Source organism: Marmota marmota, unplaced genomic scaffold (assembly GCF_001458135.2).
Source record: "Marmota marmota marmota unplaced genomic scaffold, marMar, whole genome shotgun sequence".
NCBI classification, from domain to species: Eukaryota; Metazoa; Chordata; class Mammalia; order Rodentia; family Sciuridae; genus Marmota; species Marmota marmota.
Window position 1 is genome coordinate 1,917,407 of NW_025999913.1, and position 72,089 is coordinate 1,989,495.

General features: G+C 41.1%; 1 protein-coding gene and 1 pseudogene across 2 annotated transcripts; both read right to left on the bottom strand.

Annotated features, from left to right (window-relative positions):
- Positions 1 to 7,480: 7,480 nt before the first annotated feature.
- On the bottom strand, positions 7,481 to 16,595 carry Rpp40 (ribonuclease P/MRP subunit p40). 2 transcript variants are annotated; one of them, XM_015493977.2, is made up of 8 exons: positions 16,411 to 16,594; positions 15,026 to 15,170; positions 13,675 to 13,743; positions 12,699 to 12,794; positions 11,721 to 11,846; positions 9,307 to 9,505; positions 9,045 to 9,179; positions 7,481 to 7,709 (listed from the first exon to the last, which is right to left on the bottom strand). In XM_015493977.2, exons 1-8 carry the CDS (start codon positions 16,531 to 16,533, stop codon positions 7,511 to 7,513), a joined length of 1,092 nt encoding a protein of 363 aa, XP_015349463.1. In that variant the 5' UTR covers positions 16,534 to 16,594; the 3' UTR covers positions 7,481 to 7,510. The 2 variants fall into 2 exon arrangements, with proteins under 2 accessions (XP_015349463.1, XP_048655686.1); XM_048799729.1 differs by lacking the exon at positions 11,721 to 11,846 and having other exon boundaries at positions 16,411 to 16,595.
- Positions 16,596 to 32,272: 15,677 nt separating this feature from the next.
- On the bottom strand, positions 32,273 to 33,144 carry LOC107149371 (annotated as a pseudogene).
- Between the last annotated feature and the right edge of the window lie 38,945 nt (positions 33,145 to 72,089).

Genomic DNA, 72,089 nt, shown 5'->3' on the forward strand with positions numbered 1-72,089 from the left:
GGGATTTTGATTGGAATTGCATTAAATCTGTATAGTGCTTTTGGTATTATGATCATTTTGATAATATTAATTCTGCCTATCCAAGAGCAAGGTTAATCTTTCTGTCTTCTAAGGTCTTCTTTGTTTCTTTCTTTAGGGTTCTGTAGTTTTCATTATATGAATCTTTCACCTCTTTTGTTAAGTTGATAAGTATTTTAGTTTTTTGAGGCTATTGTAAATGGGGTAGTCTTCCTCATTTCCATTTCTGAGGATTTGTCACTGATATACAGAAATGCATTTGATTTATGGGTGTTGATTTTATATCCTGCTACATTGCTGAATTCATTTATTAGTTCTAGAAGTTTTCTGGTAGAACTTTTTAGGTCTTCTAGGTATAGAATCATATCATTAGCAAATAGAGCTAATTTGAGTTCTTCTTTTCCTATGCATATCCCTTTTATTTCTATTGTCTAATAGCTCTGTTCAGTATTTCAAGAACTATGTTAAATAGAAGTGGTGACAGAGGGCATCCCTGTCTTGTTCCAGTTTTTAGAGGGAATACTTTAAATTTTTCTCCATTTAGAATGATGTTGGCTTGGGGCTTAGCATAGATAGCCTTTATGATGTTGAGATATGTTTCTGTTATCCCTGATTTTTCTAGTGTTTTGAACATGAAGTGCTGTATTTTGTCAAATGCTTTTTCTGCATCTATTGAGATGATCATATGGTTCTTATCTTTAAGTCTATTGATGTGATGAGTTACATTTATTGATTTCTGTATATTGAACCAAACTTGCATCCCTGGGATGAATCCCACTTGATCATGGTGCACAATCTTTTTGATATGTTTTTGTATTCAATTTGCCAGAATTTTATTGAGAATTTTTTCATCAATGTTCATTAGAGATATTGGTCTGAAGTTTTCTTTTTTTGATGTGTCTTTGCCTGGTTTTGGAAGCAGGGTGATATTGGCCTCATAGAATGAGTTTGGAAGTACTGCCTCATTTTCTATTTCCTGAAATAAATTGAAGAGTATTGATATTAGTTCTTCTTTAAAGGTCTAGTAGAATTTGGCTGTGTATACATTCACTCCTGGGCTTTTCTTGGTTGGTAGACTTCTGATGGTGTCTTCTATTTTGTCGCTTGAAATTGATCTGTTTAAATTGTGTATATCCTCCAAATTGATTGGGCAAATCATATGATTCTAGAAATTTGTTGATGCCTACAGTGTTTTCTTTTTTATTGGAGTACAAGCTTTCAAAATACTATCTAATTATCTTCCGTATTTCTGTAGTGTCTGTTGTGATATTTTCTTTTTCATCATGTATGTTAGTAATTTGAGTTTTCTCTCTCCTTCTGTTCGTTAGCATGGCTAAGGGTTTGTCAATTTTATTTATTTTTTCAAAGAACCAACTTTTTGTTCTGTCAATTTTTTCAATTCTTTCGTTTCAATTTCATTGATTTCAGCTCTGATTTTAATTATTTCCCGTCTTCTGCTAATTTTGGTGTAGATTTGTTCTTCTTTTTCTAGGTTTTGAGTTGTAATGTTAAGTTATTTATTTGTTGTTGTTTTTTTTCTTTTAAGGAATGAACTCCATGCAATGAACTCCTAGCAGAACTGCTTTCATAGTGTCCCAGAGATTTTGATGTGTTGTATCTGTGTTCTCATTCACCTCTAAATTTTTTAATCTCCTCCTTGATGTCTTCTGCAACCCATTGTTCATTCAGTAGCATTTTATTTATTCTCCAGGTGTTGGAGTAGCTTTTCTTATTTTATCATTGATTTCTAATTTTATTCCATTATGATCTGATAGCATGCAGGGTAGTATCTCTACTTTTTAATATTTGCTAAGAGTTGCTTTGTGGCATAGCACATGGTCTATTTTAGAGAAGGATCCATGTGCTGCTGAGAAGAAAGTGTATTCACTTGTTGAAGGATGAAATATTCTATATATATGTCAGTTAAGTCTAAGTTATTTTTTTTAATATTTTATTTTTTTTTAGTTTTTGGCGGACACAACATCTTTGTTTGTATGTGGTGCTGAGGATCCAACCCGGGCCGCACGCATGCCAGGGGAGCGCGCTACCGCTTGAGCCACATCCCCAGCCCCAAGTCTAAGTTTTTGATTGTATTATTGAGTTCTATAGTTTCTTTGTTCAGCTTTTGTTTGGAAGGTCTACCCAGTGGTGAAAGAGGTGTCACCCAGAATTTTGTGTTGTGGTCTATTTGACTCTTGAACTTGAGAAGAGTTTGTTTGATGAACGTTCCCTTGAGCAGGCTGTATGTCCTTCTTTATCCCTTTTGATTGACTTTAGCTTGAAGTCTACTTTATTTGATATGAGGATGGAAACCCCTGCTTGTTTCCACAGTCCATGTAAGTGGTATGATTTTTCCCAACCCTTCACCTTCAGTCTGTGGATGTCTTTTCCTATGAGATGAATCTCTTGGAGTCAGCATATTGTTGGGTCTTTTTTTTTTTTTTTTTTTTTAATCCAATCTGCTAGTCTATGTCTTTTGATTGGTGAGTTTTGGCCATTAACATTCAGGGTTATTATTGAGACATGATTTGTATTCCCAGCCATTTTTGTTTATTTTTGGTATTTAATGTGACTTGTTTTCTCTTCTGATTAAATTTTCCTTTAGTGTAATCTTTCCCTCTGCTGATTTTCATCAGTTTTTCATTTCCTCTTCGTGGAATATTTTGCTGAGGATATTCTGTAGTGCAGGCTTTTTACTTGTAAATTCTTTTAACTTTTGTTTACCATGGAAGGTTTTTATTTCATCAAATCTAAAGCTTAGTTTTGCTGGATATACATTCTTGGTTGGAGTCCATTTTCTTTCAGAGCTTGGTATATGTTGTTCCAGGATCTCCTGGCTTTGAGGGTCTGGGTTGAGAAATCTGCTGAGATACAATTTGGTCTCCCTCTTATGTGATCTGATTCCTCTCTCTTGCAGCTTTTAAGATTCTTTCCTTATTTTGTATCTAGGCATTTTCATTATAATGTGCCTTGGTGTAGATCTGTGGTAATTTTGTACATTTGGTGTTTTGTAAAGCCTTTTGCATTTGGTTTTCCTATTCATTCTTCATGCTTGGAAAATTTTCTGATATTATCTCATTGAAGAGATTGTGCATTCCTTTGGTTTGAAACTCTGTGCCTCCCTCTATACCAACAACTCTTAGATTTGGTCTTTTGATGCTGTCCCATAATTCTTGGATGTTCTGTTCATGGTTTCTTACTATCTTCACTGTGTGATCAACTTTATGTTCCAGATTGTATACTTTGTCTTCATTATCTGACGTCCTTTCTTCCAAGTGGCCTAGTCTGTTGGTCATACTTTCTATTGGGTTTTTCATTTGGTTTATTGTATCCTTCATTTCAAGGATTTCTAATGACCTACCCTGGATCTAGGTTCCCGCAATTTGGTGTGGGCGGATTTAGGCAGGGCCTGACCTGCCCCAGTAGTCTGCTGGTTGGAAGGGGCAGTCTTGTGCTGGAGGCTGGGCTCCAGTGGGTGTGTGCTGGTGGCAGGATGGAGCTTGATATTTTTATGGTATTACAAATGTTGATTTTTTAAAATTTTAGTTGGATATCATTTATTGTTTCTTGCCCAATTGCACAGTCTAGAGCCTCCAATATGTTGAACAGAAGTGGTTAAGAGCAGACATCCCCAATTCATTCTTCACATGGGGGAAATGTTCAGGCTTTCATAATTATTACAGCTGTAAGGATTTTGTAGTTGTCTTTCATCAGGTTGAATAAGCTCCTTTTATTCTTAATTTGTTTACTTGAAAGCTGGATTTTATTAACTGTTTTATTTTCCATATTCAGATGATTACATGACTATTCTTGTTTAGTTCATTTATATAAGTAGTTACATTGATTAATTTCTGAATGTTAAATCAAGCCAGTGTTCCTTGGATAAATTTCATTTGATCAGGATATGTTACTTCAGTCTTATACTGCAAGACTCAAATTGTAAGAGTCGTTCAGAATTTTCACTGTATGTTCATGAATAATATTGGCCTGTAGTTTTCTTCTAACATGTTTGACAAGTACCAGGGTGATTTTGGCCTCATAGAATGAGTTGGAAGTCTGTCCTTTTCCATTTTTTCAGAATAGTTTGCAAAGAATGGCATTATTTCTGCTAACTGGAGCCATTAAAGCCACTTGGGACCTAGATTGCTTTTGTACAAAGGTTTCAAACCACAATTTTAATTTCTTAAATAGATGCAGTGTTATAAAGTTATCTGTTTCTTCTTGAGTGAGCTGTGTAACTTGTGCCTTTCAAGTATTTTGTCAAGTTCTACATTGCTGAATTTATTGGGATAAACATATTCCCATTCTAATAGTCTTTTACTCTCCTTTTATATCTGTGGAATCTTTAATGATGTCACCTTTCTCATTCCCAATATTAGTAATGTGTTCCTTGTTTCTCTTCTCCCTGATCAATCTGGTTGGACATTCTATTCTTTCATTTAATCTTCCCAAATAAGCTTTTGGATCCATTGATTTTTCTCTAAGTTTTTTATTTCAATGAATTGTACTTGTTCATTATTCCCTTTCTTTTACTTGCTGGGGATTTAATTTTATCTTTCTAGTTTCTTAAATAAGCAGCTCATTTGAGATCTTTTTCTAATATAGGTATTTGAATGCTAAAAATTGCAGTCTAATACTGCTTTAGTGGCAACCCATAATTTTGATTTTAAGTTTTTATTCACTTTACTTTTTAATTTCCCTTCAGACTTCTTCTTTGACCTACAGGTTACTGAGTTAGTTTTCAAATATTGGGATGGGGAGTTTCAAGGGTCTTTCTGGTAATGATTTCTAATAATTCTATTCTGGTCAGAAAATAGACACCATATAATAAATACTTTTGAATTTCAGATGTTTTTGATGAGCCATGGTACAGTCTATCTCCTTAAATATTCCATGTTTAGTTGATACTGTTGGGCAAAACTTTTATACTCTTACTGATTTCAGGATACTCATTAATTATTGAGAGGTGTATTAAAATCTGATATTTGCCATTTTACTATTTCTCCTTGCAATTCTAAAGTTTTTACTATATGCATTTTGAAGTTTGTTATCAGGTGCCAAAACTGTCTCGTTCTTTAGTTGACTGCTGTCAGTTATGGTAACATTCTTTGTTCTGAAACCTATTTTGAAATAAATATAGCCACTCCAGCTTTCACTTAAAAGTGTTAGTATATCTTTTTCCTAACCTTTTAATCTATTTGTACTTTTATATCAAAATAACTTTTCTCATAGGCAGCATATAGTTGAGTCTTTTTTTTTCAACCCAATCTTTTTTAAAACCCTGCCTTTTAAAAAAAATATTTCTTTAGTTGTAGATGAGCACAATACCTTTATTTTACTTATTTATTTTTATGTGGTGCTGACTTTTTTTGAGACGGGGTCTCACTAAGTTGCTTAGGGCCTCACTAAGTTACTGAGGCTGGCTTTGAACTCACCATCCTCCTGCCTCAGCCTCCTGAGTCGCACCTGGCACAACACTCTACATTTAAATGACAATAAAGCACTTGTACTGTCTAAGAATCCAACAACTGTATGCATCTCCTCTACTAGTCTTTCAAAGCCTTTGTGGTCATCGACTTCATTTTTACATATAAATCTCATGCAACTTTATTATTTTTGTTTAAATAACTATTTTTAAAGAGATTTAAAAAACAGTAAATCATATAATTATCCATGTTGTTCTATTTCCAGTGCTCTTCGTTCTTTTGTGCGGGCATTTTCCCTCTGACTGAAGGACATCCTTTAATTTTTCTTATCTTGTGGGCCCCCAGGTAATAGCCTTTGAGCTTTTACAAGTCTGAGAATGTCTTTATTTCTTGTGTTATTCTCTTTGCACTGGTGTCTGGTCCGCTGTTGAACTAATCATTTGAACTTTCAATTTCAATTATGATATTTTTCATTCCAGGACTTCTACTTGGCACTTTTCCCAGTCTTCTTGGTTATTTTTAAAATCATGCTCTTTAATCCTCATTTAAGTATAAAACACATTTTACATTGTGTTTGGTTAACTCCAAGTCTTTGTGGCTCTGCTCCTGTTCATTTTTTTCTGCTGGCTCTTACCTATTTTATGTGTTGGTGACTTTTGACTATATATGCGTATATTCCTTGAAACTCTAAGGGCAGTCTGGTTTGCTCCTGCGTTGTCTGCAAGGCACTAAACCATTATCACTTTAAATATATTCTCTAAGAGAGAGGCTTTCCCTCAGGAGATATCTTGCATGCTGTCCCGGGGGCTGCAGGGGTGAGAGAAGCAGGCAGGTTTGTTCATCGTTTGCCTTCACAGTGCGTCTGTGCTTTGAGGTCTCAGCTTTAAATTCTCCACATGGTTCTTCTCCCTGGGCAGGCTCCGGGCTTTGTCTGCTGTTCTGTTGCCTCCTCCCCCACCAGGTTGTAAAAAGAAATGTTTATTTTGACATTTGGCAAATATATTAAGGGGGAAAAGTAGCATCAATGCTCTTAATTACTTTGGGTTCCTGCTTCCATTAAAAACAAATCAAAAAACAAAACAACCTAGGGCTTGGGACATGGCTCAGAGATAAGGCAGCTTGCCTAGCAAGGCCCTGGGTTCAAACCCCAGCACTGGGAGAGAAAAATCTGCTTTTGAGAACTCTTACAAACTCATCGACTTTAAAAAAATGGTTCTTCTTATGTATTTTGGGAGTTTTTGCTGTTTTCAGCTGGTCCCTATCAGCGATGTTGCTGGAAATAAAATCCTTTCAATTTGTCCTCTACTACTTTCTACATCCACAGATCTCCTCCTGCTCCAGAGAGCGTGAGAACACACACAAGGAGCCAGGCTGACCCGAGATCAGATCTCAGGTCTACCACCAGCACTACCTTGGTAGCTTACTTACACTCTGCCTCAGTCTTCTCAGAGGGCTGGTGAGAGAATTTCATGAAGTTCATATGTGAATAGCTCTGATGATAAGGAATAACCCTTGTAAGGATGATACAGGATTTCTTTTTGTTATGTGAAAAAGTTGTAATGAGTAACAGATACACCTTGCCCAACTGTCCAACTCCCCTGCTTCCTACCATTCCAGCCTGCTCTTCTAGACAGTAAGCCACAAACCTGTGCTTATTGATGGGAGAAATCAACTTCGACTGACGGGCTGGATGACCAGCCCAGCTGTTGTCACAGATGGATCCCATTCCAGAACAGAGTGCTAGAGAATGTTGATTTGAGAAATGTTGTCATTATACAGACCTGAGTGGTCACACATTCTTTTTCAATTAAGAAATATGAAGCTGTGTTTGTGTATGCACTTCTGTAATCCCAGCTACTCAAGAGGCTGAGGAAGGAGATTTCAAGTTCAAAACCAGTCTTAGTGAGATGCTGATTCAAAATAAAAAATAAAAAGGGCTGGAGATGTAGTTCAATGATAGAGCACCCTGGATCCAATCCCAGTACCACAAAAAACAACACACACACACACAAAATGAAGAAATCTGAAAACAAGCATAAATATAAACAAACATGATTTTGGATTTTTTATGGTGGACAATTATCATTTGCCCCAACAGCCATCTGAAGCCAATAGTCCTGATTATTAAAAATCACGAAGTTGTATAAATGTTCTCCTCCTTTCCAAAAACCATGTTCATTTTCTCTCCATGAAACCGGGCTGTCTGCAAAGCCTTGGACCGATAATGTAACCCATGGAGCTAACTTTGGTTCATCAAAGTAGTGACTGAAAAAGAAAGAGAACTCTTAGCAAACAGGGAGATTCAGGAATGTCCACATTTAAAAACAATTGACTCAGCATAAGTAGTATTTCTAATTTCTAAGGAAGCTTAGACTTTTGCTTTAATTTATAAAAATTAGATGCAATTAAATTCCTGATGCTATATTGTGAATTTCATGAAGTTCAACTAATACACAGTGCATAAAACAAAACTCCATCAGTTCCAATCCCTATTCTGGAAGATCATTTAAGATTAAAAGAACAAAAAACACCACACAGTGTATAGTTTCTCTCCCATCAAGAGTGCTGTTCTCCATCTCTGTTCACTGAAACAATGCAGAATAATTCACCAGATTTTTAAAACCCAACCTTCTTATTAAAGAAAATCAAAGTCCTAAACTAGTAAGTGTGAAAAAGGATGTTTGATTTAAAAAGGAAAACCCTGAAGATTTACATCTTAGACATTTTAAAAGTAGACTGGGGTTTTAGCGCAGTGGTTGAGCACTTTGCCTCACATGCATGGGACACTGGGTTTGATCCTCAGCACCACATAAAAAAGTCTATATATAAATAAAATAGAGATATTGTGTCCATCTACAACTAAAAAATTTTTTTAAAAAAGACTGAGAAGAACAGAATGCTAGAGAATGTTGATTTCAGAAATGTTGTCATTATACAAAGGGTTATAAGCGTGAATATTATTATAATATTAAATATTATATTATTGAATATAATATTATATTATTATAAGCTTTATTATTATAAAGAGGATTATGTTCAAATTTCACTAGGGATGTGAGCGTCCTCATATCAGACACAATGTATACATTTTATTAATACAGTACATCCCAAATGAAAAAAAACCTATACTATTCTATAAAATACTTAGAATCTTATTAATGCCTAGTGATTCACAGAATTTTAGACTGGAACACATCTCAGATATGATTTGGATTCAGAAATGATCAGCTCTTTTCCACTCCATTTTTGAATGAGAGATTTTGCAGAATTGCAATACTTAAAATAGATCATAATTTGTCACACAGAATGTTACTGTGTTTTTAAGTCATATAACTTGGACTGCACCAAAAAATGGCCCAGGGAGGCAGAACCAGGAAAATGAGCAGTTTGTTTTCCAGAAGCATTTAACCACTTGGTAGTAACATTTCCCTAAGAGCATTTTAATTACGCCATTTAAGATGATGAAGTCACTATACTTTCAGCCCAAGCAATGAAAAAAGAGGAAAGGTGTGTGCAGGGCCCTGCCTGGGGAACACCAGCACTGTTCTCACCATGACACCACGGCACCAACACGCACGATAGAGAAGACAGAGTTCTTACCACAGCTGTTCCAGTAGGACAGAGATCTTCTCTGGAAGTATGAAACCAGTGATTGTACACAAATGAGCTTGGGCCACCACTGTGCTTGGTTGGGGACAGCAAAAGTTCGATATGAAATTATCAGGCTCGTTATTTCTGCCACAAAGAAAAAAAAAGATAACATATTTTTAGCCACTACATAATCAAATCCAAAGTATTAAACTGCTATTAAAAACATGCAACAAGCAGACCCCCACCAGACCCACGGAGTTCAGATACGCACAGGTCTGCATTACAGAAGACACCTCCAAGCCAGTCCAAGAGCTCTAGGGCACTGCAGGACGTCTCGGGCTCTCCCCTGAGCTCACCGCTCTGTAGCACTGGGCACTGGAGATCGCTCAATGTGCTCATTGATACTTTGGGCTGATGCTCCTGAATTTGGTATTTAGAAAAGAATGACAACATCGCTGATTCTTCTGCACCTTAAAACACACCACATAAGGCCACATGAATATGTAAAAACATTCACTGAATCCCTGAAACAACCCCACTCTCTTTTGAGTTATGGGAAACAGGCAAATGGAAGTAAAAATGGAGGCTGTGCAAAGCTGCATTCAAATCAAAACCATTTCAAGTTGCTTTCAGCTCCTTGTGCTCCAATTCTGTGAACATTCACCATCGTTCACACTTTTCTGTAAATGTACACTTTCAGATTGGATCCAAATTAGTCTCATCGTTTATTCTAATAAGAAAATTTCAATTTAAGACACAGACCCCAAAGCATTCCTTATGTCTGAGTAACAGTGAACACTACAGACAGAGAGCATGTTTACACAATCTCTGTACAGGAAACAGAAGAGAAAGTAAACGATGACAGAATCTCATTCAAGCTTGCCGTTGAACACCCAGTAACCCAATGTATTTTTTTAGAGATGTTTATGTAGCTTGCAGCCTTCGAATACAGAAATAGGGACCCCCTCCAGAGCAAAGGATAGATAGGCTTGCTTACCATCCAGTATAATGAAAAAAAAGTCTTGCTCCCTTATCTCTGGGCAGAGATCAGCAGGCTTACTGCTCATCATAAAAGGTTTGAGTTCCTTAAGCTCTGGGTTCCTCTCCTGTAACTGGGTTCCTCTCCTGTAATGTAACCCACTGCATGCGCAAGCATTACTGGATCAACTTTATGTCATCCTATGGGTGCTAGGACTCGGTGAAAGGGTGCAAATGCTGATTCTCTGTGTGATAGTTAATTTTAGGTGTCAACTTACTGGTAAAGTATTATTTATAGATGTGTCTGTGAGGGTGCTTCCAGAGGAAAATGGCATGTGAGTCAGTGGACTAAGTAGGGAAGATCCACCCTCAGTGTGGGTGGGCACCATTCAATTGGCTGAGGGGCCCAGACAGAACAAAAAGGCAGAAGACAGGCAAATTCACTCTTTCCTTTAACTGGGACATCCAGCTTCTCTGGCCTGGGAACTCCACACGCCAGAACTGGTAGGCCCCCCAGGTTCACAGGCCTTTGGCTTTGGATTGAGAATGATACTGTCAGCTTGCTTAGTCCTGAGGCCTCTTTTTTTTGGACTGGCATCCTTGTGTCTTCAGCTTACAGACGGTCTATCATGGGACTTCTCAGCCTCTGTGACTGCATGAACCAATTCCCCTAATAAGCCCCCTCCTATCTCCCTCTCCCCTTCCCTCCTAATTAACTTTTGTCTTTCTGAGAATCTAACACTTTCTGGCTACTCTTATTGCTATGAGGAATCAAGTTTTTTTTTTTTGTCTCTGACCCAGGAGTCTCATGTTCTGCCAGTAGGGTAAAATCTCAGACTTTTCACAGTTCCTGAGAAATTCTGAAATAGGAGTCTTAGGAACACATCCAGAACCTATTGTATAGGGAATCCTCATAGAAGACTTCAAGTGACTGAAACTTCAGTAAGTCCCTCTGCCCATTTTTATATGACAAGTGCCAAAGAATTACAGAACCAGAAGTCATGGGAGCAACTTGGGCAACCCAGTGACCAGGAACTTCCCATGAAGAGCAGATACATGGACCTATTTCCAAAAGGGACCGACGTGCTTCCTTAGCCTCTGAATGAGCGTACTATGCTTTTATAATTCTTAATGATTTGAGTCACTGTAATTATGTAATGGGCCAAAGATATACTTCTTAAAGCAGCAGTGTATGTGGCAGGGTGGCAGTTGGGAGCAGATTAACATATTTGATGAACATCAAATTTTGAACTAAATTTAGTATTCCAATCAATTAAAAGTCACAACAAACTGAATCTGACATGTAATGGTATGCCTGAGCTATTATCCTGCAATAATGAAAGAGCAGATCATATATATAATTATAATTAGTGTTAATTTAAAATATTCTAGCCAAGGCTGTTTGAGGGAATGGGAGGGAAGGAAGGGGAGAAATAGATAAAGCTGCTCTGAACCACTCTCAAGATCTCTGAATCTACATATAACCCAAGAAGATTGAGGTAGATGGCTAAGAGGTCTAGATTACCTTAAGCTATTGTCCTCAGAGATGGCAGAGGGCTAAAGCAATTTCCCTAATAATGTTTATACATTTATGTATAAATATTCTTTAATCATAGGAATAAATCAATATTCAATCTTTCACTACTCCTCTTATATTAACAGTTAGATTTCAAAATTGCTGTATATTACCTAACTTATTCTTCATACCTGTATGATGCCAAGCCAAAAGAAAATCGAATTTCATTGGCTTCTTTTCTTTGAAGGACCAACATATTCTTTCATACTTCTTAGAATTCAGGTTAAAGGATAAATCCATCAAATCAATGGAAACAACTTAAAAATGGAAACAGAAATATATTCATTCAAATATACATATCTTGCACTGTGGAGAAAGTGTAATATTAAAAAGTCTAATATTTTGGAAGCTTTATAAATAGTAAAAATCACTTTATTCTTTTGGTACTCCCTTTATTGTACCAAGTCAAAAAAAAATTCCTTCAGTGGGCATTTCTAGCATTGAGAACTATAACAATGCAATATATATTTGTAGATGGACACAATACCTTTATTTTATTTATTTATTTTTATGTAGTGCTGAGGATCAAACCCAGTGCCTTACATGTGCAAGGCAAGTGCTCTACCTCTGAGCCCCGGTCCCAGCCTCCACAACACGTTTTAATTCATATTTTTCCTCTGTCAAAGACCAATGGCAGAAGTCCTCAAAAGGTCAACTCTAATCCACTTATGGATGTGGCAGTTTTAACTACTGATGTCCACACCAGATACTGTCAGAAGAACTATATCTCTTTAGAAATGTAAATTTCTACTAGTAACTGTAAAGATCTGGTGAAATTAAAGGAAACTCTTCATTAAGTCATAAACTCTTATCTTGGATTGACTTCTTTGGATTTTTGACCTATAACATACTTGTCTAATGGACTGCCCAATTCTATGATCTTGATAAAATGTAGCCCTCAGCTGAAGAGAAATGCAACAGACTTAATAGCTTCATCTTATCCTCAGTGAAACTCAACCCATCACTCCTTGAATCAGAGATTTTAAACACAAGAAGGAGCTATGGTTTTCTGAACAAAGAGATCAGAGGCAATTTAAATGTTTAAATCTAATTGCTTCAGGAAGATTCCTGACTTGTTACAAACTGATGGGATATTACATAATACTTACTAAATTTCATAATTTTTCTGCCAGAATACTGAGATGGATGACCCTGAAGTCCAGTTTCTTCATAAGTATCTTTATCCAGTGATAAAATTAACTTCCCTATAAATCAAATAGTTTCCATGAAAGAGATGCTAAAAACATGACTTACGTTCTCTAAGAATGAAAGACGATTAAGCAGCTAGATATCAATGTAATAAACTGCACACAATGACCTTATTTATAATATCTGGATATTATTTATACATGTATACACATAAGGATATTATAATAATGAAACTAGAAACAATCTAAATTTCTATTAAAGAAGGAACAGTTAAATCATGGCATATACATTATTTCTAATATCTTTAAGACATTAAAAATTGTGAGTTAAAATTTAGGAACCTAGAATATATGCAATATATTCTATTGCATATTCAATAAATGTTTGGAAAATTCAATTTTTGGGAGGTGGGTACCAGGGACTCAACTCAGGGGCACTCGACCACTGAGTCACACTCCCAGCCCTATTTTGTATTTTAGTTAGGACACTGAGTTGCTAAGTGCCACACTTTTGCTGAGGCAGACTTTGAACTTACGATCCTCCTACTTCAGCCTGCCGAGCTGCTGGAATTACAGGTGTGAGCCATTGTGCCCAGCTTGGAAAATTCAATTTTAAAAAAATGTGGTCATAAGTATATTGCACTGATATGGAGAGATGTCTATGATCTGTAGCTTGGGAAAAGAGAACACTGAGAAATAATGTATGATACAATTTATGTTTTAAAAGAAAGAACATTTATATGTGTTTATAAATTCATAGAAAATCTCTGGAAGAATAAATACCAAAATGTTAGTAGTTCCTTCAAGAAAAGGAGTGAGTTTAGAGGGAGGGAGAACCTTTACTTTGCTTGTATAGATGTACATGATCTGATTTTTTTGGTTATTGGTTTTATATGTATTTCTTTTATAATTAAAGAAAGAAGAAAATGAGTGTTACCATTTGGAAGCAGGGCAACAGTATTATCTTCATCAATATTTGTATTGTATGTTAGTGCATAGCACGAACCTAGAAGAGGAGAAATTAAGACAAAAGAAGAAATTATATCTGTAAAATGTTGGTAGATGATTCTCACATGACAACAAAGCCTTCAGGTAAGTAACAATCAGTACCTACCACTGCTTTCGTTCACTCCATAAACCCAACATGTGCCACAGGTAATTTGGAACATAAAGAAGGCCAAAGTTCCAGCTATTTCACCCACAGCCCCATCCCCCACTGTTAAGGGCCTATTTTTGCAAGTTCACTATCATTAGGCAGAAAATGGATTCAGAATGAAAGATGTATCTTTGGGGTTACCAGCAGAAAGTCACAAAGTACAAGACTAGAATTTTAGGTCAATATTCAAAGGCTACTAAGCCTTTCCCCCATCTGTTAAAAGGGGACCATAGGCCTGCTTCACAGAGGTATTGCTAGCTGTTGTTAAATTTGGTAAGATATTTAAAAGTGTTAAAAGTGTTAACTATTGTTTAATTTGGTAAGATATATTAAAATACTTATTGCTACAATAAGTGTTCCCACCATTAATAAAATAGTATCAGGCTTCAAAACAAAGGTAAGATGTTCAGTGTCATAAGTAGCTCCAGCAGAGTCAGATGAGAGTGTACAAATAACTAGAATTCTTCACAGGGAGAATTTTTGCCCACTCTAGCGGAGAGGACAATTGTAGGGGCTACAACAAGATAAGTCCATAGCCAGGTGCAGTGACTTACTAGGTGTCAGCAAAATCCCAAAAGACATTCTGAAACACAATTTAAACCAATGGCTCCAGGAAACTACCAGAACAAACCAGCCATTCCAGAAGATACAGCTGGGAATGGGGTAAACAGAGAAGATTCAGGGACACAAAAATCTAAAAGACAACACTGAACCACAAGGAGCATCTGGCCCTGTGAGCAGCAACTGTGGCTTCATCAGGAGACGGACCTTCTGAAACAGCTGCTATGGGGATAGCTGGAAGTGTTAGTACTTTGCAGCCACCCATCCAACAGCAGTGCATCTGAACACAGATCACCAGGCTCTTCTCTCCATGAATCTTTGTTGTAAACTGACAGACACCCTTATGTTATAACATTCTCATCCAGGACCTGGGGACAAATGTAATCAGTAACCACCACCCGAAGAGGACAGAGGAAACAGTAGGATGAGAATGCTGAGGGATGGGGAGTGATGCATGCATGTGACCCCAGGAAATATCCCCATGGATCTGTTTAAAACAAGAGAACCTGGTACTGTTCCCCATAAGTTCCTCATCTTGCCCTGTTCACAGACATTACATGTTTTTTCTTACCTTTCTTTACAAAAGTGTGGATAAATTCATGTGTAATTAATTCATGAAGAGGTAAATTCTTCACAAAGTAATACGGTCCAGTGTCCGTGACCAGGTTTTTCAGTTCTTTTGATAGCATTCCACATTCAGGAATGAGAAATGAAACCTATTGGAATGTGTAATATAAACAAGGTCTTATTTTCATGAAGATTAACATAAGTTTTTTAAGAAAAAAATATGAAAATTGCTCACTACAAGTTTCACTGAAAGTTATTAGATAAACATACTAAACAAGCCTCTTAAGTTAACCTACCAGTCTTAGGCAAAGAAAAATGTAACAATTTAAGTTTTGTATTTCTGCACTCAAACCTAGAGTACAGGAAAGAGACTGAACAAAAACATTTTAATGAAAAGATCTTATTCCCATTTTTTATCTTTTGCAGATGAGCAATGTATTTTATCTTTTTCTTCTCATTATTTTTAAAGAAATATAATTGAACGTCCCTAGATTTGTTTGCCCTAGTATCATCCTGAAATCAAAGGAACTAACTGTTTCTGGGTGACTAAGAAATTTAGGGACATTCAATTATTAAGAGGCTACACAGAAGCAGAAGTGCTCCTGGATGTTTCCATTTTCTAGACAGAGAAATACAACCGTCACCGACGAATTAAGGTATATATCCCTGACTACTGTCTGTGATGCGCGTTTCAACCAAAGCAGAAATATTAAAACCGAGCGGTTTCAAATGTTGCCCAAGCGCTCATATCTTGAAAATCCCTCCCTTAGAGCTCAAACGCCAGCCTCTTCCGAGGGATTAGGTCGTCACTTAATGTCACCGAGAAATCAATCAGGCCGATTAATTTAAAATGTAAGATGCTTATTTAAACCCTTAGTATCTCCAGGGTTTATTTGGAGTTTTTCGAGTATCAAACCAGCTCCTTCAAGCAGTTTAGAAAAACTGAGCACGAAGCTCTCCAAGGACCCCGAGGCACACAGGCGCAAGAGAAAATCAAGCTACGATTTAGGGGAGGGAGACAAGCTCGTGGCAGCCTTCGTTCTCTCCTCCCTCCCTCGTTCCCGCCTGGCTCTTCACAAGCTCTCTTAACACTCCGCGTGGGGCGGAGCAGATTTGGGGAGAGCAGCACCGACGCTTTGGGGAGGCGCATTCCTCCCAGTCCGTCCCTCTAGGGCTGCGCACCGCCCTGCACCCGACGCATGCTGGGAGTTGAAGTCCTGTAGCCCTGCAAGCAACCGGGCCGAGAAGCGAAGAGACTACGACTCCCAGCATGCCCAACGAAGGACACGCCCTCTCCCCGCCCCTGCGAGTGCGTCGGTAGCCCCGCCTTGCAAAGCTGAGAAAGAGCCTCTCTTTCCAAAACTGACTGCCCGCAGGAACCTAACTCACCCTGTAATTATGATAGTGCGTCTCCACGAGGTGCCGGTGGCGCGACTTGTCGTGGCTGAAGTTGGATTTCTCGCAGACCAGTAAGTGCCGGGGCGCCTCTCGCAGTCTGCGCAGCGTGGCCATGCTGTCTGCGATTCCGGGTGCTCGGCGTCTCTGAAGAGCTTGGGACGCCACGCCCCTTCTCTTTGCCACGCCCCTCCTCTTCGCCACGCCCCCCCGGGGCACGCGCAGTGACTGGTCCCTGCCACCGGAGTAGCGCGGGTGTCTGCAGTTTCTGAAGTGGCGAGAAGCGCGCGCTTAAACTCCCGATAGGTACTCGAAACTGTAAATTTGCTCTCAAATGGAAATAGTCGGTTCCTAGGAGCCTGGCACTCACCTTTCCAAAGCCACGTTCCCTTCACCCATTCCATCACTCCGCGCTGCCCTGAATCCTCCCTCAGGAGCCCCAGACTCTGAGGAGTGACTGTTCCCAGCCCGTGGAAGGAGGAGGAGGGAGGCCCGAAGTCGGAGATTCCGCTTACAGTTGGGGGAGCCTCCAAGCCACTTGCCAGGGGAGCACCCACACTACTTTCCCGAGTCCTCACAAAGTCTAGTCCGCAGGATTTTGTTATCCTATTGTGGACCTCTTGGCCATAACTCAGCCAATAGGACGTAACGTTTCCACTGGTCCTTCTCAAAATGTCAAGGAAGTTCGTGTAAGAAAATAATACACACTTTCTGCCCTATAACAGGACTCCTTTGGAGCCACTTCTAAAAGTCCTTCTTAAATATCCCCTTGGAACCATTTTCGAAAATGTGTTGCTTTGTGGCATTACAGGGAAAAATCTTTTTATTTTTATTTTTTACTTTGTTACTGGGGATTGAACTCAAGAGTCACTTAACCACTAAGCCATCTCCACCCTTTTTTGTTTTTTTATTTTGAGACAGGCTCTGGCTAAGTTGCTGAGGCTGGCCTGGAAGTTGCCATCTTCCTGTTTCAGCCTCCCGAGCTGCTGGGATTATGGGTGTGCGCCACCACGCCTGGCCTAACAGGGATAAACCTCTATAGTCATTTTTCCATTTAGTTTTTCTGATTAACTTTTAAGTACTACATTCGGTGTGCTTCTTTTTTACTAGAGCATTATAGTTATACGTGGTAGTTGGGTTCGTTTTGACTATGTGCTTTTTTTAATATTTATTTTTTAGTTTTAGGTGGACACAATATCTTTATTTTATTTTTATGTGGTGCTGAGGATCGAACCCAGTGCTTCACACATACTAGGCGAGCACTCTACCACTGAGCCACAGCCCCAGCCCTTGATTCTGGGCTTTTTAAATTGAAGAATCCATACCTCCAGTTCTGCACCGGGAGAATGCAAAACAGAACACTGGTGATACTTCATCCTGGAACATTAATTTTACCTCAGAATTTAGAAGAATAGGGTTTAGTAATTTACAAAGTAATTAAAATTTTAAAACCAAGACAAGGCTGGAAAGTCTTATGTCATTAATAACTGTTAGTAACATGTGCCTGAAATGCCAGCTTTTCTCCAAGAAAAAACTCCTCTAAGAACCTATTTCCTGCTGGGTGTACACCTGTATCCCATCACTTGGGAGGTGGAGGCAGGAAGATTAAAAGTTCAAGGCCAGCCTGAGCAACTTAGTAAGATTGCATCATAAAATAAAAAATAAAAAGAAGGGCTGTAGCTGAGTAATGAAGCACCCCTGAGTTCATTGTCCAGTACCATATAAGAGAGACAGGGAGGGAGGGAGAGAGAGAAGGAATATATTTCCCATTATTTTAAATAACAAAGTTATAAGGCATAGCAAGTCAACCAAAAAACTACCAATTTCCTGAATCATAGTATGGCACCTAGATGTAAGTAAGGTATCAATATCATGTTAAGATATAAAATGCTTAAACATTGCGTCTTTGGTTCCCTCACATTTCATATATCATTTTTGCTTTATAATGGCCTCTTCTTACTGTCTTCATTTATATATACACACACATACATATATGTATATACATATATATGTATGTGTGTGTGTGTGTGTGTGTTTTAGTTGTTGATGGACCTTTATTTTATGCATATGTTAGGTGTGGTGCTGAGGATCAAACCCAGTGCCTCACACATGCTAGGCAAGCGTTCTGCCACTGAGCCACACCCCTGTCCCCTGTCATTGTCTTCATTTTACAATCAGTTTCAGCTACCTTCCTCTCTTCCTGGTCCGCTGCCAAAGACAGCATGCTAACCTTCTCCATATTTCCTCTCCTGTCCTCACACAGTCCATTCTGCACTCAGCCTCCAGAGTGAGTTCATGAAAACAGGAAAAACATGCTGTTTGACTCCTTCCCCAACTTAGGTCCCTTGACTGGCTTCTCATTGCAGTAGAATAAAAGTTTTGACAAGTTAGCCCCTACTTTTCTCTTCAGCCTCATCTCTTGCCTTTGCCGTTCAGTATGAGATTTTTCTGTTACCGGGAGCTGAAAGCGATCTGAACTGTCGAACACATGTTAGATCATAGAATGTAGCATGTTGGTCATGGAAGGAAAAGACTGAGAAAGAAGGACCATTTGAAAAAATAGGCAGAGGGCTAGAGATGTAGCTTTGTGGTAGAGCACTTGCCTGCCGTGCATGAGACAATCCCCAGCACTCCCCCAACCCCCAAAAAGCAAGAACTGGAAGTCATTATGTTAAGAGAAATAAGCCAAGCCCAGAAAGAAATACCCATGTTCTCACTCAATTGAGGAAGCTAAAATAAGTTGATCATATGGGTGTATAGAGTAGAATGGAGACCACTAAAGGCTAGGAGAAGGATAGAGGGTGGATAAAGTAGTTCTAATGTTCTGTAGCACAGTAGGGCAACTATAGTCTATAAAAATTGGATAGTTCAAAATAACTAGGGGGAAGATTTTGAAGGTTTCTAATTCATAAAAATAAATATATTTGAGGAGATGGTAATACTGATTACCCTGATTTTATCATTTCACATCACATACATGTATTTAGTTATAATACTATACCCCATAAATTAATATAAATCAATTTAAAAATAATAAGTAAATTTTAAAAAATCTTACAAAACAATATAAACAAGCCAGGCATGATGGCACACTCCTGTAATCTCAGTGTCAGGAGATTGAGGCAGGAGGGTCACAGGTTCAAGACCAGCCTCAGCAACTTAGGGAGACCCTGTTTCAAAAATGAAAAAAAAATAAGGCTGGGGATATAGCTCAATAGTAAAGCACCCCTGGGTTTAATACCAAATAATAATGTCAAGAATTATACCAATATATGTGTGTGTGTGTCTGTGTGCGTGCACATAATTCAACTGTATATATATGCTCAAAAGAAAGTAGTAAAAAATGATTTTTTTTCCTAAAAACTGAGTCAACAGACTTGCAAAAAACCAGATATGTCTTTGATCATATTCTGAAAACAAAAATGTATACTTCGTAAATATAAAATGACAAAAATTTGACACATTTCTGGGCCATAACACAATTAGAAATAACAGAAACAGAATTTAAACAGTCACCTCTTTAAAGATGTGAAAATATTGTTTTAGATAAATTAATGTCTGCGTTAAAGTGCAAATCCAAAGTACAGTGCCTATAAATATATGTATGCTTTCAAATATAGGCTGAGATGTGCAGTGTCTCTGAAAGGTGGGAGTTCTCAGACTCAGAATCACCTAGAGTCACCAGGTTATGTCAATTGGAACTCTGGCCTGACCTGGAGTTGTTAACATCATCTTAGTACAATTAGGAGCAGCAGTGGGTGGAAATGAATCTATAGCAGACATTGAGGAAGTCAGAGGACTCCTTCCTGCTGAGCCTGAACTTGACCTCATAGTCCTTTTCAGCACAGGATCCCAGGCAGCTGCTACAAATCAATTGGTGTTGGCTTACAAGACCCAAACTGCCCTCAGGCAACAGAGTGGGACCGGGTGCTGACAGCTGCACTAGGAACAAAAAATGTGACCTCTTCTAGGGCCTGGATGTTTTGCCCCCTCGCCATTCACAAGTTGAACTGATCACCAATGTGAAGTCTGTGGAAGAAGGACCTTTCCTAAGTGATGAATAGGATCAGCATCTTTATAAAAGAGGCCCAGAGAGCTGCCTTATCCCTTCTACCTGTGAGGACACAGCAGGAAGGCACTGTTTGTGAACAAGAGGCTCTCACAGACTCTCCATCTACCAGCACTTGATCTTGGACTTCCCAACCTCCAGAACTGTGAATAATAAATTTCTATTGTTTATAAGCTACTCAGTCCATGTTATAGCAGCTTAAATGAACTAAGCCCCTAAGAAGAATGTAGATCCGCCCCATGCAAAAATATGGGATCCCTGAAGTCTTTCTGGTGAAGGCTCAGAGATGGACATCTTCATTTCCTTTCTCCTGGTCTGCCTTCCCTCTGACTAGTATCAAAATTGGAGATGCATTTGACAGACATGGGCCATGTTAATATGTGGAAGTGTACACATGAAGTCATTTTTTAAAAGTGGAACACAAAATAGTTTGTACAGTCTTATTAAAATCCTGTCACGAGTGACAAATTTGTAAGAGAATGTAGAAATGGCTGGAAAAATTTTAAACTTTTAGTTTGTTTACATTTAAAAACATACTTTTAGAAATCCATTGGTCCATAAAAATTTTTAATATTCTCAGCTATCCAGAAACTTCAAGCATCTATAGTGAAGCATTTCCCAAAGGTTTCTGTCACTCATATTTTACTAGCTTGAATAATTATTTATGCATAATTCAATTGGTGAAATACAGAGTAATTAGAATTTATATAATTATTAGTAATTATATAACATATAATAAATAATGTGTTAGCTTTCTATTACTACAACAAAATATCTGAGATAAACAGGGGGGAAGGTTAATTTGGCCTACAGAATTGGAGATGATAGCCCTATTCCTTTTGAGCCTATGACAAGTGGTACTTCTAGGTGGAGAGAATGTAGGGGAACAAGCTGCCCACCTCATGGTTGCCAGGAAGCAAAAACAGAGATACTAGGGTCTTATAGCCCTCTTTGAGGGCACATCCCCAATAACTGAATTCCTTCCCACCAGGCTCCACACCTCCTAAAGTGTCTACTACCTCTGAAACTGGAAATCAAGCCTTTAACACATGGGCCTGTGGGGCATTTCAGTGTCAGGTGGATGGAGGTGGCTGGGGAACAAAGCCTGTGGAAAAGAAACACCAATCAGGCACTGACAGAACTCCTGTCAATCAGTGGGTCTCCTCGCCAATCCTGGACCTTAGCCAGCTCCCCTGACCAACCCCAGTAGGACAAAGGACTCTTAAAAACCCCCTTTCCTGTCCCAAGCCCTCCTTTCCTACCCTAAGCCCAATAAAAATTCCAGTCTGGTTGAGCCCCGCCACTTCTGCTTCTCCTTATATCCACTCTGTTGGTCTGAGGGTCCCACCAGGGAGTGAAATCTCAATAAAGCCTCGTTCAGCGGCCTTTTAAAAACTGCCTCCTTTTGGCCACAGCTGCCTGACCTTACATTCAGAGCCAATCTTTAGAGTGTGTGTGTGTATATATATACACACACACACACACACATAAACACACACACATACACACACACACACACACATATATATAAAATGAATCTGCTGTAAGGCAGTCAGTATAGATAGGTAAATCCAGTCAGATCAGATCAAGGAGGTCAATTTGGATCTGGAAAGTTGGAGAGGGATTGAAATGTTAATGCCTTCAGAGCCCTTCCTCTACCCTTATCAAGGAAACCTGCCCCTGCTCTAACCTGTTGCTAAGGGCACCTGCCCCAGGGATTGCCCTTCCCTACAGGGAGTTATAAAAGTTGTTAATGTACCCTGGGTCCCCTTCCTGCCTGGCCCCTCCATCCCATCTGCTTCTTACCTTTTGGCCACCCACTGAGCATCTCCTGGGCCTAGTCATGGAGAACAAAGGAAGCCTAAGACATATAAAAAGGCAGACCACCTCACTTCTTGGGATACCAGGATACCAGCTGTGGCCCCTTCTTTCTCCCAGGAAAAGTCTATATTAGCCCTTTTTAGATAAACCCTGCTTTATAGCTTGCCACGGCTTCTCTAATGTTATACTTCAACATGTGAAGGAGCAGAACTCATCACCAATAACCATCGGCATCTTAAGCACTTTGTATTTATTATTTCACAAGAATCTTTTCCAACGTAGGTTTATGATAGTTGATTTAGAGGTAACTTAGCAGTAGAACTGAATAACTAAAATACAGAAGTCTCTCAAAAATACAATGTTGAATGAAAAATGCAAGTAATAGAAGTCTATTTAGTTTCTACAATTATAGAAAGTTGGAAACCCTACCAAAGTAAGCACTGTGCTACTAGAGATACGTGCGCATACATTAAAACTGTAATGAAAGTCAGGAAATCTCTGCTTCCTAGCCACTGTCAAAAGGCGGGGGCTTTCTGAGAAACTGAGGCAATGTGAGGACTCCCATTCAAACCCCAATTCCCATGACCAAGTCAGAAGGATTTCAGATGGTTGCTCAGAGTAGCAGGGATAAGTTTATTGTTGCTCAGAGTAGCAGGGATAAGTTTATTGAAGGGATGGGAAAAAGGGAAGGGGACACTCTAAAGGGAGAGAGTGGATCCTCTCAGAGGGACAACATGCCTCTCCTCCACTCTACTTTTATTGGGGATCCCAGAGAAGTTTCCAGAGAGTTCCATGCAGGTCCATCTTTTGGCTTTTGACTGACAGCAGGGTGACATCAGTCTTTCAATTCCCCCCTGCCAGGGCAATTTTAGGTCACCTTGGCCTATGCTGACCAGTTGGTTCTAACTGGATTCTAATACATTTTTGCATATTTTTACATAAAATAGGAGGGGCTACTTTTATCTTCCAGAATCTGATCTGTGAAAAGTCTGTCCCTTCAAAGTAACCTGGGTTTCTCTTCTCAACGTTACTTCCTGTCTACATTTCCTTGACGATAACAGGTCATTGGCTGAGGAATGTGACATATCCTGCCCACTAGGGCCAGGTAGGGCTGCAGGCAGATTGCTTCTTGGCAAAGAAAGCATGTGGGGGTCAGCACAGTGGGGCATTTTATAGGATTATTCTCTTAACCTCCTGTTCCCACCGCCCTCGTCTATTTGCCCTCTAACAAGGCCGTGAGCCCAACAGCTCTTCTTTGTCACGCCCTCTTGCCTTGATGTTCAGCCTCATCTTGGGCCCAGAGCCAAGGAGTCAGCTGACCGTAGACAGAACCTGTGAAACCTAAGGGGGCCAGGACTGGAGAAGCCAACTTGTCACTCATTTGGGGATAAGTTCCTTCTATCTACGTCAGTGCATGGTACAGATACAGATGAGCCATCCGGAGGTGACTTATTTCAACCCTGGAATTTCTTCAGTTTCCTTCAGAATTGCAGAATGGATTAAAAGGCATGATGCACCCAAAGGCCTGGAAAAGCCGATGGCAGAGTTTTCAGAGCCCTGGCATCTCATTACAGGGACTCTTGGGATCTTCTGTTTACTTCTGTTGATGACAGTTACAGTGTTGATGATAGAGATTTTTCAGTATATTCAAGAAAAACATCAATAACAGGAAATTCTAGGAAACCTCACTCAAAAGTTCCACATCATGCAAAATGGTAACTACTTAAAGGAACAACTTTTGATAAATGAGTATTTAGAATATGACAGTATCAAAAAAAAACCTCTCAGCATGAAAAGGAACAGAAATTATATCTCAAAAACAGATGTCATGAAAAAAAATGAACTCTTTTCAAAATTTTTGCAAAACACAGGATGTTCTGTGAAGGCCACTGATCCTGTAAGAGAGTAAAATGTTACCCTTCACCATAGGCATAAAAGACTGGAAGAACTGGAAGCACATTTGCCAAGATAAGGAATGATCCTTTTAAAAAATGATGAAAATTCCAGGTTTGTAAAAATAATTAGTGGATTGTATTATTATGTGATGAAGAGGAAAGTAAATGGCCATAGGTTCACAGCGGCACATCTTCTGGAATTCATCTTTCAATAATGAATGTGTCTTCTGGGAGAAGAACATGTATATTTTTAGCTGCAACAAAGAAATTATCGATTGCTCTACCTGCAATTATATCTTTGAAAAGAGAATTGACTGTATTTAATCTGCTTTAATGTGAGATAAGAAGAAAAGGACTCGGTCCATTATGGAACCAGGGAGAGATAAGCTGCAAGAGGAAGAAAATGTTGTTTTGCATCATGACTTAGATCAGCTGCCATGTTCCTTTGTGGGGAAGAGGAAGGAGAATTGGGTCTGGAAAGATCTTGCCTTTTCTCTAATGGCCCTCAGCTATTATTCTTTCTCTTTTCAGAGGCATCCATAGAACCAATTAGAGAACCTGATAAACAGATAATCATTTCAGTGTCTTCTGGTTTTGATAACACAACAAGAACTGGAATACACCAGTGTTTTGTTCACATATATAAGTTGACATCATCTTTAAAAACTTTTTATTTTGCCATAAAATATAATTTCAAACATACTGAATAGTTAGGATAAAGAATTTCCATATAAACTTTATCAAATTTTCAGTTGTAGTTGTTCATATTTTGCTTAACTTTAAGATATGCTCCCCACATCTTTACTGATTATTTGATAGTAAATTGAGGCCATCTTGTTCTTTTGCTTAAATATTTTCCAAAGATTTTTGCCTTAGATAACCATACAACAATGATCAAAACCAGGAAATTTAGTATTGAAATGGTACTATGACCTAACCTATAATCCATGGTCACATTTTGTCAGTTGTTCCCCTAATGTCATTTTTAGGTATTTTCCTTCCATGTTCAGGATCCTGCAGTACAACTATTCATTGTGTTTGAAATTATACTTTATAATAAGTCTTCTTTTTCTTGATCTTGGCATTTTAAAAGTCAACATTTTTTAATTATTTGGTGTGTGTCATAAAATGCACCCACATTAAATCATGAGCAATATGTTTCAACAAATCTATATACATACTTCTTATAAACTAATCAGTTGAGACATAGGACATTTCCATCATTCCTACAAGTTCATTTCTGCCCCTCACCACCCACCTGGTCCCATGTAAATAATGATATTTTCTTTTTCACTACAAGTTAGTTTTGCATATTCCAGAATTTCATGTATCATGTACTCTTTGTATCTGACTTCTTTTTGCTTGGCAAGTTTTTGAAATTAATCCATATTTTTCATGTAAAAAATAAGAAAGAAAGTCAAAGGAATGCTTTTTAAACTTTGAATGATGGGTTCTCCCAGGTGGGAAGACAGAGGGGTTATGTTTGGGAAGAGCCATGCAGAAGGCTTCCAAGGTAGGGATGAAGTTCTACTTTCAGATAATAGGTACAGGGTATTTATTTACATCATGTATATTTTATATACATATATAATTTTATATGTATAAATTGGTAATTTTAAAATTTTGCAACAGCTATATAAAGATAGCAATGGACCTTTCCTTTTTGCTCATTTAAAGCATATAATTCTGATTTTTTTAGTATATGTGCAGACATGTATAACTGATACCACAGTCAATTTTAGCACATTTTCTGCACCTCAAAAAGGAGCCCATACCTTTACCTATCTCCTCTGTTCCTCTTTTCAGCCCTAAGTAAGCTACTTTCTTTCTCTGTAGGTTTGCCTTTCCAGGACTTTTGGGTAAGGGAGCCACCTGGGCTTGTGTGCCTGGCTTCTCTCACTTAGCATAATGTCTTTAGGGCTCCTCTAAGTCATAGCATGTGTCAGTACTTCCCTCCTTTTTGTGATTGTCACAATGATTTCTTTCAATTCTTATCTTGAATGCTGGTGCTCAAGGAAAAATTAGAAGGAAACAAGAAAGACAGAGCTTTCCCTGGAGATCCTGAAGGACCTTCGTCTACTTCCAAGACCTCTGGAGGGGTTGGCACATTTTTTCAGAATGTGACCAACTTTTTCTGAAACTGGAGATGCTACACCAGAACGGAACTCTGGTTCTCAATAAATGTGAATGAGGCAGGGAGTGGAAGAAAAGTTATTTTACCGAGAAAAGGGGACACCAATCAATGAGAGAGATCTAGCAGCAGGATGGAGGGAAGGAGGGGAGCTTCCTGAAGCAGAGGAGCAGACTGTGAGCCAGGAAATTCAGGGTAAAGGTGGCGAGTTCAGCTGGGGTGCAGGCTCTGAGGGGAAGGGAGGGATAAAGGGGAAGGGCAGCAGGTGTTAGACCCCAGAGGTTATGACAGGCAGGAGCTGGGGCTGGGGCATGGGTCAAAGGCCAGTGCACCAGTAGCAGCAACTTGTGCCTGGAAGTCCACGGCACCGGGGCACAGCTTTAGAACCCTGCATTTGTATTTCAGGCCCGTTGGGAATATTCATTCATTTAATCATCAACCTCTCCATGAAGTGCCTGCTATGTGACAGACTATGCAAAGAACCAGAGATACAATATGACCTTGTCCCTGCCTTTTGGGGACTTACCACCTCATGGGAACATTTGTTGCTTCTTTTCCAAGAAAGGTGGGGACCTTTCTTGGAAGTATATTCAGCATAGAATGGGCAAATTGCTTTTTTTTTTTTTAATGAACAATTGAAGAAAATGTAACTTTTTACATTTAGATGATGATTATTATTTACAAAAGTGAAAAAAGTTCTGGAGACTGTTGCACAACAATGTGAATATCCTTAACTGTTCAACTGAACATTTAAAAATGGTTAAGGTAGTAAATTTTATGTCATGTGCATTTTACCACAATGGAAAATTAAAAAAATAATAATGCAATATGGAAGAAGTAGAACTCAATTTTTCAACTTTTTTAAAGTTAACAATACAAACAAAATAGAAAATGAGAAAGCTAATTTTCCAATATTAAGGTTTACCTTGATGTCAGTAGGAGGTTGTTTGTTTTGTGTTTCTTTTTCCCATAAAAAGTAACTACATGCTTAGGAACTTCAGATGTTTAAATAAAGGGAGGGCATAAGAAATGAAGTATAGGAGCTGGGTTGTGGCTCAGTGGTAGAATGCTCGCCTAGATGTGCGAGGCCCTGGGTTCGATCCTTAGCACCACATAAAAATAAATAAAATAAGTGTAAAAAAAAAAAAAAAAGAAATGAAGTACAGGCCAGGTGCAGTGGCGTGGGCCTGTAATCCAGCTACTCTGACAGGTTGGGATAGGAAGACAGCAAGGTCAAGGTCAGCCTCGGCAACTCAGGGAGACCCTTCCTCAAAATACAGAATAAAAAGGGCCGGGATATAGCTCAGTGTTAGAGTACCAGTGGATTAAGTCCCCAGTAGTGAAAAAAAAAGTGACACTTTAAAATTTCCTTGCACTTTAAACCCTTGTGATGATTAATACATACATGGATTTATAGTTCTGAAATTTTTTCAGTGATAACATTTGTCCCAATGTGGATATTCCAGGGCAGCTATCAAAGCATTCCTATCTCCAAGCTGGGCCTCTCACCCTGAAAATATTCTTTATTAAGAATATTAAAAGCAGGAAGTGACCTTGAGTCAGCTGACCTTGGCCATCATGCTCGCTCTCACTGAAGAGTTTGATTTACTTAATGTGTTCTTCAAGTTTTGTTCCCTTCCTGATATCTCAGCCCCTATCTTCTCTGAATGCAGCACAGTTCCTTTTGGACCCCAGTAACACAGGGGCACCGACCAGTCTAATATCTGGTGTGGACTAAGCGTGCTGGGGATTTAGTGAATTGTTGAAAGTCGTGCCCCTTTTTTGTAATGCTGCTGCCTGTGAATAGCAGGTATAATTTGACTCCAGGCTCAGTTCATCGTTATCTTTTTCTCAGCTGTGCCCCTACAATTGGTATTTCTGATGTTAGACTGATACACCAAGGAAAAGAAAATCCTGTGGTTTCTGGGAGCTTCAAACTTAATTTTGACTTTTTCCCTGATTTCAGGGAAGAGAATCTATGAATAATGGAATTAGACCTGCAGCCAGTCCTTGATATGCTTACTTAATTATGAAGGTCCTTGGTTGCCTTTGCCTTGATGGTCATTGGATATTCTTAGGTGTTTATAAGACGGTTGTAGAACAGACATGAGGCTCTTTTGTCTGCTCATGACTTCCCAAGTAAAAGTAATGTTACTTTCACAATATTTAAAAATGATATTCTATTTCAGTTCACAGATAGAATTTTGCATATTAAATTATGGCCTGAGCATGTTTAAAACATTAGAAAGGTCTCGAGGACAAAGACGGTGCCTTCTCATTGATTTGGTAACTGCAATGTGGAAATGCATGTGTTATTCTGAAATCAAACCTGAAACTTAAGATTACTGTTATGGTTTGGCTCTTAAAGCCCCCACCAGGGGGCCATATGCTGAAGGCTTGGTGGCCAGTCTGTGGTGCCCCTGGGAGGTGGTGGAAGCTTTAGGATGTGGGCCAGGGTGGGAGGATGGACCTAGGTCAATGGGAGCCACCCTTGAAGGGGCTATGGGGACTGTGGCCCCTTCCTCTCTCCCTGCTTTCTGGCCACCCTGAGAAGAGCAGCTTCCCTCCTCCACATTCTCCTCACCATGTTTCTTCTCACCGCAGACCCTGAAAGAGTGAGACCAACCTGCCGTGAACTGAAGCCATGAACCAGAATAAACCTTTCCTCCTTTTGCTTCTCAGGAATTTGTAATAACAACATGAAGTTAACACAGTTATAAAAAGAAATAGGTGAAATTGTAAAAATATAATTATTTAATCCAGTATATCCAAAATATTATTTAATATGTGAACAATATAATTGTGTGATCACTTGTTTTTTGGTTCTGGGAATGCAGCTCAGGGGCACCATACGAAGTGCCATCAGCAGCCCTTTGTATTTTATTTTGAGATGGGGTCTTACTAAATTACCAAGGCTGGCCTCTCAAACTCGGAATCCTCCGGCCTTGGCCTCCTGAGCTGAAGGGATTCCAGATGTATGTGATCATGCCTGGCTTGTGATCAATCATAAATGAACTGTTTAATATCCTTTATTTTTTTTTGTTACTAAATCTTTGAAATTCACTCTGTATTTTATGTTTCCAATATGCCTCAACTCAGAGTAGCCACATTCCAGGAGCCCAGTAGCCACACCTGGCAAGTGGCTTTGCATAGGGCTCTGACTCCCCCAACCTCAAGGAGATGAAGGGCCTGACCCCCTCAATGTTTCTGCCAGAGGCAGGGGAATGCCCCTTCCCACCAACATCTCTCCTCAGGCCCTAGGAGGAAGTAAGAGTCTCCCCAAGAAACTCAGGAGAATGCAGAAAGGAGGAAATTTCCAGAAGTGGACCCCTGCTTTCCACCTGCTGCTTGGTGTGGACCAAGGAAGAGGGGACCCCATGTCTTCAAATCTGTCCGCAGCATTGACCTTGAGTTTTGGGGGCCACGGGGCCCACGTGGTCAGAGTGTGGTGGTCTGTTTCCTTCTGTGGGGTGGGGTACCATGTGAGTTGAAGCAACAATCCTATGTATACACATCTATGTGCATTTCTGTATTACTCAAGAGATCCAATTTTAATAAGAAAAGGAAATCAGTAACTGTACGGTATTATACTGTCTTTCAGATAACTTGTAATCAACAAGGTTATCAAACCCTGAGACCCTGTCAAAAATAGACATAAAAGTGTATGTATTACATACCCTGAGAGTTATTTAGCTTATAATCGGGCTGGTCAGCCATTTAGGCTGGCCCATCTGTGCTGTTGCTCTGATCTCAGATGGGATCCTTCATGTAGGTATGGTATGTATGTGAGTTTGCATGTGTGTGGTCGGTGTGGCTAACTGCTGGTTGGCTAGGTGGCTCATTCCTGGAAGTAAGCTGGCTGTCAACTGGGGCACCTTGATTCTCTTCTCCGGGGCATCTCATTCTCCAACAGGCTAGCATGGGCTTATTATTCTCATGGAGAGGGCATCATTCTGGAAGGGGGAAAAAAAAAAAAAACAAGAAGCATTCAGGACCTTTTGGCACACTTCATATCCACTGCATTCTATTGGTTAGAGCAAATAAGGCCAGCCCAGATCTCATCTGGGAGAAACAGATTCTACTCATCAATGAGAACAGCAGTAAAATCACATTTCAAAGAGCACAGGTACAGGGAAGAATGAAGAATTGTTGTTATTTTTGCAGTCAGTATCATTATGCCTTTTGCTGCAGAAAGTCTTCTAAGGTTTTGGAAAATGACACTTCTTTAGGAACAGCAGGGTTCCTTTGAGATTGGTGTGCATCTAGAACTCCACCATTGGGAATAATCGAGAGAATGCTGAAGTGACTTGGAAGGACTTGGAATGACATAGGGAAATGACTGAGGTCTGAGCTTAGGCATCAAGAAGGCCCTAGCAATATATTTTTCATTTCTAAATCATAGGAGAAATTTGAAAACATGTATAATGTACTCCACATGTTTAAAAATTCTTTTCATACCTTTTTGGTATTTGCAGGCTATTTATGATTTTCAATACAAGCTAAATCAAACTGTGCCCAAAACAATGTTACTCTGAAAGCAAGTGACATAAAAATAGAAGTGCTGAGAAGACATTTCTCCCTGCTGCAATTTAATTGAACAGCTGAGTATGACTTGAAAAGTCCTTTGATTTTAAAAGGGCAAAGCTATTTCCTGAGCTCTCAAACTGAGGTGTGGCAGTGGGGTAAGTCCCCATCACACAATGAAATCACTTAGAGCTAATGCATCCTAACCCTGACTCAGAGGCTTTCATCCCTGGATGCGTATTAGGATCACCTGGGAGCCTTTAAAATTCCCTGCACCCTAAATTGCAACACAACAGTTAAATCAGAATCTCTGGAGTAGGACCTGGGCATCAGTGGTTTTGAAGTTCTCCAGGTGATTATAGTGCTCAGTCAAGGCCAAAACCCACTGCTTTAAACCAGCATTTCTTGGTGAACAAGTTGCAAATGATTTCTCAAATAAGTGTAAGACTTTGGCTGTTGAGTTGGAGCCTTCCTGTCTTACCTGCGATGCCTGCTATCCTTGCACAAGTCAACCTCTGCTACAGCTGTTGTTCCTGATCCCCCCAGCTCCACGGGCACTGATGTCATTCTACTCACAGAGCAGTGTGCCAGGTTTCCTGCCTTTGGCGCGCGTCACTGACTTTGCTGGGGAAAATCGCATCATAAAAACTCAAGATCTTTAAACATGTTATTGATATATAACTTGCATACAGAAATAAAAGCACAAAGTATTCCTATAACTTGATGAATTATTCCAAAGTGAATAGAACTACTTATGCCTCCCCCAAATCGCTTTCTCCCAACTCCCAAAGGCTACCAAGATCTGAAGAGCTAACATTGTGTTTGTTTGTTTGTTTTTATGTATAAGACTCAATTTTTATTCCACTTTCTTCACATAAGATCTATATTTTAACTAATAGGCAACTTTATATCTTTTTTCATAGAAAGACTAATAATCTATTCAAAGGTGCAGGTCTGCCTCCACAGAGAACTGCATACGGTTAAAACCTTAATAACCTTCCTGTTATTCAACATGAAGACTAAGACCCAGTATTAGCATTCCGCCTCTGGACCACAGTTATCTAAGAGGTCAAGAGCCTAATCGGAATACACTGGAGAACATAAGCCAAGAGATCTTGAAGACCTAGGAAAAGAACCCTGGATTCTCAGACAGTAGCCACAGCTTCCTGCAGCTACCGATGTACAATTCCTATACTGGGCTCATTTCTTCCTCTAAAAAAAACCCACTGATTTTTGTAGGCTATTAAACTTTAAAAAGGTATCTTAGTTCTTTAACCCTCAGAGAACTCATCTATCTAGGCACCTAACAAAAAAATAATCAGAAGCATGTATCTTTGCCCAAAGTCTCCAGAGGGTTCAACTGCAGGAACTTTCTGTAATTTGTTACATAAGGCAACCTATTCCAATTTTTTTTTCTTAAGGAAATTTTTTCTTTGGTTTCTGTAGTTTTTCAGTGAGTCTGTGCTTGGTCTCTTCCATCCTGCTTTACAGATACTCCTTGACAGGAGGTGGTGTCAACATGTAATGTAGCCACAACTGTGCAATGACTTCTCGGTACAGGACAGTCCTCCCAAGGTCACGGTGCAGCGCAGGTGTTGCAATCTTAAACATGGCTTTGCTGTCGGGGCATTTCCAGTCTGGGAATTTTTTCAGGGTGTTCACCACACTGTCGGGTAACCCAAGGAGCTCCAGGACAGGAATGGCGTTCAGTCCTCTTCTGGCTGCATAATCAAATGCTCCAAACCAGACACCAGAAGTCATTAGATGCACGGGAATCAAAACTTTCCCATATTGCCTAAATGTTTTCTTAAATCGCTGATAAAGACTCCTAGATTTGTCTTGTAAAGGATCAAAGTCTTCTTTTTTCCTGAAAGAGTCACTTTTTCTGTGACACAGGACCACAAAGGACCTGCTATCTGGGAACCTGAGCACCTGATGACTGTCTCTTCTTTGCAAGACGCGGCAGCAGGTAAGGGCAGGCACTGCTTCTGAGGATCTTGAACCCAAACTCCTTTAGATTCAGCACTATTCTAAAGCAATGGCCACCTCATGTTCTGACCGGGTCCACAGAGACGGGTCTTCTGTGGTTCCATGCATGTCCTGTGTGGCAGCCCAGACACAGTCCGTGGTGCATTCCACTGCATTTTGAATGATGGTGGAGGATTTCAGCTTCTCACAGAGGCTAGACCCAGGACGGGGGCCGCCGTTCCCGCCGCCCAGCCTGACCTCAGCTCCTTGGAGGCCGCGAGTGTCCACCTGGTGGAATGCGGGTGGGGCAGCAATACCCACGGCACTCGGGTGGATGCTCAGCCCCACGCCCCCGATGCCAGCCGCTCCTACCACCAATATGCTTGGCCACAGCCCGGAGCTGAGTCTCTCGAACATTGTCTTTTTATAAACAATTTTTATTACAGAAAAATTTAAACCTATGCAAAATGAACAAAATATTATAGAACACCCACCCAACTTTCTCAAAAAATATTTTTAGTTGTATGTGGACATGACTCCTTTATTTTATTTATTTTTAGGTGGTGCTGAGGATCTAACCCAGTGCCTCACACGTGCTGGACAAGTGCTCCACCACTGAGCCCCAGCCCCAGCCCTTCACCCAAATTTGAACAGCTAGTTATTGTCTGCCATTTTTGTTTCCCCCTTTCTCTACCCCTCACTGTATTAGTTATCTTATCACTGTAACAAAAATACATGAGAGAATCCACTTATAAAGCAAAAAGGTTTATGTTGGCTCTCAGGTTTGGAGATTCCAGGCCATGGTGGGCTGGCCCTGTTGCTTTGGACCTGTGGTGAGGAAGCACATCATGGCAGAAGCACATGGTGAAACAGAACCACTCGCCTCATCACCAGGAAGAAAGAGAGAGAGGAGGACGGAGGTGTTGCTCAGTGGCAGAACTTATGAACAAAGCCCTGGGTTCAGTCCCCAGCACAGAGGGGTAAGGAGGGAAGATGGACCAGAATCCAGTAATCCCCTCAGGGACACCCTCCCAGGGACCTGAAAGTCTCCCACTGGGCCCCACCTTGTAAAGCTTCCATTGCTTCCCCACTAGCACCACCCTGGAGGTCAAGCTTTTGACTTACTTACGTATTTTTTTTTTGAAGTTTTTTTCCCCCACAAGGCAAAATGCACCCACATCGAAAGGCACAGCTCTTACCAGGTGTAATGGCACACGCCTGTAATCCCAGCAACTTGGGAGGCTGAGACAGGAGGATTGCAAGGGCAAGTCCAGCCTCAAAAACTTAGTAAGACCCTGTCTAATAATTTACATTTTGTTTGATAGCAAAGATTGAACCCAGGGACACTCTATCACTGAGCTCCACCTGCAATCCTTTTAATTTTTAAAAAAATATTTATTTTTTTAGTATTAGGTGGACATAATGTCTCTATTTTATTTTTATGTGGTGCTGAGGGTCGAACCCAGTGCCTCATGCATGCTAGGCGAGCGCTCTACCACTGAGCCACAACCACCAGCCCCCTTTTAATTTTTTACTCTTGAAACACAGTCTTGCTAAGTTACTTAGGGCCTCCTAAATTGCTGAGGCTGGTCTTGAATTTGCAATCCTCCTGCCTCAGCCTCCCAAGTGAGATTACATGTTTTGTGCCGCTGCACCTGGCCAAAAAAAAAAAAAAAATCTTTTAAAAAAGAACATTGAAAGGCACAGTTGTATGGTTTGACAGTTAAAAACATACATACAGGGGCTGGGATTGTGGCTCAGCAGTAGAGCACTCGCCTAGTGCGTGTGAGGCCCTGGGTTCGATCCTCAGCACCACATAAAAAGAAATAAATAAAATAAAGGTATTGTGTCCAACTACAACTAAAAATATATATACTAAAAATATGCATATAAACTTCACCACCTTTAAGAGTAGGATATTTCCATCAACCCCAGGAAATTCTCTCACATTCCCAGATAATTTTTTCCTTCTTCAGAGGTGAGCGCTTGCCTGATTTTTCTACTATAGAGTCACAGTGCCTGACATGGGACAATAGGAATGATTTTATGTCAGCCTGTCATACACAGCAGAGTGTCTGAGAGTCATCCATGATTTGTGGCTCAGTAGTTTGTTCCTTGGTGGTGCTCTGCAGCATTCCACTGTGTGAATGTGCTACGATTTGTTCATCCATTTTCCTATTGTTGGGTTTTGGGAGTAATTTCCTGTGCCTGGCTGTTATGGCTAAAATGTCTATGAACGTTCTTGTACAAATTCTTTTTCTGTATTCTACTTAATTTCTTCATTAACATTTAAGTGACACCTCTCTGCATTTTTGAGCCCTCTCACTCTAGGATTATAATATGAATCATTGACATCATTACAATTTAATTAGAGATAATATTTACTATTTAAATAAATTCACAAACATGTTGCTACAGAAAAATTTCTACCTACCTTCTACCCTTTGTGCTATTGACATCTATACCTACTATTAATCCCACAGTACAAAAGCACAGGTTTTTAATTAAATAGCCATAGGTCTTTTGGGAAAACTAACTAAAAAATTAGTAATGAATAATTCAGGATGATACTTAAAGGCTATGTAAATGTACTGTTTCTCCTTTAATTTACACTCACAATTTTACATTCATCAGTGAATCTTGCCTGCCTTGGTGTTCTGGTGGTCATTTTCTACTTTGTGCTGTTGCTCCATGTTATTATTTGGAATTCTTCTGTGTGGAAGAGTTAGTTCTTTCTCCCTCTGAAGGTTAAACTCTGTTGTCAACTGGACACGATTGAGAGATGCCCAGAGCTGGTGGAGCTCACTTCTGGCTGTGTCTGTGAGGAGGTTCCAGAGATGACTGGCAGGTGGGTCAGCAAACTGCAGGAGAAAGACCATGTGGATGGCACCGTCCAATAGGCTGAGGGTCAGGATGGAACCAGAGACAGAAAAGGGGCGGAGCTGGCACGTGGGTTCCACCACAGCTCTTCTGGATCTGGGGCAGGTTCTACAGCCTTTGATCGCAGCCTTGCGCCAGCTCTTCTCCCGGACTTCGCCCTCAGACTGGGCCGGCATCTTGGGCCCCTCTTGTTCTGAGGCTCCAGCTTCTTGAACTGAGCAGCTACCACTCTACCTGAGCTACATCACCAGCAAAGCCCCTTCTTCTACTTTTTAATTTTGCTATAGGATCTCCCTAAATTTCTAAGGCCAACCTGGAACTTGCAATCCTCCTGCCTCAGCCTCCTGAGTAGCGGGGATTACAGGTGTGTGCCACCACACCCAGCCCTTTCTTTCTAATTTTTAAAAATTTCCGTATGGAGTCATGGATATTTTTCCCCACTGTGTTATAACAAAGCCATTGTTATATTTTGCTGCTCAGAGTGTTCCAGCTTGGGCCCTCAGGATCTCTTTCATGTTGGCTTCTTTTGATACATCCTCACCTCCAAACTCCTTTTTTTTTTTTTTTTTGGTATCGGGGATTGAACCTGGGGGCATTTAACCACTGAGCCACATCCCCAGTCCTTTTTATTTTTTATTTTGAGACAGAGTCTCATTAAGTTGCTTAGGCCCTTGCTAAGTTGCTGAGGTTGGCCTTGGACTTGCAATCCTCCCACCTCAGCCTCCCAAATTGCTGGGATTACGTATGTGCACCTCTGCACCAGCCAACACCTTTTTTTTTTTTTTTTTTCAAATTTGTAACATTGACTTTATATTCCATAACACAATTCACTAAGCATTTGCTATAATTCTGCAACAAAGTCATGGGTCCTTTTTTAAAATGTGAAATTCAGAACAATGAATTCTATAGCCAGACATTTTCTTTTCTTTTCTTTTCTTTTTTTTTTCTTTTGCTTTTGAGGGAAATGCATTTCTTTTTTTGAATTTTTTTATTTGTTTTAATTAGAAATGTGTGTATGGATACAAACTCAGGTTAAGTACACATGTCTCTATTATTAAGCCAAAGCCCTTGATTCCAAGGTATTTCAGAAATAAAGAGTTCACTAAGCCATTACAGATGCTAACTAGGAAAAAGACCAGGTCCTGGGATGTTTCTGCAACTATAAGCAGTGGGTCTAGATAGCAGTTTTACTCAGAGATAAAAAACATTTTTGCAAAGAAAATATGGCACAGAAAAGCATAAATTGCTTACACTGAACCTACGTTGGCTATAGATAAGAAAGGTGGGGTTACCATGAGCCGAGAAGTCTTTGGATGGGAGGACTGTTCATAAAAGTCACTGTTCTGCTGGATTGGTCAGGGTTCGCAGTCTGGAAAGTCTGTGTGTCAACAGGGCACATGGCCCTGGTGGCTGTAGTCTGGCCTCTCTCCTCCCATTCTTTGGCAACTGTGGATCATTTCCCATCCCTGCAATTGTGCCTCTGGAATATCATATAAGTAGAATCATACAGTCTATATAGTCTTCTGCACCTGGCTTCCTTCACTTAGGGAAATGCATTTAAAATTTACTATGTTGCTGTATGAATCGACAGTTTGTTCCTTTTAATTGCCCTTTAGGATTTTCACATATGTTAAGTTTATAAGAAAATGCTAAACTGACTTCCAAAGTCAATGTATCATTTTACACTCTCAGTTTTAGTTTCTCTAAATCCTCATTATTTGGAGAGGGTTTCACTGGTATTTGCTCTTTTATTTTATTTCCTTTCATTTTTGATACTGGGGCTTGAACCCAGGGGCACTCTGGGGGCATTCTACCACTGAGCTACATCTCTGGTCCCTTTGATTTTTTACTTTGAGACAGGGTCTCACTAAGTTGCTGAAGGTCTTGCTAAGTTGCTGCTTGAACTTTGATCCCCCTCCCTCAGCCTCCTGAGTTGCTGGGATTACAGGTGTGCACCTCCGAGCTCAGTTTGCGAGTTTATTTCTTAAAGTTGGCCATTCTAATAGGTGAGTGGTTCCACCTTGTGGAGTCTGTTTCATTTGCAAAGGACTATTCTGCTGAATGCTGTGTTGACATTCTTTCTTCCTTTCTGCCATTTAAAGGTCTTCCGTTGTTGCTTTTCTGTTGTTTTTGACCCGTCACCCATCATTCACATCATTTCCCCTGTACGTAATATGTTGCTTTTCCTGACTGATTTCAGGATTGTTAAAAATCTTTGGATTATCCTGTACTTAAGACACAGTTTCATTTACATTTTCTTCTTAAGGTTTTATAACTTTAAAGATAAAATTTTAGGTTGTCTACCAGATTTTGGAATTTTTTAGCTATTCTAAATGTGCTTACTTTCCTGTCTTGTGTAATTTTTCTGTCTCTCCGTTCTTTTTCTGGTACTCAAACAACCCACAAATCTCCAAGGCTTCATTCATTTTCTTCAAACATTTTTCATTCTTTTCCTCAAATTGGAGCATTTCTATCATTCTGTCTTCAAGTTTCTTTCTTCTACTGTTTCTAGTTAGCTGATGACTCAAACGTAATTTCTTAAATTACTTTTTATTATTGTTTTAAAATAATTTCTAGTCTCTGCTTAATTTCCACAACTGCTTATTCATTATGAGAATATTTTTCATGACGTCCACAAATGCATGTGATTTCTGCTTTCAGATTTTTCTAATCGCAGACTTACAATTTGGGGTCTGATTATTTTGTTTTTGCCTTGCATATAAATTATGTTTTCCTATTTCTTTACATGTCAGATAATTTTATTTGTTTATTTTTTACTGTGCACTAGATACTATAAATGGTCGATATAGAAAGACTGGATTCTATTGTGCTCCTTTAAGAGTGTTGATATTTTTCTTGGCTAGACTCAAACTCCAGTCCCTCTCTCTCCTCTACAGTGGGCACAACTGAAATTCTCTCTCTATTCCTTCATCTTCCAACTGCTGTTTTTACTTTTATAGATTTATATGTACAAATATATATATCCCTCAAATTTTCCCTCTAATTTTCCAGTTATTCAAGTAGCCCCAAAATATGGTCTCTGATCCTACAAGTAAAACTGGTTTTCTGCCTACCTGGACCATGTACAAAGTGTGAAGCACTTGAAGGTTAGAAAGACTCAAGCTTGCAAATGTCTTCTGTTTCAGTTCCCATCATTCAAGGTGGACTTCCAATTCCACTTGCTTTTTGGAGGTGTGTGTGTGTGTGTGTGTGTGTAACATTTAGATACATGGTTTAAATAAATATGTATAATATTTTGTCCAGATTTTATAATTATTAATTAGGGTTAGTTCAACTTGATACTGCATCATTATGGAAAGCCAGAATCTCAGTATTTTTAAACATTTATATAAAGGGAAAATGTAGTATGCATATTTTTGCATTTGACTTCTTTTATGCAACATTATGTTTGTGATACTTATTCTTGCCAGTGCATGTAGCAATAGCTTGTTCATTAAAATGTCTTTTTTAAAACTGGGTGCAGTAGCATGTGCATGACCTCAGCTACTTGGGAAGCTCAGGTGGGGGATGGAGAGTTCAAGACCCACATGGGCAAGACAGCAAGACACTATCTAAAATAAATGTTTTTTTAAATTTTTGGTAAAATATGCATAACATAAGCTTCACCATTTTAACCATTTCTAACTATATAATTCAGTGGCATTAACATTCACTTTGTTTTGCAGCAATCATCTCTATTCATCTCTAGAACTTTTTTTTAAACTTTTTTTAATCTTTATTTATTATTTTTATGTGGTGTTGAGGATTGAACCCAGGGCCTCACACATGCTAGGCGAGCGCTCTACCACTGAGTCACAACCCCAGCCCTCTAGAACTTTTTGAATCTTGTAAATCTGCAACTCTATACCCATTAAACAATAAATGGGTACTTATTTTATAAATAATAAATAAGTTTATTATTTATTATTTGTCCCCAGCTCCTGGAAATTACCATTCTGCTTTCTGTCTCTATAATTTGACTATGCGACTAATCATATACGTGGGATCATACCATATGTGTTCCCTTGTGACTGGCTTATTTCACCTAACACTGTCTTCTGAGTTTGTTCATGTTGTAGCATGATCAATTTTCTAATGCTGAGTCAGCAGCTCACATGCATGGGTCATTTTATATAATTTTGTTTTCCAAATTTTAGGACTTGCCTTACTAATGTTTCGTTATGAAGTTTTACATCTATGTTCATGAGCAATATTAGTCTGAAATTTTCTTTTAATATTTTTATCTGCATTTTGGGTATTGCTGCCTTCATATAATAATTCAAGAAATATTTGCTCTGCTTCCCTTTTCTGGAAGAGACTGTGGAGAATTAGCATAATTTACTCCTTAATTGTTTGTTAGAATTGCCAGTGAACTTACTTGGGCCTGGTGTTTTTCTATTTTGGAAGATTATTGATTATTGATTCAATTTCTTCAATAGCTCTAGACCTATTCAGACTAAGTATTTCTTATTATGTGTGTGTTGGTAGATAGTGTCTTTCAAAAGATTCTTCCATTTCATCTGGGCCATCAGATATGTAGATGTGGAGTTGTTCATAATATTCCTTTATTGTCCTTTTAATCTCCATAGGATCAGTAATGATGGCTCTCTTCCCAATTCTGATATTAGTGTTGTGTCTTCTCTTTCTTTTTATTTAGCCAAGATGAATGTTTATCAATTTTATTGGTATTTTTAAAGAACTAGCATTTGGTTTCATTGATTTTTCTCTATTGATTTCGTATTTCAATTTCATTGACTTCTACTTTTCAATCTTTTTTACCCCCAAATAAAGATTTGAGTGCTCTTCTTTTTCTAGATTTCTAAAGTGGAGGTTCAGATTATGATTTTTGACTTTTCTTATTTTCATTGAACGCACATGCTGTGAATTCCCCTCTGCACACTGCTTCCACAGCAAACCAGAATTTTGATAATTTGTATTTTCACTTTCTTATTTCTTTAAATTTCCTTGAGACTTGTTATGTGTAATTTAGAAGAGTGTTGGTTACTCTCCATCTACGTCAGGGATTTTTCAGCTACCTTTTCGTTGTTTATTTCTAGTTTAATTTGATCGTGTTCTGACACCTTACATTTTATGACCTCTGTTGTTAAGTTTGCCAAGGTGTGTTTCAGGGCCCACAGTGTGGTCTGTCTTGGTGAATGCTCAGAGTGAGCCTGAGAAGAACCTGCCTGCTGCTGATGTTGGATAACGGCAGGTCAGTGACTGGGCTGTCCAGTTCAGCCACGTCCTTACTGACCTTCTGTCTGTTGGATTTGTCAATTACAGATACAGTATTGTTAAACTCTGAAACTATCATAGTGAAGTCACCTATTCCTTAATGTAATTCCATTAGTTCTTGCCCTGTATATTTTTTAAAATTTTTAAGAATATTTTTATTATAGTTGTGCACAATGCATTGTGGGGGGGGGATCACTGTGACCTAATCATACATGAATAGATTGGAATTGGCTCTATTCAGTCCCCAGCGCTTCTTCCACCCCCCTCTCTTCCCTTTCTTCTATTTTCCTGGTCTTCCTTCTGTTTATTTTACTGTGTTTTTTTAAACTGGTGCTTTATAGATATACAGAAAGGTGGAATTCACCATGGTGTATTCATATGCATGTGTAGCATACTTTTGTCAATTCCATTCTGCATTCCCTCCCTTTTCCCATCCCTCCTCCTCCCCCCTCAATTGGCTTCCTCTATCCACTGATCTCCCTTCTATTTTCTTGGGATCTCTCCCTTCCTCTCTTTCCCATATTTTGCTCTGGCTTCCACATGTGAGAGAAAGCAGTCAAACCTTGATTTTCTGAATCTGTCATTTTTTTCTTACCATGATGTTCTCCAGTTTTATCCATTTACCAGCAAATAATAAAATTTCATTCTTCTTTATGTCTGAGTAAAACTCCATTGTGTATGGACCACATTTTCTTTATCCATTCATCTGTCGACAGGCACCCGGGCTGGTTCCTTAACTCAGCTATTGTGAATTGTACTGCTGTAAACATTGATGTGCCTGTATCACTATCGTATGTGATTTTAGTTCTTTTGGATAAATACCAAAGAATGAGATAACTGGGCCATATTATGGTGGTTCTATTTCTAGTCTCTCATGGAATCCCCATGGTGCGTTCCAGAGTGGTGGTGCTAATTTACAGTCTTGCCAACAATGTATGTGTGTGCCTCTTCCCCCACACCCTTACCAGCATTTATTAGAGTTTGTATTCTTGAAAATTGCCACTCTGACTGAAGTGAAATGAAATCTCAATGTAATTTGTTTAATATTTATTTTTTAGTTGTAGTTGGACACAATACCTTTATTTATTTATTTTTATGTGGTGCTGAGGTTCGAACCTAGGGCCCCATATGAGCTAGGCAAGCGCTCTACCGCTGAGCCACAACCCCAGTCCCTTGATGTGGTTTTGATTTTCATTTCCCTGATTGCTGGAGACATTGAACTTTTTTTCATATATTTGTTGGCCACTTGTATTTCTCCTTGTGAGAAATGACCATTCTTTTGCCCATTTATTGATTGGATTACTTGGTTTTGGGGGGATTTTTTGGTGTTGTTTTTTGAGTTCTTTAGATATTCTGGGTATTATTATTATTCCCCTGTCACGGGAGTGGCTGGCACAGATTTTCTCCCGTTCTATAGGCTCTCTCTTCATGCTCTTAATTATTTCCCTTGCTTTTAAGTTTGATGCCATCCCACTTATTGATTCTTGGTTTTATTTCTTGAGCTTTAGGAATCTTGTAAGGAAGTCAGTGCCTGTGCTGATATGTTGGGGTGTCAACCCTATGTTATCTTCTAGCAGTTGCAAAGTTTCTGGACTAATTCCTACGTTTTGATCCACTTTGACTGTAACTATGTGGGTTGTCTCTGTCTTATATTCGATTTCATTGATCCTCATCTGTTTTGATGCCAATACCATGCTGCTCGTGTTGCTATCCCTCTGTAGAATAATTTCAGATGAGGTTTTATGAAGCCTCCAGCATTGCTTTTCTTCCTCAGAATTGCATTGGCTATTTTGCATCTTTTATTTTTCCAAGTTCAGGATTGATTTTCTAGTTTTGTGAAGGGTGTCACTGGAATTTTGATAGGGATTGCATTGAATCTGTATACTACTTTTGGTAATATGGCCATTTTGACTGTTCAATCTTCTTATTCAAGAACATGGGAGATCTTTCTATCTTCTGAGGTCCTCTTCAATTTCTTTATTCAGTTTTCTATAGTTTTCATTGTAGACATCTCTCACTTCCTTGGTTAGAATTATTCTTAGGTTTGGTGTGTGTGTGTGTGTGTGTGTGTGTAATTTTTATGAATGGGATAGTTTTCCTGATTTTGTTCTCAGAAAATTTATTATTGGAGTATTAGAAAAGCTATGACTTATGAATGTTGATTTTGTATATTGCCACTTTACTGAATTGACTCATCAGCTCTACATGTCTTCTGGTGCAGTTTTGTGGGTCTACTAGTTATAGGATCATGTCATCAGCAAACAGATAATTTGGTCTCTTCTTTTCCTATTTGTAGCCCTTTAATTTCATTCCTTTGTCTTATGGTTCTGGCTAGAGTTGCAAGAACTATATTGAATAGGAATGATGAGAGTCAACATCCTTGTCTTTCTCCTGATTTTAAAGGAAATGCTTTTCAGCTTTTCTCCATTCTATATGATGTTGGCTTTGAGTTTATCATATCCAGCCTTTTTATGTTGAAGTAACTTCCTTACTACTTACTAGTAGTGCTAGCTTCTCCAGCATTTTTAACATAAGTGGGTGCTGGATTTTTGTCAAAGGCCTTTTCTGCATCTATTAAGATGATCATATGATTCTTATCCTTAGTTTGATTTATATGGAGAATTATTTTTAATTTGCATATGACAAACCAACTTTACAACCCTGAGATTAAACCCACATGATCATTGTGTACTATCTTCTTAATGACATTCAAGAAAACTTGACTGCAGTTTGTTAATATTTTATTAATGATTTTTTTATGCATAGGCAAATGTTCATCAAGGATATTGGTCTGTAGTTTCCTTGATGTGTCTTTATCTGGTCAGGGTTATACTGGCTTCATAGAATAAGTTTGGGAGTGTTCCCTCCTTTTCTATTTTATGAAGTAATTTGAGTAAGACTGGTATTAGTTCCTCTTTAAAAATCTAGTAGAACTTAGCTGAGTACCTTTATGTATTTTTTGTAGTGCTGGCCTAAAATGGTCATAAATTCTTTTTCCTCATCATTGAAAGTTTTTTATTTCTATTTCAGTTATGAAAGATTGTTGAGAGCCACAGCCGAAGGGGCCCCCAGCAAACTTCCAGCTGCCAGCAAACTTCTAGCTGCCAACTGATTGGCTCCTCTGCGGTGATGCTCCTTGGGCTGTTTCCCCGCCTTTTAAGACCACAGAGCTGCTCATTGGGGGACTTTTTTTGGCTCCGCCCACGTGACCCAGCCAATTGGCCTCAAGAGCAGGAGGAGTGGGGGAGGTTGAGAGGCTTGTGGGAAGCCGGTGGTGGCAGTTGGGCTCCGAGGGAATTCCTGAAGAGCTTTGTAGCATGGCATGCGTGTGTTCTAAAAATAAAGTTCCTTTCTGCTTGATAAGTGGCTCCTGAATTGTGCCCAGCCAGACTGCGGCAAAAGATAGCTTTGATGAATATAGAAATCTTGGTTGGCAATTGTTTTCTTTAAGAGCTTGGAATATCTAATTCCAAGCCCTCCTTGATTATAGGGTCTGAATTGAGAAGTAAGAAGTGAGCCTTATTGGCTTATTTCTAAATGTGACCTGACGTTTTTCTCTTGCAGCTTTTAAATATTCTTTCCTTATTTTCTGTGTTAGGCATGTAGATCATGATTTTTCTTGGAGAAGTTATTTTTTTTGATCTTGTCTATTTAGGGTTATATAAGCCTCCTGTATGTGAATGTTCACCTCATTTCTAAGATTAGGAATGTTTTTGACTATTATTTCAATGAAAAGATTTTAATGCCATGAGTTCATATCTCCATGCTGTCTTCTGTCCCAACTCTCAAATTTGGTCTCTTGATTCTGTCCCAGAGTTGTTGTATATTCTTACCAGGGCCTCTATTTTTTTTCCTTTATTGCATACTGAGTATGCAAGTTCAGATACCCTATCTTCAAGGCCTGAAGTCCTGTTTTCTCTGTAATATAATCTGATGCTAATACCTTCAACTGAAATTTTATTTGATTCACTGGGTTTTTCATTTCCAGGAGTTCTGATTGGTTTCTTTTCAGTATCTCCATTTCATTATTGAAATGGTCTTTCACTTCCTATATTTGCTCCCCCCCCCTTATTATTTGTTCCTTAGATCTTTTAGCTCATTGAACAGTGTAATAATCAGTTTTAATAATCTTTCTCTGGAATCACATCTATATCTGTGGTTTCCTTTGTAAATTTTAGGGGGAGATTTGTTTGCCTGTTTCCTTGTATTTTCAGAGGTCTTGAACTTGAGCAGTTTTTGAGATGTATTCTTCTTCCTCTTTTATGTGTGTGTCATTTTGTGTATAGATACCTTTTTCTTTGTTCAAGTGACCTTTTTCTGGTTTTGCTTCACTGGTAGATATCCAGGAGTGGACCTGAGGTCCCTCTCTAGCTGTTCCTGCTTGGGTCCTAGTTATTGATTTAGGGGTTTTGTCTTCTACTCTGCTACATGTTGAAATATTTTGGAGCTCAAGTGGGGCTAGTGATGCTTTCTGTCACTTGACTGAATTGTAAATACGGCTCAGCACCAGAATCTCTACCCTGTGAATTAATTTCTACCCAGTTCCTCTTAAAAAGGGGGGAAGCAAAGAATACAGCAATAATGGTAGCAACCAATACACAGCCTTAAAATGAATGTTCGGTGCCTACTGTGATATCTGTAAGACTAATCACCACAAAAAGGAATGGTGAAGTCAGCATGTAACATCAGCACCAATAATGAACAGCTGTGGGGCCGGGGCTGCCGCTCAGTGGCAGAGCACTTGCCTTGCCTATGTAAGGCACTGGGTTTGCTCCTTAGCACCACATAAAATAAATAAATAAATAAGCAAACAAACAAATAAATAAATAAAAATAAAGGCATGCTGTCCATCTACAACTACAAAACTTTTAAAAACAAACAAATAAACAAACAAATAAACAGCTGTAAACTAGACCTAACATTAAACAGCATCAACTATGTGGTCCACCATATTAATGACCACAAAAACATGAATTAGGAATTATACAAACTAAATAGTTCTAACATACAATAAAATTATAGTTCCTTAACAGAAGAAAACAAGAGGTGGAAAGGCAAGAGAAAGTTTGAAATATTTTAAAAGTGAACAGAGGAAAAGCAGGAGAGAGGTAGCAGGTGATGACTACAAGGAATGGGAGTAAAAAGTAAAAAAATGTAATAAAATAAATAAATAGAGGAATAAGAGAATTTGACTATGGGGGGGTGAAGAAAATGAAGAAGGAATAATAAAAAAAAAGGTAAGAACAAATAAAATCAAACCAGAACAACAAACCTACATAAAGTTTTACCCCTCCAAAGCCAAAACAAGGCTAAATAACACACACAGTAAAGAGAAAACAATTAAAATCAAAGAAAAATTGTATGAAAAATTATACATATAAATTACACACACACACACACACACATACACACACACTTCCTGGAACCTATCAGCCTATATAGGTTTTTGGGGAAAAAAATTCAAAAAAGGCAAAAAAATTTTAATGAAAAATTAAAAGGGCTTGTTTCCACTGAGGTGGTCACGACTATGGGGAAGGAGGGGTGTCCACTGCTCGTGCTGTTGCGCCCACTCTTTTTCTGACTTTCTCATCTGTGAACCTCTTGGATGCTTCTTTGTGTTTCTCACAGGCTGCCCCAGTGTGGCCAGGAGCCAAGGTGGCTGGAGCAGCTCTCAGCTTCCCATCCCCATGTGGCTGCGGAGTGCTGACAACTGGAGTTCTGTCTGCACAGAATAGGTCGACGCCCTTCCAGGGCACGGCTGATGCAGAGTTCCAAATGGGAAGTTCCAGAGGCTGGGGTCTAGCCTCGCTGTCAGGCTATTTGGGATTTGGATCCTTACCCTAGTTGCTGGGCAGATGCTGACCTCTGCTGGATGTCTGGGTCTCGGGGACCTCCTGAAAACTCCATTCTTAGAGTGAGGGATCTAACCTTCTGCAGGTCTCCCATACTCCACCACTGGGGGTGTGAATTTTCCAGGGTCAGAGCTGGAGTGCAGAGACACCTTTCTGACCACTTCAGGCCTCTTCCTAGCCGCTTGCATGAGCCTCGAGCCACACAGGGAACTTGAGCCTCACTCCACTTGGTATCCCCAGCCGGGATCTCCCTGGGCACAGTCCTGCCTGTGCCTGTTCATTTGCACTGGTCTAGGCACACTCTGGACCCCACGGCAGACAGGCATCTGCTAGACGGGCTGTCCATTCCCTTTATGAACTCGGAGCTCCCACCACTGAAAGCTGCAGTGTGGACACTTGCAGATGGTTCCTGCAGCGACTCTCCACTCACCCACGGAGAGGTTCTGATCATCTTTCAATCACCAGCTTGTGCCATCATCTCTGGGTCAGTTAGGACCGGGTCCTCCCATGCCACATTTATTCGCCGCGCTTTCCTCTCCCTGTCTAGTCTCCTTCCCTCTGCAGTGGGCAGGCGCATCTCTAATATATTACTTCTCATTCTTTGTACAAAGCTTCTGAATTTCTGTGGCTCTGTCATTATTTTACTGTCCAACGTTGGATTTCAGTGAATTCCCTCAGCCACCCACCTTGCTGAGGAGCACTCCTCCTGCTGCTAGCTCACCTCCTGTATTTTGATGCTTTGTTGTTAGGTGCAGAGACATAAAGGATTATGATGTTTCCTTAGAGAATTGACCCCTTTATTACCATGTGATATCACCTGTGACCAAGCTTGAGAAATGCAGGTTCTTATTTTGTTGCAGGGACAGATGAGGCAAGGCACCGAAGATAGCAGGAAACAGTTTTATTTGGCTGCATCCAGGTTCGGAGGGCACAGCTTTTGCTGTAATCAATTAATCCCCTGAACCCCAAGTTCAGGTAATTTCAGAGTTTCATACCCAGCATGTAAGGGGAGGGGCTAAGAAGTTCACAGTCTGCAGAAGTTCACATAAAAGCAGCTTTTTCTTTCACTGTTTTGGGCAAGTTAACCCTTCAAGGACAACACCTGAGAAGGGGAGAGCTTCTTCTCCCCTTTCTTTCCTCCCCCTGCCAGCTGTTACCATGGAGCCCAATTGTAACTTATCTTAAAAATGTAGACATCTCTGTGAAGCCCAGCTCAAGGCCAGAGGCCTTGTTTTCACATTTCTTCAAAGTACTGTGCTGGATACGTTTGTGAAGAACTAGTAAGGGGGTGCCCAGCACCTGGAGTGCTGGTATCTTCCTGGCTAGTGGCCAAGTAAACAGGGTGAATGAAAATAGGAAGTTTATCTACATTGAACTCTTTTTCAGAGACTCTTTGGCTGACAGTCCCAAAATCAGCCATGGTGAAGATTTCTGGAGAGACCCAATTAAGACTTCTCAGTGGAGAAAGGGGGTGCCACTTCAATTTGGGTGAAGCCAAATGGTGCTACCAGTGCAGAAGCAGTTTAAGGTACATCTTCTGTTTTTGTGAGACTTAAGATGTGTTTCAAGATATAAAATTAAAAATAAATGAATGGGGCAAGGCATTGCCTGATCAAGTAGATCCCAGAGACTTCTGAAGAAGGGGAAATTATAGGAGTAAGAAAGTGAGATCTCAATGAGTAGAAGATTTAATAGAGGATACAGTGGCACCTCAAAGTGGCAGAGCATAGTCAGTTCAGAGACACTGGCAAACTCATTCTAAGTTTCACTTATGTTCATAATTTTGAACCATCACTGTGATGTTGGGAGAAATTGGATTAAGATGTGGCTCCTTATTTTAGATATCAGCGTGCTACAGGAACTTTAAAATGTTATACCATGTGGTCTACCCCAAATTATAAAAGAATTACTTCTGTCAACTTATTTGTGAATTGGTTGGTACTTACACTTTTTAATAAAACAACTTTCAGCCGAGTATTTGGCTGTCAATCAGGCTACAGAGTAACAGAAACATGCTGCTCTAAAGCTCCAGAACTTTCCTACCACACAGAACAGCACACTTTGAAAAGATGTGTTCGGATCTTGTAGCCCTGATGGCATTACAAGGTCTCCCCTTCCTCTAACTTCTCAGCTAGAGGACTGAACTCCCACTGTTAAAAGCTGAGAATGGTGAATTCCACTATGGCCACCCTACTCACCCAGGGTTGACTGGTAAATGTTTATAAGATCCTGTTTTGGGGGCAGTCATGTGGAAAGAAGACCTCTTCTGCACAGAATTACGCTCATCTGCAATAAGTCAATTCCCCATTATTGGCAGTCAGTTTCCCAGAAACAAAGTCCTAAGTCCTGAGTCTGCAGTGGAAGGGGAGTTCACCAGGAGAATGGTTTTCAAGTTGTTCTTACTACAAAAGAATTCCTGCCTCAATATGTGCCGTATTATCTTGAAAGCTGACAGGGATAAAATTGGAGGTACCAAGATACCGTTAATATACTGCCAGCCATTATGACTCAAAACTGCAAATAAATGCTAATTAGAAGATGTGGACCTACTGTATTTCAGAGATGTGACGGGTCAGAATGATCAGCTGGGGAAGTGGGGGCCGAGATTGCCCTCTGTCATGTAGGAGCTCTTGGGAAGACTGCTCAGCCAGAACCTGGGTCTCTGGAACCTCAAGTTGTTCATGTTTCATGAAGTGACTTTGCCATTGAAGAGGCTGACTCAAGGCCCTGATGTTAAAAAGGAAAAGAAAAGAAAGGGACTTTCTTTCTTTATACCACTCATGCTGAAGGATCGTGGGGCAGCAGACCACACCATTGTTCTCTAGACCATCTTCCCAAATCACTGTGCCCACAGTGGATTGGGACATGGGAATGGGTGAGAGGGAGGGAGGTGAAGCTGTCTCTGCTGCAGTTAAACTATTTCCCTACATCCTCTTTTAAAAAGTTAATATGTAGAATCTTTCTAATAAATTTTTTTCTTGCAATTTAAGAGACAAAGCTGGCCAGGTATCAATGCTGGCCTACACTGGACTCTACTCCAATGGATATCTGGTTTAACAGCAAAAAAACTAAAAGGATACACTTTATTATATTAAGATCTATCGAGGTCAGTATTTTAATGTAACCACAAAGAATAGCATGAATTTCAAGCACTCTTTTACTTACTATAATCTCCCATTCCTACACAAGAGAAGGGATCTGTAGCCACAAATACAGGTAGAAATCATGGCCTCTTTTCTGAAATTATCCTTAAAAAAAGAACAGTGATGATCAGGGAAGAGAGAAGAAGGGTGGAGTAGGCTATAAATTAATTGATAGAGCCCAGAAGTGCACTGCCCAGCAGGTTCAGGCAGGTGTCCTGCTCTCCTGCGACACCCTGCAGCCCTGGGCAGGAGGCAGAACCAGCAACAGCTGTGCAACGCCCTTGGTGAGCCAGCTCCCTGCCCCTCTTCCCCCAGGCCCAGCAGCAGGTCCCTCTGCTCTGTCCCCAGCTGGCCTGCAGGAACCCTGGAGAGATTCTGGGTGGCAGATGCTTCCATCCTGGAAAGTCGCATCTGAACAGAAACTCGTGATGAAAAGCCTCCAAGACTCAAAGCACAAGTCTCTAATGGTGTGATTTTGAGAGACGTTGGCTTAAGGACAGCGGCAGGAGGTCTTTTCAGCATCTCCCACGTCATGATGATAAACTGGCCCCATCTCCCTAAGGCCAGCCCCTGCCATCTCTGATGTGCAGTTAGGTAAGTCCACGGCGGCACGGAGTAGGTCGAAGGCTACAGCATCCTGTGTCTGAGAGCTGCCTCGCTCTACGGGACCCAGGGGGTCTTTAAAATAGATAAGCTACAGAGAGACATTCTTGAGAGAGAGAATTTTACAGATAAGAAGCAAAACTTCTAGGATTTCTACATCTTACCTCAAATTATATGCCCTAGTCTATCCTTATTGGCATGCCATCATTAACTTCATAATACATATTTTCAAATTTCACCTCAACTATGTCTAGCTACTAAAAAAAAAAAAAAAGCCTGAAAACAGAACTTTTTAAGCTGATAAAAAGCAATAGCACACCAACCAGAAAAATGCACACATCTGTAGTCCCAGATAGCCAGGAGGCTGAGGCAGGAGGATTGCTTCAGGCCCATGTCATAAATAAAGTAATAACACCCCAGTGGCTTCCAAGGGCAAAAGGTTTCAAACAAAGCAATCGATCTTGGTATGGAAGATGGAGCAATCAATGTGAAATGATAGAACTAATCCAGAACAATCCACATAGCTGCCAATAACAAAGGGTTAATCAGATTCTCTGAAATACTCAGATAACAGAAAAATTCTGAGCCATCCTAAATTTAATAGTGAGGGCGGAAGGGTAGAGGGCAGAAGAGACAAGGGAGGCTAAGCAGTTAACAGCTACAGGCAGAAACCAACACAACTGCTCCATATTCATGAACAGGTGTTAAGTCTTGACACAGGAGCCCCAGGCGCTGACCCTTGAGGTGCCACCACCCCATCTAAAGACAGCAAATACTTGAGCTTCTTTCCCCAAACTGCTTCCCCTTTTCTGCCCCACTTACTTCTAGCCAATGTAGTTTTCATGAAAACAACTTGTGCTTCCTTCCCCAAATCTTCATTATAAAAATCCTCTTAGCTCTCGATGACATTTTCCCAACTGCTGTGCGGAGACCTGCCCCAGGACCTGTTCCTGCTCTGGCTGGCATCTGTAACAGCTCAATAAACCCCTTTATTTGAGGAATCCCTCTTTCTCAAGGGTTTTGGTCTCACACTTGCTGATTAGACTCCCATCGCCATCCTTACAAGCATCTGGAGAACTGTCCCTTTGGACACAAGTTTTTGTCTTCAAAAAAGAACAGACAAACCAAACCAAAGGAGCCCCGCTTAGGCAGCACCGAAAGGGAATTGGTGCCTGCAGGCCATCCCTCAAGGAGCCCCACTGTGTGAGGCTCACCCAGGACCACACAGGTCCTGCTCAACGAGGGCGCACTGACCTCCACTCAAAGCCAAAGAGGATCCACACTAAAGCATTAGTTATTAGGGCATGCAAAGCATTTAATTGCAAATTCCAACAATGGAAAAGCAATGTATTTGCTTCCTGGCAAAACCACTGTTCTCCAGCCAGAACTCACTCCTTATTTCCTAATCTCATCACCAGGGATAACCTCTGCTCAGTGGTTGGTAAATAACCAACTTTTCCATGCAGAGGGAAGTGTTCATTTATTTTATAAAATAGGACTATTTTTTTGTATATCCCGTGTGTGGGGGTGGGTACTGGGGAACAAATCCAGTGCTCTTCCACTAAGCTGCAGCTCCTAGTTTTTTTTTTTTTTTTATTTGTTTGTTTTAAGGGACAATGGTCAATTTTGCTTTACATAAAATACACTGGTATAAAGCCCCTTATATTTTCTTTTCCGTCTTCCTCCCTGAACCAGCACAGATATAACATGTACTGCTCAGAGAAGTGTCTTGATCATTCCATTTCCAAAAGACAGTTATTTCCTTGTGAATTTTAACAGAAAGGTCTCCACAAAATGTTTTTTTTTTTTTACTACCTCTACTTTTAACATAGTTTGTGCACTTCTAAACATCTACAAAGATGAGATGTTTCAAATAAGGACTTAAGTTTGTCCACTATGTATACAGTAATATTGAATAAATTGCGCACATGTAACAATGGTTATATCTGAAAGTGTCTTCTAAGTAGGATCATTCTGGCCTAGAATTCTTCATTTCTTCACTTCTTTCTCCTCTGTCACACCTGAGTGTTACATAATATGATGTTACAATTTCACTTCCAAAAGTCTTTTTCAGAAGATTGCCTTTCTATGAATTTTAACACAAAGTGTACAAAATGTGTGAGTTTTCTAACTCTACTTTTGTCATACATTGGCAACCTCTTTAATATCTAGAGACTAGATGTTATAATAAAATTAGGACTCCTTTGTCCAGGATATATACAATATATACAGTACAGCAAAAAGTGAAATGCACGTTATAGGCAAGGGGTGAGCTGAGATTTTCTGGCACAAAACACTTTTGCAACTTCCTTCCCACCTCCGTCAACCCAATGAACAAGTACAGACAGTATTCTGTTCTGAGGTGGTTTAACAATTCCAAAACCAGTATTTCCCATCAGTTTTTAGAAGCTATTTACAAAAAGTTTCAATTCTACTACTTCTACTTTTAAATATATCAAGCATTTCTAAATATATAGAAGGACTGGATTCTCCTCAAAAGAACCTGTCCTCTATGCACACAGCACTGGTAAGTCAAATTGCACATGGAGTGATGGTTCTCATCTGATATAGCCATTTTGTCTTTGAAACGTTCCCTGCTCACTTCCTTCTCTCTGCTTTCAGTCCAGTGGACAAGGACAGGCATAAGTAACACTTACAGATGATTGAACAAATTCGTATCCAACAGTCATCGACAGAAGACCAGCTTTCCTACGAATTCCAACAAAAAATGTGCAAAATGTTCTAATTTTACTAACTACTTGGTCATACACTGGCAACCTCTAATATCTAGAGACTAGATGTTGCAAAATTGGGACTCATTTGTCCATTATATACATTATATATACACAGAAAAACAAAACGCACAAATCATACAGAAAACTGATGTCTGAAAAGGTCCAAGTATGAACACACTAACATATTACCTTTTGCAATTGCTTCCCTCCCACCCCTCCACATCACTGAGCAACTACAGACAGTACTATACTGCTCACAGAGGTGGTTTAAGAGTTCCGTTCCCCAAAGACTAGTTCATATGAATTTTAGCAAAATGATATTTGCAAAGTGATTTGTTACTACCTCTACATTTAACATACCTCGGGCACTTCTAAACATCCACACAGACTAGATGTTTCAAGTAGGGACTCAGTTTGTCCACTCTGAACACAACTGTCTTGAGTACACTGCACACATGTAACAATGATTATAATTTGAAAATGTCTTCAAAATATGAGCATTCTGGCCCTTCACTGACCCCGTGGGCTATAATGCTCAAGTTTTCCGAAGACAATCCTTCCTAGGAATTTTAACACAAAACATAACACAATTTGGTTTACTAATTCTACTTTTGCCATACACTGGCAACCTCTTTAACATCTAGAAAGACTAGGTGTAGATTAGGACTCATTTGCCCTTTATATACACTATGCACACAGGAAAGTAAAACAAAACTGGTAGACATAAGGAACAGCTCATGGTAAGCCCACAGCAGGTGCTTTCAAGAGCAGTACCCAGCTCTGTACTACTCAACAGGGGGTTGGCTATTACACACACAAAATTCTTATAAGAATTTTAACAAAAAGCAATTTACAAAATGTGTTATATATTTTACCACTTCTACTTTTAATATATATCAGGCACTTTAGAACATCTAGAAAGCCTAGATTTTTTTTTAAGTACTTAGCATTTTCAACCATGTATACATTCATGAGGAATAAAATGCACTCACAAAACAACGGTTATTATAAGAAAAACATCTTTTATGTAAAACCAGTGTGGCACAGGACCTCCTTCTCAGGGTCAGTCTTCTCCATGTCCTCTAACCCACTGAACCAACAGGGACCGTGTGGCTCCTAGAGGTGGTCTAAGGACACCATTTCAAAGTCACAATGGGCATTTTCAGGAGGTGGGCAGCCTCTTCACATCTGGAGTGTCCAGAGGCAGCACAAGTTTTGAAAGCTGGCGGGCAGTGGAGAGCAGCCTTTCCTATGACACACACAGGCCAGGACATCCTCCCAGGGGGTGGCAGGAGGTACTTCCACCTGGTCAGCCAGGGCATGCGACCTACCGTTTCTCCTCGGTAGAACGAGCACACGGGCGAGCCTGGCCATTCCACTGTCCTGCCTTCGGGGGCTTTGCTCACCTTTCAGCTCTGCTCCAGTCTTTGCCTTGCCGGGTCTCCAGGAGCCGGCACCGAGTAGGTCACCGAGTGGTCACCGAGTGGTCACCGAGGGTCCTGGTCTGTGCGGCTCCGCTCCCCCACGCGTGGCCGAGCTTTCAGGCGTCCACGCTCCTTCTTGGGACCTCGCAGCCCCTCCGGGGCTTTCCAGCGGCCACTGTTCTGGCCACGCCCGCCGCCACCCAAAGGCTCCATGTCCTCAGTGGTGGCTTCAGCTGGGACAGACAGGATTGGGCCAGGAGACCCAGCAGCCCAGGAGGGCCGGCCGACAGGTCGCCGCTGTCATCAGGTCATCCAGCCTGGGTGATAGGCTCATCCGTCCTTCACAGCTAGGGCCAGCCAGTGGGCAGTCTTAGCAGGAGCTCCGGGAATCTGCAGGGAAGGCGGTGGCTTGTCCCCGGGGCCCCCAAGCTCACCCGCCGGCCTGGGGCAGGGGGTCCAGAGGGCCCAGGAGAGCAGGCCACGCTCCGAGTCTCACCACACGGTCTCAGCTTGTGTTTTTAATTTTGAGACAGGGTCTCTCTAAGTTTCCCAGGCTGGCCTCAAACTTGTGATCCTCCTGCCTTGGCCTCCTGCTTAGCCTCTAGGATTACAAGCGGGTGCCACCATGCCCAGCTTCATTTCCCATTCCTAGAAACAATTTCAAGGGCCACATAATACAAAGTTCGGGTGAAAAGCTGCCCAAACCATCTGGAGAACTGTGGACTTTCTTCCTAAGATTCACCGTGGCGGCTGCATTCTCTGAATGGTTATCTGTGGAGAGCAAAAGAGTCCCTGTGGTCAGCTGATCTTGTAGTGGAGACAAGCCAAACCTGGGAAACGGTCCTTGCCAAAAGGTGGGAATGTGAACAGCCTTGACAGACTCTGACATCGATGGGTGTGGGTGTCAGACGCTCTGGTGGGATAGGTTCTCTGGGTCCAGCAGGGTAGTGGAAGGATGTCCCCCACCCTGCAACAGCAGGACAGCCAGAAGATGTTTCTGACTTTTAGAGGACAAAGAAGCCTCTTGATCACTCACAAGCCTTGAACAATTTGCAGAGCTCCTGTAGTTGAACTTCCTGACAATGAGACCCTATATAAACATGCTGAGCTGGTTCTGGGTCACTGCTCCTCCATCAGAGGACAGATGTCGGGGTCCCAGTTTTTCTTAATCTCGGGTCGCCCTTACTCGAGAACCTTTGTTGTTGCTACACGGGTTGCGGCAGGTATCTCCTTGGGACTGATGAATCAAGTGGCCTTTCCCCTAGGCATCGTGTCCTGCGGACCATGTGGAAAGCACGGACTTTGTGCGTCTGCAATTGTCCTACTCCGGGTCCATTTTCTAAGCAGTCCACTGAAGTGGGTGAAGAGCGCTCTCTCTCTCTCTGTTGGCCTCCAACAACCTGGAACTACGCTCTGCCTCCCCCTTCCAGGAGGAAGGAGTACGGTTTTCACCACCCAAACAGCTGCTGCCCGCTCACTCCTGAAATGTATGTGCTGCAGTCTTTCCCAGTGCCATGCCTCTGAAGGTCCCTGCCCCTGTCACAATGCAGGAGTCCAAGGAGGTCTCTCTAGAGGCAGAGGACACCTCAGCTCAGAACGTCCAGACTCCTGGCATGCCACAGAAAAGAATTTAAGAACATGTCAGGCACAGAAAAAAAAATCAGCATCAAAATTAGAAGTACAGTTTCTACTGAACGCATATCACTTTTTTTTTGAGGAGGGGTACCAGGGATTGAACTCAGAGACACTCAACCACAGAACCACATCCCCAGCCCTATTTTGGATTTAGAGACAGGGTCTTCCTGAGTTGCTTAGCGCCTCACCTTATGCTGAGGCTGGCTTTAAACTCATGATCCTCCTGTCTCAGCCTCCCGAGCCACTGGGATTACAGTCGAGCGCCACCACGCACGGCTTGTATATCGCTTTTGTACCTTCATAAAACTGAAAAATTGTAAGTGGGGCCCTTATGACTCAGGACCGTCCTTCAGCGAGTCCCTGGGCTGTGATCTTCAGGTGTTTCTCTGACGACAGCCTCCCTCATACACACACACTCTGCAGTTGGGTATTTTCTTTCCTCTAGGTGTGTTAAGCTCTGATAGACCACATCCAAGGTGGGCAGACTCTGGTGAATGAGTTTCCTTTAGCAGGCGCATTTGTTAAGGATAGAGACTGGCTGTAAAGGAATGTGCTCATGAAACATCTGAGGAAATCCATATGCAGGGCATGCAGCCTACCCTCTGCACTCCCCTGTGGTAGGCACAGCGTGGCCCTCCATTGCATCCTGGCCTGAAGAAGTAATAAAATGTCCAAAGCTTCTCCGTTGAATCCTCCAAGTTCTCTCCTTGGGATTGGTAAACCGCACGCTTGGGGTTTCTGCAACCCTGTTCAGATCTAGAGTGCCATGTCGAGCACGGGGTCCTCCCTCCAGCAGTAAACGAGAGTTCTTGGTGCTCCACATCCTCACCAAAAATTGGAGTTGTTCATCTTTTTAATTTTAGCTATTTTGAAGGATGTGTGTGGTGGCATCTCATTGTGATTTCAATTTGAATTTATATGTGATTATTAAGAAAGCTGGACATAGTGGCAAACACCTGTAATCCCAGAGACTCAGGAGGTCGCAAGTTCAAGGCCAGTCTGGGCAATTTAGTAAGGGTCGGTCTCAAAGTTAAGAAAATAAAAAGGGCCAAGGATGTAGCTCAGTGGTAGAGCACTTCTGGGTTAGATCAAATGTTCGGGGCGGAGGGTGGGTTGTTTGTTTTCTTTTTCTTTTTGGTTGCAGTACTATGGGTTGAACCCAGAGCCTTGTGCATGCAAGGCAAGTGCTCTATTATCTACATCCCCAGCCCCACTTTGTTTAAATTTTATTTTGAAACAGGGTCTCACTCTGTTGCCCAGGCTGACCTTGAACCTATGATCTTCCTCCTTAGCCTCTTGGATAGCTGGGATTACTACAGGTGTATCCTATCACACCCGGCCAAACTTCAGGTCTTATACCCACTTTTCTGTTAGCCTTCCTGTCTCAGGCTGGGGTTGTAGCTCAGTGGTAGATCGCTTGCCTAGTAGGTGTAAGGCACTGGGTTCAATCCTCAGCACCACTATAAATAAAATGAAGGTATTTTGTCCATCTACAACTAAAAATAGATTTAAAAAATAAGATTTCCTGTCTCTTATTGATTTATAGGACTATACATATTCTGGAGGTCAGAGCCCTTTGTCTGTTCCACATTTTGTGTATATCCACTCTCACCCAACTCTCCACTTCCTTAATGGTATCTTGATAAACAGAAATTCTCAATTTGAATGTAGTCCAATTTGTCAGTTTCTTTCTTTATAGTGACTGCTTTTTGTCATCTGCTTAAGAAATCTTCCCCTACTCAAGGTCATAAATATAATCAGTCTTAAGAAAATTTATTTTTAATATTTTTAACATGTGCTCCCTGGTAGAGCCGTTGCCTGTCATGCATGAAAGCTCTGGATTCAATCCCCAGAATTGAAAAAAAGGAAAAATAACAAAGCTACCTTCTTTCTTACATTGATTTTTGTGTACATGTTCACAGTATGCTTCAAGATATATTGAAACATAACAATGAACCCCAGTAATATGTACAATTAACACACTGAAAATAAAATAGAAACTTAGAAAAGAAATCTTCAAATGAAGACTAAGTTGCCAATTTAAAAAACAAAGATTGGCATTTTTCCACAGGGCTATCCACATGACCTAGTGCCATTAACTTTTAAATGTGCATTTTATCAGTAATCTACAATACTTCATTCTATTTTAAGTTTTAGTTCTATATTGGGGATTGAACCCAGGGGCACTTCACCACTGAGTTACATCCCCAGACTTTTTTATTTTGAAAGAGGGTCTCACTAAGTTGCTTTGGGCTTCACTAAGTTGCTGAGGCTGGCCTTGAACTTGTGATCCTCCTGCCTCAGACTCCTGAGTCGCTGGGATTATAGGTATGCACATCTGGCCAGGCTCCATACTCCATTAATATAGATCATATAAATGGACCCATATGTGTGGGTCCATTTATGGCCTCTGATCTTTTCCATTAGTCTATTTTATATTCTTACTTCAACATCACTGTCTTAATTCTTGTAGCTTTGTAATAAGTCTGAATCTATACAGTAGTTTCTCTTGGATTTTCTTGACCCTTTGCATCTTATATAAATTTTAAAATCAGATTGTCAATTTCTCTTTTTAAAACTTTGCTATACGACAGTGACAGCATTGCTAACTATCAGAAAGCAGCGACAGTATTTTATATTGTTCAACATACCCTGTAAAAGAAGGCTCCTTCAGTTAAGGTTTATAACTAGTAATTACAACAGATTTGTTAGTATAACCATGCTATCAAGATTGGTGAATCAATCTGGCACTTTATGGGAATCTCCAAGTGCTGGGAGGAACAGATGGAGCTCTTGATTGTTTCCACAGAAACAAACTGTGGCAGGGTTCTCAAAACTCCCAGGGGTCTGTAGACATATTCTTAATGAGCCCAGATTTCTCAAAAATATTTTTAAATGTTGTATTTTAAATGATTTTTTTTTTAGCACTGGGGATTGAACTAGGGGTGCTTTATCACCAAGCTACATCCCCAGTTCTTTTTTTTTATTGGTTCTTTTTAGGTTTACATGACAATAGAGTCCATATTGATATAATTATGCTAGCATGGAATATATCTTATTCTAATTAGGACCCCAGTCTTGTGGATGTACACGATGGTGAGATTCACTGTGGTGTATTCATATATATATATATATATATATATATATATATATATATATATATATATATACACACACACACANAAAGGTATGTGTGTCCATCTACAACTAAAATTTTTTAAAAATTAGACCAAAAAAAGTAAATATGCCTTTATTTTTTAATATTTACTTTTTAGTTATAGCTGGACACAATACCTTTATTTTAATGTGGTGCTGAGGATCGAACCCAGGGGCACTTCACCACTGAGTTACATCCCCAGACTTTTTTATTTTGAAAGAGGGTCTCACTAAGTTGCCAGGGCTGACCTCTCCCTTGCAACTTCCTGCATCAACCTCCCAAATCTCTGGGATTGCAGGTATGTGCCACCATGTTGGCTAGATGATAATCTAGTGAGATAATGTAGCAATGTAGCAAGACACTGTCTCAAAATAAAAAACAAAATGGGCTGAGGATGTGGCTCAAATAACTAAGTGCTGTCCCTAGGTTCAATCCCCAGAACCAAAAATAAATAAATAAATAACCAAGTCATGCAATTTCTATGCCCCAAATCATAGTAAGGACAGAGTGATATGTGTCTTAATGTTCCCATATCAGATGTCACAGATTCCTCAGAAACCTGTAGGCCTCATTTCACCTGGTCATGTGAAATGACAACCAGAGAAAGGCTTTGTTGCCTAGTATTTTCTATATCAGTAAGCTTTTATAATAATGAACATTATTATTTTTCAAAATATGAAGATAAAAGTAAAAATGCCAGGCCCGGGGTACAGCTCAGTGGTGGAGTGCTTACCTTGCATGTGTGAGGCACTGCGTTCGATCCTCAGCACCACATAAAATAAATAAAGGTATGTGTGTCCATCTACAACTAAAATTTTTTAAAAATTAGACCAAAAAAAGTAAATATGCCTTTATTTTTTAATATTTACTTTTTAGTTATAGCTGGACACAATACCTTTATTTTAATGTGGTGCTGAGGATCGAACCCAGGGCCTCGCATGTGCTAGGTGAGCGCTCTACCGCTGAGCCACAACCCCAGCCCCCTATTCCAATCTTAGAAACTTACGAGGATGACACATAATTTCATTTCACGATAAATGTGTTACCTGAGACTGAATCCAACAACCATTCCACCAACTTAGGGAGGAGGCTACCCCCATACTTCACCATGCCCGTGAGGTGGCTGATGTCCAAGGTGGAACTGTCCATCACAGCATGGAGCACAAGGGGGGTTTCTAGGGGAATCTGGCTTCTGGCTCATTTTCTAAGGGGACAGAAGCTCAGAAGCATCTTTCTCCCAGTGAAATTGTACTGTCCAAATATAACAAGGTGCTCACATTGAAATCATTATACTGACATAATTGTACAGATTATGATACAGTGTATGGGGGTCTTCTAATTACATAGAGAAGTGCTTGGGGGTCAAAGAGGGGGAGAGACCTGGCTGAGGAAGGGCATATTATAGACTGTTCTGCAGAACTAGGTGAACTTCAAAGATGGAAATCTACATCCCACTTTATTTATTGGTATCAGAGATTGAACTCAGGGGCACTAACTACTGAGCCACATCCCCAGCCCTTTTTTTTTTTTTTCTTTTGTATTTTATTTAGAGACAGGGTCTCACTGAGTTGCTTATGGTCTCGTGAAATTGCTGGGACTGGCTTTGAACTCACAATCCTCCTGTCTTTGACTCCTGCATTGCTGGGATTACAGTTGTATGCTACTGTGCCTGGCCTATATCCCACTTTAAATAAAGTGATGTTAATATACAATTGTTCAGATACAGGCCATAGTTTGACTTCTGGGCTCAGTATCTTTTTGGTTTGGTGGGGGATGTGATTTTTATCTGTTGGCCTTGACCTGAGATTCCATGCTCTGGGTTGCAGGGTCTCCTCCCAGGACCCCAGGCCAGTGTGTTCTAGGGGATGTGCCTCCATAGATGTACAACTGTGTTTGCCAGGACTTCCATTCACAGGCCTGGGCTGTGGGGTTTTTAAAAAGCTGTTTCAAAAGCACTATTCTGTGAACACTGACACATCTGCTATGGGAAAATTCAGAGTGGGAAGGAGGCAGGCAGGGTCCTCCATGCTGTCCTGGGCCTGAATGATGGGATGGACACTTGGGATGGAGCCTGGACGGCTCAGGGATCAGGGCCTGAGGTTTCACCACACATCACTGAGCTTCTGAACACAGTTTAATAATGAGGACGTCCTGCTGCCAGGCACAGTGGCGCCTGCCCAGGATCCAGCGCCTCAGGAGGCGGAGGCAGAAGGATTGCAAGTTCGAGGCCAGCCTCAGCAGCATATCAAGACATTGCCTCAAAATTTAAAAGGGGGGTTGATGTGGTTGCTCAGTGGTAGAGCATTTGCCTGGCACATGAGAGGCACTGGGTTTGATCCTCAGCACCACATAAAAAATGAGTAAATAATAAAGGTATTGTGTCCATCTACAACTAAAAAAATATTTGAAAAAAAAAAGGACAGGGGATGTAACTCAGTGATAGAGCAGCCCTGGGTTCAATCCCTAGTACTGAGAAAACAACAGCAACTTCCTCAAGCAACTAATAGTCACAACTGGCTTAATGTGGGAAGTAAGTTGCCATTTTCAATATCCAAATTGCTCATTTGACATAAGTTCTCTCATAAACACTTTAATTAGAAAACTTTGGTGCTAGAATTTGGAAAACTTAACTTTTAACTCTCCTTTCCCACCTTGCCCTACTCCTTGTCCTGAAAAGTGGGGAAAGGGGTTGAATGAATAGAAACTATTAAAGTCCCAAGAGAACAGGGACACAGTCCTCTTCGATGCTGTCTCACCCAGGTTTAACACAACATCTGGCACATAGGTGGTTCTCAATGACCATCCATCTGCAACCACACTTTAAACTTCTTAAACAATACTAAGAGCTTCTAACAGAGCTTCTAAGTACCCTCAACTTCTGGTCAGCTTCATACCAGTTCCCCTTTCAGTGTTACATATTTATTTTTAAAGAACCATCTCATTTGTTTAGATTCAGTGGTGATAACAACCTTACATTTTAACGGTGAATAATTGTGATAGAAGACACAGAGGCAGGCCGGGGGTGCAGCTCTGTCGTCAAGCCTTGCCTAGCAGGTGTGGGTTACTAGCACCACAAAAACAGTGATCTGATCTCCAGCACTGTCAAAAGAAAAAGGACCCAGAGGCAAAATGCTATTTCTGTGTGTTGTTTGTTGATGTAAGTCTTGTGTTTCACAAGCCTGTTAATCCAGCTTTGTGATCTTAATGCAGTATTTGGAGCAGGTCAAAAGAAACAAGGCTTCTCAATCCTAGGGAGACGCTGTGCCTCTGAGGCCCAGATCACAGTGGGCTTTAAGAGGCAGCCTCTTAGGCAAGCTCCACCTAGCTTCCTGGGCATCCGTTTTTGCTACATTGCCTCAGAGGAGGCAACTCAATCCTGATCTACACCCCTTAGCTCTCTCCAATGGCGACAGAGACTTCTCCTCATCCTGGCCCAGTGAGGAGGTGCTGGCGTTTATAGTGGGCCTCTCTCTCAGGAGAGGACTGGCAGTTGAGCGCTCCCCAGCAGGAAGAAGAGTAGCAATCTGAAGACAGAAGATCCCTTCCTTGCAGGGATGTGCATCTGAGGCCTCCAGAGACCAAGAGTACTCACTAGTCTGGGCAGGAGTCCTAGGCAGAGAGAGCAGTTGTGGAATAGTGGATCAGACAAGCCGGGTTCACGCAGGGGCAGGAGTAGCTGGTCTCCAGAGCAGAGACCAAGCTCTGCGGGAAGCAAACGCTGGTTCAGAGGTTGCTTGTTGAAAGCCAAGACTGCTGTCGGAAAGCAGCTCCTGGGCTGTCTGCGAATGGCCTTGAGGCTCTTTCTGTTCTTTCCTTTGCTGACCTGGAAGAGCTCAATTAACACATGTGTAAATTAAGATGTCTCTGGCTCTAACATTCTATAAATATCTGGGCACTGTAGAATGATTAATTCAGACCACTTCCTCCAAATTTCTTTTTTTTTAATATCCATTTATTTTTAGTTGTAGTTGGACACAGTACCTTTATTTTATTTATTTTATATGTGGTGCTCAGGATCGAACCCAGGGCCTCGCACACGCTAGACAAGCACTTTACCGTTGAGCCACAGCCCCAATCCCACTCCCTCCAAATTTCTAATTATTCCATTTGGACTAAGCTGAAGTTTATTTTGCTTAGCAAAAGTGTGTTCTCCATGGTTCAAATGAAAGGGAGGGGGGAAGTTTTACAAACACTAAATAAATAAGAAGAGAGGAGACAGAAGAAGTATTTGAAATATTTAAGGGAACAAAATGTCGACCTTGGTAATTTGAAATTATTTTACCTATTTGTTTAAAAGTTGATGACCCAAAGAACTTTGATTAGGCAAAATAAATCATCAGCAGCCAACTTTCTTGCTTTCTCTCATCAAATGTTTATTGATCCTTTCTATGGCCCAGGCTCCGTGTTAAGTACCAGACCATAACGACATAGGATCAGTCAAGTAGGCCTAATATGTATGTTAAATAAATAAAATAAAAGGGCAACAGAAGAAATACCTTGGAGTGCTGGCTTTTGCTTTTTTGTGGCCACCCCCATACATGTCTATATGTATACATGTCTATATCTATATGTCTATATGTATACACATACACAAACACATATACTCATGTGTGCACAGAGGAGAGGTAGAAGAAGGAAGGGGGGTGGAAAGCCCTGTCCTCAAGCAGCTCAGAGGCTTGTGGGGGAAGCAGTCAAATATATGAACAATTACACTGATGTGATTCATGCTGAGCTACAGGTGTGGGCACGTTGTGTTAACAAGCACAGAAGACGCCATCTCAGTTGCCCTAGGGGTGGGACCCAGAAGGGTGTCCCGGGCATGACAGACTGAGGTTGAAAGGATGAATCTAGGTGACTAAATGGAAAAGAGAGGGCATCCCAGGAAAAGTATCTTCAGGAAACTATAGAGAGTTTCGTGGGACTAGAACCTATATATCAGTGATAGTGGGAAGAACCATCATTTCTTGTAATTTTTTAAAATTTTATTTATTTTTTTGGTACCTGGGATTGCATTCAGGGCCACTCGGCCACTGAGTCACATCCCCAGCTCTATTTTGTATTTTATTTAGAGACAGGCTCTCACTGAGTTGCTTAGCGCCTCACTTTTGCTGAAGCTGGCTTTGAGCTCCTGAGCCTCCTGCCTCAGCCTCCTGAGCTGCTGGGATTACAAGTGTGTGCCACCACGCCCAGCTATTTCTTGTAATTTAGGTAGGGGTGTTCTATAAATTTGGTTCAAGCCCTGAACTAGTAAATATAGAACTATTTCTCCCAGGGAAAATATACGGTTCAGTTCATTTGAACCTCTAGAGGTCACGATATTTAGGTCAGCCAGAATAGCACTTGTGTTATAGGTTTGTTTGCAAATCCCACCAATCTCAAAGTCAAAATTTACTCTTCCACATAATTTTTTTCCTGAAGAACATCTAACAGGCATTTTAAAAACACCTCCACAAAATCCTGATCTGCGGGGCCTTCCTATGAGTTTAATGTTTTTTCATGTCATATCACCTTTTGACACAGGCGAGCCAACCAGCATCAGCAGAGAAGGGCTTCCTGACCACGGATTTCTTTGACCTTCAATCTCACACAATGCTGCCCACTACCTTTTTTAAACAGAAAGTATCATTATTGGACTTCATCTCACAAATTCACAAATTCAGCCACCTTTCCATCTTTCCCATAGTTTGAGGGTGCACCGTAGCTGTAGATGTTATGTTAGCACTTTCTGGAGGAGCCTGGTGTAGAGAGGCTAACTCCCTCTTTCTTTATCTGGATGTACTATTTAGTATCAAACTCACCAGCACCTCTGTTTCTCACATCTGGAGGAAACTTGTCTGACACCTGTGTCCTCCTTAGACACATGACAGCCCCTTGCACCTTGGGACACCAGATAGGACTTCAGCACTATACCTGCGGGCCATCCCAAATGGCAAAATAAAGGATGTGAAAAAATGTGGCCCTGAATAGACCATGAAAAGGACCCTTTTCTAGAGGAGGAGAGCTGAACAAGAAGGTGGAGTGTGGTCCAGTTCAACCTCAGCTGGGAACACCTGTATCAGAGGACTCTGAATTCCTCCATCTCCTCCACACACACCTGTGAATGACCACAAAGGCCCTGGGAGTACTGACCCAGAGTACATTTCAGTGGTAATTCACACAAACACATTACCTGTGAATAACGAGGCTGACTGTGACACGAGGCTAGAGCCAAGGGGAAAGGCTTGTTTTTGTCCTGAGAGCAGATGGCCACTGACATATTCCAAGCAAGGGAGCGGCATGGCTTGTGTTGTAGGAAAAGCACCTGATTTTGGTGTAAAATGTGACTTGAAGAGAGAAAGATAGGGGACTAGTTATGTCACCAGAACAGGGTCTGAAGGGCAAAGGGAACCTCAGCTCAGTCCTGGTAGGTTCTAACTTACACCAAAGAAAGAAACTTCAACACATGTTAGAAGAAGCACAAGGTTTCTTTAAGATAGAAAAGGTACGTACTCAGGAAAGCAAGCAATGGAGCAGGCTAGACACTCAAAGGAGGGAACGCGGATGCCCGAGAGGAAGCCACACTTTGGGAGGCTTGGGCTCTTCTTTTTAAAGAAAATTTTGCAAATAGTGAACATATAAAATGTATGGGGAGGGGGAATAAAGTGCATGGGGATCGGTGACATCGGCGAGGTGAGATCAATGCTCTTAATCCTGGAGCACAGGGTAGGACATGGTGGCCTGGTTCTTTCAGTATCTACAGGTCAATGTCATCCAGCCAATATATCTAGTTTGGAATGGACTCATATCATAAGTGCCTAATAACATTTCCCTTTTGCTTTATTTAATCTAAAGAAAATACGTTGTACAAGCTAGTAATGTACATAGGTATTAGTCATCTGGACTCACAATAATCAAGGGCTTTTTACAAATTCGGGCCTGGAGGAAAAACAGAGCTGAGGAATGAAGATGAGAGTGTCCCTGGAGCTTCTTAGATTCAGTCTCTTCTCCTTTCCTTGTTTGTTAGTCTCCTTTCTGCCTCTCCTACCTCATTTAGAAAGTGGTTTTGTTCAGGGGAGGTGTTTTAGTCAGCTTTTCTGCTGCTGTGACTAAAGGATCTGACCAGAACTATTGTAGAGGAGGAAGAGTTTATCTGAGGGCTCAGGATGTCAGAGGTCCTAGTCCATAGAAGACCAGCTCCATTCCAAGGGGCTAAAGATAAGACAGGACATTATGGCAGAAGAGTGTGGCAGAGGGAAGCAGCTCACATGATGATCAGGAAGCAGAGAGAGAGAGAGAGAGAGAGAGAGAGAGAGAGAGACTCCACTCTCCAGATACAAAACATATACCGCATAGCGACACCCCAATGCCCCACCTCCTCCAGCCACACCCTCCCCCTGCCCCCTCCAGCCACCACCCAGTTAATCCCATCAGGGATCAATTCTCTGATTAGGTTAAGGCTATGACCCAATCATTTCTCCTCCAAACCTTCCTGCATTGTCTCACTTGTAAACTTTTGGGAGATACCGCATCTAAACCATAGCAAGAGAATAAGTGTGAATGAGCTAAGCTGGGGCGGAGGTCTGAGGAGGTGCTGGAGGCTTCAGGTCCTGGCAATGGGACAGTCACGAGTGATGAGAGGGAGCCACGGAGAACCACAAACCTCTAGGTCCTGGCTTGTGCACAGGGGTGTGTCCAGGGCCCTGGAGAAATGCCCTACCTGAGAGTCCAAGACTTGGATGGGTCTAGATCCACACTGACTAGCTGTGTAATCTTGGACATGTTCATTATCTTCTCTTTCACACTTTCATCTCTAACTGTGTTAGTCAGCTGTTCATCACGGTGACAAAATCTATTTAGAGGAAGAAAGATTTATTTTGACTCATGGTTTCAGCCCATGGTTGGCTGGCTCCATTGATTCTGAGACTGGGGTGAGCAGAACACCATGGCAGGGAGGGCGTGGTGGAGTACAGCTGCTCACTCGTGAGGCAGCCAGGGAGCAGAAAGAATGAGAAAGGCAAGAGAGGGAGAGAGAGGGACAGAGGCCTGGGAGACTCACTCCCTTCAACTAGGTCCCCCTTCCTACAGTCTCCATTACCTCCCAGGGATCCATCAACTTGTCAATAGATTAGTGAATTAACATGAACTCATCAATGGATTACTCCACTGTTGAGATTAGCGCCCTCATGATCCAATCACTTCCCAAACACCCCACCTCTGTACATCATTGCATTGGGGACCAAGTCTTTTTGACATGTGAGCCTTTAAGGGGCATTTCAGACTTGAATCATAACACTAACATGTTGATTCTTTATACAGGAATAACAGGCCCCTAGGAGTCATTTAATGAGTGTTGGTATTTTTTACCTAAATTAAGAAAACAGGAAAAGAAGTGGTATTAGGAGTGGGAGAGGGAAGGAGAAGAGTCCATTTGGACATGGTACATTGGACATGCCTGTGGACACCCATATGCAAATATCCTCTAGTGGGACTACTAAGCTCCCAGGAGGCCAGGAGCAGAAAGCTTGAGGTAGGGACACGAGGACTTGGAAGTCAGGGGCAGGTAGGTAGCTACCACAGTAATGAAGATGGGTAGTTCCAGAATCAGAATCAGAGAGCCAAGGACAACGCTTGGGAAATGCCAACATTTAATACGCCAGGAAGGAAATCAAGAAAGAGCAATAGGAGGAGGAAGAGGAGAGGAGGAGGAGGAGGAGGAGGAGGAGGAGGAGGGACAAAAGTCAGGAGAGGCAGGGGTTAATGCTCTGGAAGCACAAACTGACAGAGAGCACAAACTGTGAGGGACCCAAGAGATCTGTGTGTCTAATCCCCTCATCTATCCTGATAAAGAGATGGAGATTCAACAAGTTTACATAAATTGCTTGAGGTCAATGTGTAATGCCCTAATTCCTGATGAGTAATAAAGTTCTATTTCTTTAACAAATATTCTAAAACTCAAATTCATCCTTACTCAGTCGCACTGGACTTTCTCTCAATCTGACAAAATTATTGAGATTTTATTGATGTGTTAGAAGAACTGTTAACCTTTCCAGCACTAAGATGTTGTGTGGTCCAACTGAAGCCTCTTAAGTTTATTCTTACCTCCATACAGAATTCCACGTCTGCAGCCCGAGCTCCAGCCTGGACTACTCTTTCTTTCAGATTCTATATCCAACCCGCCACCAAACCTATCCCTTTTCTCTAATAATTCTAGAACTTGCTCCACCCCCATTACCATCTTCCTTCTGTTCCCCTCGTCTCTGTCTTTCTCTCTTATTTTGCATCGTTTTAGCTGAAATGCAATTCGCATCTTTTGAAAGTGTATGATTCAGTGGTTGCTGGGATATTCATAAACTCATGCAAATATCACCACTATCTTATTCCAGAACCTTTCCATTACCCCAAAAGGAAACCCTATTTCCATTAGCAGAAACCTTCCATCTCCTTCTTCCCCTCTCCCTGGCAAATACTAATCTACTTCCTGTCTATAGATTTGTCTGTTCTGAGCATTTCCTGTAACTGGAATCCTATAAGATGTGCTCTATTGGAACAAGCCTCTTTCATTTTGCATAATCTTTTCAAGTTTCATCCATGCTGTACCACCTATCAGCTCTTTTTAAATTTTCCCTTTTTATAGATGAATAGCATTCTATCACATGGGTGCACCACTTTACTTATCCATTTATCCACTAATGGACATTAAGGTTGTTTCTAAACAAAGTACATGTATAAAGACATGAATTGGCATGAATATACTTTATATACAAAGATATGAATGTGTTCTCTATATGTGTAATAAGAATTATAATGTATTCTGCTGCCGTGTATTTTAAAAAAATAAAATCAATAAAAAAATAAAAAGGTTGTTTCTACTTTTTGGTTAATATAAATAGCACAATTATGAACATTCCTGTCTTAAATACCCTGTAAACAATGGAAATTCACTTGTCATAATTCTGGAGACTGGAAGTCAAAGATCAAGCCACCAGCAGATTTGGTGTCTCATGAGGGCCCATTTCCTGGTTCACATGGAGGTACAGTTTCAATGTTCTTGGGTACCCCATCATCTCTTAATGAGACTGGAGAGTAAACTCCTCAGTGTCCCCTGCCTCCAGGCTAATCTTTTATTTTGGTACCAGGGGTTGAACTCAGGGGCACTCGACCACTGAGCCACATCCCCAGCCCTATTTTGTGTTTTATTTAGACACAGGGTCTCACTGAGTTGCTTAGTGCCTTGCTTTAGCTGATGCTGGCTTTGAACTCGTGATCCTTCTGAGCCACTGGAATTACAAATGTGTGCCACTGTACCCGGCCAGGCTTATCCCCTTGGCCCTTGATCCACTTTCCAACTTATCAGTAGAATTCATTTAAACATGTAATTTTTTTTTTTCTTTTTTTTTTGGTATGCTGGGAATGAAGCCCAGGGCCTCTCACATGCTAGGTAAGCCCTTGACCACTGAGCTGTATCTCTAGTTTCCAAATATGTAAATAGTTTCAGTGCGTAGATCACACCATGATGTGCCTGCATTTAAAATCTTTCAATAGCTTTCCATTGCACTGAGGGGGAAAAATGAAGAGACTTTTCTGTGGCCTACAGGCCCTGCCTATCTCTGAAACCTCATGTCCCTAGGTAGGCTGGGGCGGGGGGGGGGTGTAGAAAACTCCCTCTGTGTCCCCCAATTTCCTTTTAGGTAAAGTGCAGCTTGGGTCGCTGCCACTTAAGGAGGTGACATTTGCTTCTCTCCTGTTGCCTAGTCCTCTGCCTGTCCAGGCCACTTTAACCTGAAGGGACAAAGCAGCCAGACTGCAGATTCTTTCTCTCTGAGGATCCTTCCTAAAAACTCCAAGTCACAGATTCCAGGATGTCAGAGTTAAGGAGCCCTGGCCTGGTGATTTTCTACCTGTGCTCATTAGCGGAAGGGAGACAGGCACCTTAGGAGCAAACGCCTACACCAACTCACCTTCAAAATTTCCTTTCAGCTACGTTTTTTTGGCACAACTTGTGAAGAATCATCCAGGAGCTCCAAGATTACAGAGATACTCCACCTTTTTCTTTTAGTCTCCTAGAATAAACTTGGCTCAAGGCAGGATTGAACTGAGCATGCCCAGAAGTGTTTGTGTCCATCATCATTGTGACCTTGAACTGAGCAGCTCAGAAGCCCGCGGGTCTGCCACTTAACCTTTTACCATGCACTCCATGACCCTGAGCTGAGCACACCCAGAGAGGTTCAAAAATGCACATCCTAAACAGCACACTCAGGAATGTCCTCGCCCCTAAAGGGAATATGTACAGGCTCCCAGCATGAAATCCCTGTTCTTGCTGCTGCTTCTTCCAGTGTGGCTTTGCAGATGACTCCACGGTGGGTGACAAACTGTCCTTCATTCTGTCATCTTCCAGTTGTGCTTGTTTGCTTTGCGCTCAAGAAGAGAACCGATGGCATTCCGTTGCTCTCTGGGGAGGCCCAGGCTGACCCACGCCCAGAGCTGGGACACAGGGAGGGAAGGGAGCCGGGGGCAGGGGTTGCCTGTGTTTCCACGCAGCTCTGTTGGAACAGGATTTTTTTTCTCAGCGGAAAGAGAAGAGACCTCTGCAAACAGCGTGCTTTAACCCAGCCTTCCCTTGGAAAGGAGGAAGCCGAGGCTAGAGCAGGCCCAGCTCTGCCTTCAAGCAGGAAGTCAGGCCTTCTCTGGCCCTTTCTTCCAAGATGTCTGTGGAGTCAGGCATTGGAGGTTCTGCACGCTGAAGGGGCACAGAGGGCACCCAGGGGAGAGTGCCAGAGAGAGCGAGCAAGAAGCTTCCAACCGCAGGTGAAGACAGCAGAGGGCCACTGCGCAGGCCCGCGGGGGAGGCCAGGAGAAGCAGGCAGGAAGGCCGCCTCCAGAACTGTCATCCCAGAGGCAGGAAGAACAGAGACCTCAGAAGAGGCAACAGTGGCCTGTGGCCAGGCTTTGAAGGGAGTTTGGGGGAGGGGACCCAGAAACAAACCAGGAGGCTGGAAGAGAAAGGCCAAGGATGAAAGCCAGGGAGAAGCTTGGAAGGCCAGCGGGAGGACTTGTCATCTCTGTCCCTCGTCCCTTGTCCCTCCCGCTCCTGCCGCCAGCCCGGGAGCAGCAGCTGGTGGGATCCAGCTGCAATTTTTCAAACCAATTAAGGAGAAGTGAAGTGTCCCCCGAGAGAGTGTCGCCGGACTCCTGAGTCAGCAGGACCAGGACTTTGGGGACCCAATCTGAGGGCTCTAATTGGTCTCTTATGAGAAAAAAAAAAAAAAAAAAGGAAAGAAAGAAAAAAATCAAAAGTAGCAAGCTGCTCCTGTTTTGACTTTAAGCTGCTAAAGGGGCTTGTCGTGGGCGCGGAGGTTTTCCAACAGCGAGCAGCTTCCCGCCGCCTTAACCAATTGGTAGGTGGCCCTGGTTCCTCTCCACCCGCACCGCTGCCCGCAGCTGCCCGCAGAGCCTCCTCCCACCACAGTCAATTAGCGCTGCTCTCCTCCTCGGAGCAAGCCAGCTACTGCTAGAACAAAGGTCTGGATCTCTCGGATGGAGAAAACTCACAAAGACTGTCCCTGTCTTCACCTCCAACACAATCTTGTGGAAAGGAAGCCGTCAAAGAGAACCAGAGTCCAGC

What these genes read in the sequence shown, in the direction of transcription:
- Rpp40 (XM_015493977.2), bottom strand. Translation starts at nt 16,533, where the DNA reads ATGGCCACGCTGCGCAGACTGCGAGAGGCGCCCCGGCACTTACTGGTC. An exon ending in CGCACTATCATAATTACAGG is followed by an intron (nt 15,171 to 16,410) that starts GTGAGTTAGGTT and finishes ACATTCCAATAG; the next exon opens with GTTTCATTTCTCATTCCTGA. An exon ending in GTCTTCTGTAATGCAGACCT is followed by an intron (nt 9,180 to 9,306) that starts GTGCGTATCTGA and finishes TCTTTGTGGCAG; the next exon opens with AAATAACGAGCCTGATAATT.